Source organism: Polypterus senegalus, chromosome 4 (genome assembly GCF_016835505.1).
Source record: "Polypterus senegalus isolate Bchr_013 chromosome 4, ASM1683550v1, whole genome shotgun sequence".
NCBI classification, from domain to species: Eukaryota; Metazoa; Chordata; class Cladistia; order Polypteriformes; family Polypteridae; genus Polypterus; species Polypterus senegalus.
This window is the reverse complement of record NC_053157.1, coordinates 247,092,251-247,160,598: the sequence shown is the minus strand read 5'-3', so window position 1 is coordinate 247,160,598 and position 68,348 is coordinate 247,092,251. Positions and strand designations below refer to the sequence as shown.

At 41.5% G+C, this 68,348-nt stretch overlaps 2 protein-coding genes across 2 annotated transcripts; one reads left to right on the top strand and one right to left on the bottom strand.

Annotated features, from left to right (window-relative positions):
• Positions 1-15,039: 15,039 nt before the first annotated feature.
• On the bottom strand, positions 15,040-15,636 carry LOC120529003 (tripartite motif-containing protein 16-like; the record flags this gene model as incomplete). The annotated part of the gene is made up of 1 exon (XM_039753066.1): positions 15,040-15,636. A coding segment is annotated over one exon (597 nt), but the record flags the coding sequence as incomplete, so codon positions are not given.
• A 9,891-nt stretch (positions 15,637-25,527) lies between these two features.
• Positions 25,528-53,121, top strand: LOC120528392 (tripartite motif-containing protein 16-like). Its single transcript, XM_039752546.1, has 6 exons — positions 25,528-26,106; positions 35,688-35,783; positions 37,100-37,333; positions 41,079-41,238; positions 47,067-47,132; positions 50,205-53,121. The coding sequence occupies exons 1-6, from the start codon at positions 25,528-25,530 to the stop codon at positions 50,744-50,746; spliced, it is 1,677 nt and encodes a 558-aa protein (XP_039608480.1). The 3' UTR covers positions 50,747-53,121.
• The last annotated feature ends 15,227 nt before the right edge of the window (positions 53,122-68,348 follow it).

The following is a 68,348-nucleotide window of genomic DNA, read 5'->3' as shown; positions in this document are numbered from 1 at the left end:
TTTTTGCCTTTTCTTGATGTAAATATCTATGGGTTGAAATTGACCTGTAACACCATAGATGTCACTTTAGTTATTAATATTAAAATGAAAAAATAAATAAAACAAATTTATTTAAGAGATGTGTTCTATACCCCTTAGTATTAGTCAGGTAACACAACAACCTTTTGAGGTTCATTTTACCATTTTTTTTAAATTGAAATCAAGGGGTATACTGACAAAAAAAGGCCCAGAGGCCCACACCAAAAGTATTAAAACCAACATTTTTATGGCTAAGGAAGCCTAACAAGGTAACCAAGAGATGAGAAACAAAGTGGATGATAGCTTGTTGTTTTTAGTGTATTTTATAGCTGATTTAATACATGGGTCAAAACCGACCCGTTAACATAAGAGATGATAACAGAAAGCTAACACAAGAGGAGGGTTACTGTACTGTCATTTATATACAAAACAATTTCTTATCCAGATGTAAATATGAGAAAAAGAAATGTCTGCCCTTCATTTTAATATACAGAACATGCATATTGAGTTAAGTATGAAGAATTGGTGGCCATTTTAGTCAAAGTAGTGGTTAGTGTAAAGTAGAACTTTCACTTTGGTTTCTTCACAAGTCACTTGCTTGTTTGTCTGACTGATTCTCTCTGCCTGCCTCTCCTCAGACTGACGATGGCTGAAGCCCAGCTGTTTGTATCACAGGACGAGTTCACCTGCTTGGTGTGTCTGGACACCCAGATTGACCCCGTTACCTTCCCCTGTGGTCAAAGTTTCTGTTTGATGTGCCTCACAGACTGCTGGGATCACAGCCAAGAGTGCAGCTGTCCTCAGTGCAGACACACCTTCACCACAAGGCCTGAGCTGAACAGAAACACTCTGCTGAATGAAGTCATCAAGAAATTAAAGAAGACGGCAACCAGTTCTCTTCCTCCTCCATTTTAGAAATATGCTGGCCCTGGAGATGTGGAGTGTGACGTTTGCACTGGGAAGAAGTTCAGAGCGGTGAAGTCCTGTCAAACCTGCATGGCCTTTTACTGTCAGACTCATCTGCAGCCTCACTATGAAGGAGACAACAACAACAACAACAACAACAACAACATTTATTTCTATAGCACATTTTCATACAAACAGTAGCTCAAAGTGCTTTACATAATAAAGAACAGAAAAATAAAAGACACAATAAGAAAACAAAATAAATCAACATTAATTAACATCGAATAAGAGTAAGGTTCAATGGCCAGGGGTGACAGAAGAAACAAAAAAACTCCAGACGGCTGAAGAAAAAATAAAATCTGTAGGGATTCCAGACCATTAGAGTACCCAGTCCCATTTGGGCATTCCACCTCACATAAATGAGAGGCCCTGAAGCACCACAAGCTGACTGATCCTGATAGAAATCTGAAGGAGAAACTCTGTGAGAAACATCAGAAAAGTCTGGAGATATTTTGTAAAACTGATGATTTGAGTATCTGCACAATGTGTGGAGACTGGTTTGGTAGTAATGACCATCACCCCCTGGGTGACCCAGAACCTCTAAGACAAAGCAGGGAGGAGAAAGATTATATCACATACCATTTATTCTCTTTGATGAGGGAGCACTCCGATTACAGGACTCTGTAACAAGATGCACACAGCATTTCTGCTAATTCAGGTCTTTTATACACAAGAAAATGTTAGAAAATTCGATTACTTATTTCATGCAAAGTTTCTTATCATCAATGGCAGCTTTCAGTTGCTAGCCGGACACAGGGCAAAAGAAGCCTCAGCAGATTATAATGTAGCTTGGTCAGGAGAAACACACACATTTGTCCTACAAACAGATCACTGATTGCCAGCATAGCGCGTGTGCTTTGCCATTTTCAGTTCCTTACTTTGTCAGCACAGACGTTGATGGCAGCTTCCGTCTTCATTCAGCAAACAAAATGTGGTTTCCTGCTGACAGCCTAAAGCATTCCGCCTGCATCCTGTCTCATATGCCACAGGCTACTTGGAAACGCCTTTACATTACAGAATACATTTTACTAAATGTGTTTAATTATTTTAAGAAATAAAATTTAAACGTCATAACTATTAAAATTCTCACAATACCACACTGGACATAAAAATCATAAAATGGTTGAGTTGGAGAAAGAAAGAGAAGAAAACAAAGTGAGTGGGGCTTACTGTTTAAAGCAAACAACATGAATAACAGGAGTTAAGTGATTTATAAATGTCAAGTTAAAAACAATATCTATTCATCCATCTCTTATACCTGATTTTATAAGTTTAGAGAGTAGGGAGATGGAGCCTGTCCTGGTGAGATTGGGTGTGAGACGTGAAACAGCCCAGGATGAGACACCCGGTATATCCATGAGCAGTGGAGTGAGCTGAGGGTTCTCGTTACACTGAGCCGAGTTTCTTTGGGCTCTAATCAGTTTCTTTATTTTGAGTATCTAAGGCAGTGGTGGGCAAACTACAGCCTGCAGACCAGAGACCATTTTTGTAGAAATATCTCACACTCTGACATCTTATTAAGATGAAGCTACAGCTGCCTGGTGTAAGCGTAGTAAGTCACCATACTGTGTCACCCACCACATCGTTCAACACCCCCGGTTTGACCACATGAATGAGACAATCGCCACACACAGCACAAGTGTCTTCAGCTGCCTGCTGGCCTTTGTCTTGTTTGTGTGTTTTTAAAGAATTTGTGTTGGCGTTTGGGCTGATCTCAGGCCTTTTTAAGAGATGCGCTATAGTCCCACGTTAACCAACCTCTATTGTATTTCAGAGTTAGGTTGAAGATACTTTCAATAAATTTAATTCAGAGATTGTGATGTACATACTCTCATGTTAATTAAATAAGTAACAAAGCACAGAGATCATCTCATTTAGCAGAGCAGTAAGGACACTTTGAATGTCAATTCTTGGATGTGTGGCAGGTCAGCTGCCTTCACGCTTCAGGTGGGCAGTAGTGGCCCTCGCAGTGCAATGCAATCTGGTTTGTCCCTCTTGTCATTGTGAGTGGCTGTACTGTAGACATATCAGCAACACAATCACCTGGGGTGCAATCAGCTGATGCCGGTACCTCACTTTGATTTTGATATTGTGAACGCTGGCCCGGACACACACAGACGGACATCGTTTTTGCACCCACACACCGTTTATTTACACTATTTACAATCATATAAATGTCACGTGCACTCACGAACCCCAGTGCCTCTTGCACTGATTTCCCCAAAGTCCAGGGCCCACAGTCTCTTTGCCTTTGTCCTGGCCGCCTCCCGTCCTCTCTCTCCAGCTCAGTCCTTCTGCCTCCCGACTTCCACCGCTGACTGGAGGGAGGCGGCCCCTTTTATGGGGAGCCGGATGGGCTCCAGCTGCTTCCCGGCACTTAACGGTGGCCACACCCCTGTGTGGCGGAAGTGCCGCTGCGCACCCGAAGCCGTCCGTGTCTCCCGTCGTCTTCCCGGCACTTCCTGGTGTGGCGGAAGTGCCGGGCTCCCGGAATAAACAGGCACTGGGGCGCCGCCTGGCGGTGGCCACGGGTCCCTACAGGGCTGGGCTTCCAAGCCCTGTACCCGAGGCCCCTGTCAACCAGGACGGACGCCCCACTCGGTCTGGAGGAGGCACACGCCTCCTCCGTCCTCTAAGCGCCCCGCCGGGCTCCATCCCGCCCGAGGGCCACACGGATGAACCGGCATCGGGGCGCCGCCTGGCGGTAACCACGGGCCCCTACAGGGTAGGGCTTCCATGCCCTCGACCCGTGGCTCCCAATAGAACCAGGACGGACGCCCCCTCGCGGTCTGGAGGAGGCACAAGCCCTCCTCACGTCCTCCTGGGCGTATATAAGACATATAAAGGATCAGGAGATCGAGATCGAAAGCGAAAGTCTGACTCAGTGGTAATACGCAAAACGTCGTCGTCCACGCAGTATGTTTTACTTTACGCATTCACTTTACTCTCTTGTCAGATGTCGATGTCATTTTAGATGTTGTTTGCTCTTCGCTACTCATGAATTCACAAAGAATCAAGGTCAAATCATCAAAGATAGCACAGAGAGTCAAACTACACATTGTATAGTATACTAAGTTAAGACAAAAGGCACTTACATGTTCAACTAAAGAAATCGGGTCAGATTGCCTATGCAAGGCCTCAGTACCTGGACACGGATTTTGCTGTGTCCTCAGAATAATGTTAAAGCAGCTCAGTTCAGAGGTGAACATGTGTTTAGCAACAACATCTTAAACAGCAATGAAGTGTATATTGAATGAAGTGGCCTTATATTTTTCAAGTTAATATGAATCGGTTCACTACTTTGGTAATCTGACTCTAATTCTGGGTTTATTGTTGTTGTCAGGTGATTGTCTATCATTTGATTTGGATTCATTTACATAATTAAGTTCCTTAGATGGCTCTGAAGACAGACATCCACTTTTAGGACAGACTGGCATTAAGTGGTTTGGCACATTTTGCTTTATCTGCTGCTGCCAGCCCCTCTTTTGCTGACCCTTAGCTTCACATTACTGTCAGTTCTCCTCACTGGGTCTCTCCTTGACACTCAGTTTCAGGTCTCATCTTATCAGACTGACCAAACACAGACAAACGATACCCAGTGATATTTCAGGGTGACACTGCTCATCATTAGGTGAGTGAATGAAAAAACAAAATTTAAACTCTAACAAACTTAGTGGATAAGACTTTGCACCATTTATCAAGACTGGACTTATGTGAGCCCATGAAAACTACGACAAAATACTCACTTCCTCCTTTATAAGTCTTTATATGCACAGAGAACTGATCGCTGCCCGCTCTCTGCCAGGATTAGCTTCTGCCCCATAGAAGAAACCTTATTGCCTCAAAGGATCCCTTTTAATCCTTAAACTAATGTGGTAGCAGACGGTAAGAGAAGAGTGGCAATAGAGAAAGTATCTCAATAGAATAACTAAAGAAGGAAATCAAGTGATCAGAGATTACCAGTAGTTGTAATTTTTACTGCCAGCAAAACAGGACCAGTGTGTGTAAAACCTCAAAGACTGTGACCTGCAGTACACATTCACAGCCACAAGGGGAAAAGGCCAAGAGAGAGAAAAGTATCAGGAGAAAGAAGGTCAAAGTGCACTGAAAGTTCATCCACCTGAAGTGATCATAAACCAAGCCATAGGTTCACCTAATCTGATTCTGAGAACTACTGGCTGTAACTCGGTAATTCAAATTAGGCCAGTGAATGAATTCGAGGTATTGGTGTTACTGTAACTGAAAGTAATGACCTGCGTGAAAGGGAAAGCTTTAGGTGTTGTAAGGGTCTCGTCATAAAATCAGTAAGAAAACTAAAGTGGGCTTGTATCAGTTTAGAGCAGCGTCTCACACACACACACACACACACACACAGAGGAGCTGTAAGTGAGTGCTGCCAATCTGAGTTCAAATCCATGTCGCTATGAGAGTGTAGGCTCTAGACACTTGATAACTAGCCAACAACTGATCCATCTAACCTCCTGAAAGACCAGAACTTTGATAATAACATTTAAAAGCAAGTCCTGAATGAATGAATATTTATATTTTTTTTATATTTGAGTATTATAAAATGGCACCATTATTACTCAAAAATTTGACAGGTGTAAGTCCCACACCCTTTACATTTCCTGTACCCCTGTGATGTAGCGTACTTATTGGAAGTTCTATCCTCTCAACTGTACCTGCTGTGTGTGGTTTGATAGGCAGCTGGCACTTTGAATGTCATCTGAATGGAAGTGGGCAGCCATCTTGGTTGTAGTCTGAGAGGAGCGGCCATTTTAGTTGTAGTCTGAAAAGGCGCGGCCAGCTTTGGAAGATGAAGACGACTTTGAACCTGTAAGGAAGCAAGGTAAGTCACCTATGGGGCGGAGCAGACATCCTAGTCCTAGGTGACCACAGTGTGTGTCTGCACAGACAGTACAGAGACCATGAGTGACAGACCCAGAGAGAGGATGGACAAGAAGTCTTTAGAGAGAATCTATTACACCCCTAAGGAGCCTTGCAGTTTAGGGGGCGTTAACAGCCTCTTGAGAAATGTATCAAATCGTGGAGAAAATGTCAAGTAAAAAAATGTGTTAGAATAGATGAGTGGATGACATACCTACAGTGGGCACAAACGAGCAGGGCTGAGGTTCAGGAGAAACAGAACAATTGTTTCAATGGTCGATGACCAGTGGCCAGCAGATTTGGTAGAGATGTCTTATTACTCAAATTTCAATGATGGCTATAAATTTATCCTCATGTATCGATGGTGCTTTCAAAATATGCTTGGGTTGTGCCATTAAAGGCCAAGACTGGGAACGAAATTTCTTGGGGTGTTAGTTTGATCTTTAGATGAAGTGGCAGTCCTAAGAAACTACAGACAAACCAAGGCAGAGCAATTTATAACACATTGATACAAAAACTACTAAAACAGAACAATATTGTACATTTTATCACGAACAGTGATTTAAAGGCCAGCATAGTAGGCTTCAGAAGTGAAACACATAAGGAGTTGTCACACACGTGCACATGGGAAACAGCTACAAAATGGCAATTATACACCAGACCAGGGGGTGGCGGAGTGTGCTAACTGTCTCTCTCAGTCTCTTGCAGACCTCGGGAAATCCTACTTGGTTCTGGCGCCGACAATGATGTCACTTCCGGTCATGAAGACACCTCTTCTGGTTTCGGCGTCGATGACGTAATTTCCCATTTTATCATTTGAATCCGCCATCTTGTCTCCATGCAATCAGCTCTGTTCTGGACTCTTTTCTATATTCACCATGCTACTTTAAATAAACTTTTGCAGCCGGGAAAAACAATATATGCGTGGCTACCCAAAATCTTTATGATATCTTTGACTCTTTCTTATCACAGAGATGAGAAAGCAACAAAATGTCTAAAGTCAGAAGTAGATTTTACAGTACATAACACTGATGAGTAATTCATCAACCCAGACTTTTCCCAGGAACACAACAGCATCATTCAGTGTTCAGCTAGCCAAGACAATTGAACTGTCCAGAGACTGGGAAGTGGTATTGGTGGAACTGACTTACCCAAAAACGTTCAGTTCCATCACCCAGGAAGCACAAGTTACACTGTTACTCAAGACAAAGGCTGTTTCAGGAATATAGAAGCATTGTTGCTGGAAATGAATCGTGTCATTAATACCAAGCCATCATCGCCTAAGTCAATGCTTAGATACAATCCTGCCAGTAGGGCTGTTCGCCTCATTGGTGATAAAAACATTTTGCTCCATATGAAGGGGAAACTGGCTTACATTCTGGGGTTTGATCCAGAGACACCGTCTAAAAGTCAACCGATATCACGGGTGGTTTTCCACTATGTGCGTATATGCAGCTTGTTGGAGATGTGCATGCGCCGTTGCTGAAATGTACAAAGATAAAAGGTGAAGACGGTTCACATGTCACCATATTTTTCATAAAGCCACACTACATACCCCTCTCCATGCAAAGCTTCAATATTTTAGAAATTGAAATAAAAGCAGATCAGAATAAACCAGTTCCATTTCAGTACAGCAAGGTAACAGCCAGCAAGATCTATCATTTTTTAAACATGATTGTAACAAAAAACTATAGAGACCCACACACCAGTGAAGGTTATTACAAGAAACAAGCTGCCAGTGGTCTATCAGGGTTTCATGGTCCGCCTGTTCAGTACGGGGGAGGTATTGGTGGGAGTTTAAAAGCTCTCTTCAGAAAAGCAAGAAATTGCTAAGCATCATGTGATGTCTGATGTGAAAATCATCGCCAATGATGTGATGAGTCACGTGCCAGGCTCTGCAAAGAATAAAGTTGTGACACCCCAGTAAGAAAGTTCAGGCATGATTGTTATAAAGAGAGGTGTTATAAGAAAAAGACGCACAGCAACCACATCTAGCACTGCTGGGACCACCTGCACCACCCAGGAAGAGATCAAAGAAGAAAAAAAGGTTGACACTCTGCCAAAAGAAAAAGAAAGTCAGCAAAGAGAAGAACTCCAACTAAGCAAAATTCAGGTGACATATTCTAAACATGGCTTTGGTACACTGGGGGTCAGATGAATGTGCAAAATCCAAACTGGACATATTTCAGCTTGCAGCAACACAAAGTAACACTGAATAAAGTTATTATGTCAAAGTGCCACCTCTCACAGCTTTGTCAGAAAGTGCAATACTTGAGTTTTCTATTGTTGGAAATGATCAATACCTGGACCTCAACAAGTGCCACAGATGAATGTGTAGCCCTTGTACCCGATTGCTTCTCTGCTCAGTCAGGTGGACATCACCGTCGGGGACAGATTGATCAGTCACACCAATAACTGTCACCCATATTGAAGACACAATTCTCAACAGGGTTGCTCTATAAAGACACACTCGGTCATCACTACAGTCACTGCTCTGTTTGGACTAAATTTGGGATTCAGAAAAAGGGCTGCTTAATCATCCAGAAGCCGTGGACTTGATTTGTTGGGCCATAGCCATGCAGATCTGTTCTTTCAAGAGAAGTTATTGATTAATGGGGTTGGTGTAAAAATAAAGCTGGTAAGATGAGGATGCCTTTTGCCTGAGGAGCAATTTAAGGTCAACATATTATCAGCATCATTGTTTGTAAAAAGAGTTCAGGTGAACCTTGGAGTCAGACTGGGCCACGCTGAGGCATTGATGACCAGCAATGTCAAATCCCCAATTGGCAGAGTTCAAATGAAGGTGTTCAGCATACCTACTGGTAGTCGTGTCTGCAACAAGGAAAACCTGTTTCTGGGACAGCTGACAGAACTGGTTGTATTGGGATTTGTTGACAACGCGGCCTTCAGCAGCAACTTTACACACAACCCCTTAACTTTAAACATAACAACATCCATTGCATGACTCTTTATCTCAATTTCTGCCACCTGATTTTGCTAATGGCCACTGTGTCAGAGAATATTTTCAACTGGTGGAAACCGCCAACAACAGGATGAAAGACAAGGCATTGTTAGTCGATTGTGAAGAGTTTGCTAAAGGGGATTCACTTTTTGTATTCAGCCGAAGCCCTGATATGGAATCAACAGGACACGATTCACTCATCAAAACAGGTAACCATCTGGACTGAAATAAGATTTGCTGAACTGCTGCAAGATACAGTGAATAGGATTGACAACATCATTGAAATTAACAGGTCTTGTCAAGTTATTAACGACTACAGTTAAGCTGTAGACAAGTTCAGATATGCAGCCACTGGACACTGAGGAACTCAGGACCATTCTTGCAGTGGGGCCGCTGACACAAGTCCATTTTCTGGACGTATTCCCTTCAGATAAACCACCCAAGGACAAGTTGACTGCCAGTCCTCTGTTTATGGTCGTAAACACAGACCTTGTAGATGGTAAAAAGTTCAAAGGGTCGATGAATCTGATTTTTAAACCTTTCACAATTAGCAACAATTTTTCCACCGAGGGTTCACAATTTGATTTTCATTTTTTTTTCAATTTATTGATTACAAAATAACAGTCACAGGATTTTGCATTACGTGCAATAAATGTGTCATTTTTAAACGTCCTATCGCTAAACATTGATATAATTGTCTCTACACAATCATTTCCAGCACATTCCCCGTTCTTTTTACCATCCTTATGTAAAGCATAATAATAATTTGGTTCACGTATGCCTGAATCTTGCTGACATTCAGAATCATAAAATATGTTTTTTTTTTTTGGATACAGCACTCTTTTATAACAGTTGCATACAACATAAGTGGTTATTGGGGGCACATCTGCCTCTTTGTAAGGCAGACATGTCTTTCATCTGCAGCTGTGGCTCGGCCTTGTGCAACATTGGCATCTGTTACAATATTCTCTTATCTCACAGACCGGCCTAGTTCTGAGTTTCTCCAGGCACGCCGTTGTTTGACAGAAGATATTTGTATGTAGGACATCAGATTCTCTCATCATTGACTTCAACACAAGAAGCATCAAGGCAGGCCCGGTGTGTATTCACACAACGCATGGCTCTGTTTGTGAGAATGAGCTGCGTAACAGATATCACAATAATAAATATCTCCGATAAACTATTTCATGTCCAATATGAGAAAATAATGCTGTCTGTGTAATAAAAGAAAATTCACTTTAGAGTGTGGTGGTGTTGGACCTGTCGTGAAGTATAGAACCTTTATAGAAACTTCTAAAAGACATTCAAAATTTTTCACATCTGATATTTTCTTCTCTTTTTAAAATTCCCAATTGCTTATACAGTTCATTAGCCCTTTGTAGAATGTCGCCACCCCTCAAGTCTTCTTTACTGAGCAAGTAAGGCCCACTCTCTGCAAAACAGCGATTGCCCCAGTATGAGAAATCGACTAACTGACTCCGTTTGGTGTTAATTTTAATCCTTCCCACACCGTGCATGTTTTAATACAATGGTTACTAAAATCAGAGAGACAAATATGTAATTATTTCTTTATTACTTTGTAGCATCTGAGACACATCTTTTAAAAACCTAACAGAATCAAAACAGTTAAGATGCTCTTTTGTGAATAAAGATTATTTTGCCATCTCAGTGAAATACGGCGCAACTGACTACACTTGAACTGATATTAGGAGATAATGTGTCTAAAATCCCCTGTATACTTTAATTAATAATGTTTAGAACATGTGTGTATGACTTAATTCTATCTGAATTGATAAATCAGAATTAATAGTTATGTTCTGTGGCTCGAAAATCTCCTCCTTTGTCTTTCGGATTCTCATACAATTTCAAAATAAGGTTTAACAGCTGCAGGTTGTCTTGCCGGCACATGGATCATATCAGCCATCTTTTCTGTTAGCTAATAACCGTTTGTATTTATTTTTGATATTTTGGGCCCTGTTTAAAAGTATGTTATGAGGTAACCTTTCTTTGTTTTAGTCATACAGAACTGTCACAATCTTTTAAGATCACACTTTCCAGCCTATACAATCTTTGGAAAGCTGTCTGAAGTTCCTCTACAGGTATGCGTTCAGATTCAAAAATGAATAAGATTGGGTTCGAGAGGTACTGTATGTGTTTAAATGATCACTCCAAGGACATAATATCTCCTCAATAAAGTTTACTAAAATCTGCACACCTTTATGTCTGTTGCTAAACGAGCCAATGATTCTTATAGCACACTGTAACATGAATGTAAGTTTAATGTCACTATGCTCTGTGCAAATTGTTTTATGGATTCATTCACACGTGCACGCCAAATATGGCACACAGGAGCTGGGCTACATTTAGAACCCACTAGTCTAGCAGTTTGGAGAATGAGACAACTGCAAGTAGGCATTGTGCTATTCCTGTATTTTTGGAGATGGGGTCCTTTCCTTTCCTTGTTTGGAGACCAGAGAGAGCCTGCACGTGGAGCAGACAGTGTATAAGGCTTGGACTGCTGCCAAGGTACGTTGAAGCCGACGGCTGAATGGGTGATATCGTCATTCATCCCGAAAATCCTTTTTGCACACTGTATACATCAAGTTCCCACCTTGGTATTGTCATGCTATGGCTTCCTCCATCTGTAATGCTGCATAAATCGTCAGTAAAGAAAGCTAAGTTATACTTTTTCTCTTATGTGATTCTTTTTCTGCCATATCACCATGGGAGGGATATCGCCTTTTAATATCCATCCATTTTCCAACCCACTGAATCCGAACACAGGGTCATGGGGTCTGCTGGAGCCAATCCCAGGGCACAAGGCAGGAACCAATCCCAGGCAGGGTGCCAATCCACCACAGGACACACACAAACACCAAGCACACATTAGGGCCAATTTAGAATCACCAATCCACCTAACCTGCATGTCTTTGGACTGGGGGAGGAAACCCACACAGACACGGGGAGACATGCAAACTCCACGCAGGGAGGACCCGGGAAGCGAACTTGGGTCTCCTTACTGCGAGGCAGCAGCGCTACCACTGCGCCACCGTGCCGCCTACCTTTTAATATCATATCTCTATATTTTTCGATTACTTAAAATGCCACAATTTCAAAAGAACATATTTCCGAAGAGCTAGTGCCTCTTAAGGAAACACACACAGCGATTATTTCTCCAATAAACGATAGACACTGTTATCAACTCTATCACACAGATTGATGATTTCTTTTCCGGGCTTGATTGTGCCTCTGAATAATTCCTTTCCTTTTGAAACACTGTGGTGTAGCAGTGCTACCGGGGAGTAAAAACTTCATTTCCCAGCCTTCCCTGCAGTGGCTCTGATTGGACACCTGCCAAAGGTCCATGGGCTGCTGGGGACAAGGAGGCCAGTTATAGAGAGAGAGGAGGCCGTGTTGTGTCTGGAGTTACCCGTCTGTTTTGTCTTCCCGTTCCTTGCCTGTGGATTTTGTTCTTGTCCTAGATGATCTCCTGTTTGTGTGTATGGACTGTCTGGTGTGTGCCTGCTGCACAAGGACTGAATTGGATTGTTCTGCGACCTTCAGAGAAGGAGTGCTCCAGATCCCATCACTCTTCATCATCAAGTAGGACTGTTCTTTACATTCACTTGCAGAAGCTGATCTCTGGATTATCCATTCTTCATCATTCCACTATATTGGTTGCTGTTTCATATGGATTTTGTTATGGACTTCATTGTGTGTAGATTTTGTTAGTTGGTTGTTGTTTCTGAGTTCATGTTTATCGTGTATTCACTGGAAAGAGAACTGGGGTGGGATGGTTTTAGTTTGTGTAGTTAGATTTCATTCATTGTTGTTTAATACATTCTTCAATTTCTGTTTTATTGTCGTTTGCTTCTTTGACTTTGTAAGGGAGTGTGCGTGAGTCGGGCCAAGACTGAGTGCATTCCTGGGGTCCCCACCGAAAAAAAATAAAAAATCACTAGGCGGTGTGAATCTTAGCTGGGTCTTTTTCAGACTACTACAAATTTTGGCAAGCCGGGTTGGAGCCAGGATTAATTTAAGTTCCAATATCACTTTCACTTACACAGAAGTCATCTCTGTGGAGGGTGAGGAGCTTGAGCTTAGTGCACCATTAATGGATATTCACGTCACTGTCAGAGCCCCACTCAAGGAAGCCTTGAGCCTGCAGAATATTTTGTGCATCTCCACTCCGGAGCATCGCAAGACCAGTGAGGGAGACCTAACACTGTGCCTAGAGCAATTGGAGGCGCAGGTGGATGACTTCGCCCGCAAGCTTTATCAACAGAGATGAGACCGTCCATGATCTTGTCGATGCCACAGCTGCCCCGAGTATCCAATGTGGCAGCTGTGAGAGTGCAGTGGCTGGGAATGAGTATGAGAGAGGAGATCAGGAAACAGGTGCAGGATAGCTGGCATGCCATCTCGCAGCCACTGAAAATGTCGATTCCTATAGTGGAGGTGGGGAATGACTGTGGACAGTCGTTCTTGTCAGTTGCTATAAAGCGAATGGAGTTCCCTAAGCTTGTCCCTTAGTGTGCACCCATGAGCATCGTTGACTTTGTAGAGGAGGTCAACTTGTTTGTGGAGCTGCATCCACTGATCGGTGTGGAACTGCGAGGATTCCTGAGCACGACATTTGGTGGGTCGGCTCACACTTGGTGTTTGTCTGAGTTGACAGCACATGATGAGGGCCACAGGAGCTGACATGGAGTCAATAATCAGTGACTGACGATGTGTCCAGTGTGCTATTGACTTTTAAATGGCATTATGCCCTGTATGTGACCACCTGCCCACATTGCTGACTGACATTTCCATTTCATTAATCATGAGCTGTAAAAGGTCAGCCCCCTAGGTCAGCAGAAGACGAGCTCAACCAACAAAAACATCCAGACGACAGGACAACACTGCTGTCAGCCTGTAGATTTTGAACGACTGCTGGTGTGCAGCAGTGATGAGGACCTGAGTGACCAGACAGACCAGTGGCTTTATGAGGTCATACAGTGGGGACTGAAGCAATGTCAGACAACCTGTCTGATGAGCGAGTGCTTAAAGAATCAGACGTCAGTCACACATCGAGATACGGATTTGATCAACGAGGAATACAATCTGTGACCACAGGATGGCCATCAGCATGTGGGAAGTCAAAGAGGAGAAAATCAGAGGGAGGAGCAAAACTCACAAACACACAAGTGACACACTCGTCTGACTCACTCTGTCTCAGGTCACTCATTACACCCTTTATCACTCTGATGCTCTTCTCTATCATCCTCACCCCTCACTCTTTTTTCATCTTCTCCTCTTCCTTTTAACCCCTCAGGCTCCATGAAGATTACAGATTTAGAAGTCATAGTCGCCATCTGCTGGTGAGGCCTGTAATATACAGTGGAGGGGCTGTCAGCCTGGGCTCTTCATTGGCTTCTTCACACAGACTGATGTCAGTTGACATGCTGCTCCTTGAGGGGTCCTGAAGGAATTGTAAATTAATCCTGGGAATCTGAGTCAGTGGAAAGATAAAAGTGTCACAGGTGTCAAATCTGATTGTCACTTTGAACACCAATAGTGAAGGTGAAGTCAGACAGCTGACTCATCTCCTTGAGGTTGGGTGACAGTGGAAACAACAAGGAGGAGGTGCAGTTTAATGTCTCATCTCGTCTTTAGACATTCACAGTGAATTCATTCAGAGGTGACAGACCACCTGAATAACTAATAGAGGGGCAGACAATGTCTGTTCAGAGGCCAGCACTCCTGCCACTTCTGTCACTCTGTGCTCTTAAATAGTGACTGGAATGTTGCTCTTGATACATAGACAGGCATGTGGTCCAGCTGGAGCAGCACAACTGAAAGGCGCTATATAGACTGACTAACAGGTGACATTCATTGACACTCAGTGGCCACAGCAGTTGTTTGGGTGTCAGTCTGAAGGACATGTGGTTGTGAAAAAACAGTGACCCCTGCTGGTCAGACTGGTATTTGTAGGTGTGAGGACTCACTGTACTTCACTATGATACAAACACCTGATTGGCTACTCAGATCGAATAATAATGGAGACCGTGACAGCCGCACTTGACTTACATTCTCATCCCCAAATACAGTCACAGAGGTGCTGCCCACCCATCCATCCTGTAAAAGTTGTTTTGACCTTAAACTACAAACCTAAAGATGACCTGCGCTTGTGGGGACATCAAGTGACTGGTGGAAGGTACTGGTCAGTGGTCACATGGTGTCAGATGGCTGATTGTTAAACCACAGTGAAGATCAAGCCAAAACCCTGGATAGAGGGGCTCAGTGAAGGAGGTGTTGAACCTGTGCAGGAGGGTCATTGTGTGTGAGACGCTATAAAATGACAGAGAGCCAGCAGGCCAGTCCAGATACACACCTATTCTGGGGCTGGAGGGGGTGCTGATTACAGTCTGCTTGTTATTGTGACCCACAGAGTACTGGGAATTAAAACTCTGCAAACTCCAGGACTTGTCAGTGTTTCCAAAGATGCACTCCCTGCCCTCTCCTTTCCTGCCCAGTCCTTTATATGCGACTCCAATCTTCATGAAGTCTCCACTGCACTCCACCTCCCAGAAACAGCGAGTCCCAGTCAGAGCCTCTCTGCACAGAACTTGGGAATAGCGGTCAAATCTGTCAGGATGATCAGGATATTCATTCTCTGTCCCCTCACGTGTCACCTTCTTGTTCCTTTCAGATAGACGGAGTTTTCTGTGTGCCGTGTTGATATCCAGTGTGAGGGGACAGAAGTCTGAAAGGAGAGAAAAGAAAACGAGTGAGGAAATCTGGGAGTGTGTAACGGGACAGGGGGCGGAGCACAACACAGACAAATAACAAGAACCAATCAGGAGCTGCTCTGACCAGACACTAATAGTAAAGATCTCATCTGTGGGAATTAAAATTAAATCATAAAAAGACAACGGAACACAAAGTGAAAGGCAAGCAACTGGCAGAGTAAGGAGTAATATATATATTAATGTATATATTTATAGTGAGTAATTTAAATATATTTATACTACATTTCTAGTGAGTAATACACATAATAGTGCTGGGCAATGATTAAAATTTTTAATCGCTATTAATCGCAGACAATCACAACAATCACATTTTTATGCGCAAAATTCAATAATGAACTAAAAAGTAGTGTATTGTGTGTATTTGGTTTGCAAACTCTTTAAACAAATAAGGTACTTTTTTAACAGCTGTATTCCCTTTACATAGTAGCAGTTAAAATATTTCTTGTAAATCTCATTAATGTAATCAAATCAAATATAAAACCCAAGCTATTTGCCACTGCCAGGACATTAACGTTTTACCGATTTTGTTATAGAAAAACAAGTCACCCTCAGAGTCCAGAGCCACGATCACAACATTATATCAGGCACTTTCCGAGCAACAGCAAATTAACATTTCTACATTTGTTTTCTTATTTATATGAAAAGATACCAGCAGAAACATTTTCTTTTATCAGGGAGCAGCATAAGCAGTCATATGTTCAGTAGCAACTCTTTGAGGGCTAATATTTTTTCCAAAATACTCAGTTTTCTGAAAAGCACACAAAGCAATAGTTTCAGAAATACATCAACATTAAACATCTGTTGCTGCCTGTTTTGCCTGTTGTGCCAGATGTCGATGTCTGTTTTGTAGCTTGCAGCAGCAGTAGCTGCACGGGGGGTGATTCGACGACCAGCAGGAATGCACGGTGGGCTGGCTGTCTTTGTGAGACGCAGTATGGTTTGTACTTGCTGTCTTCATAAGTGTCTGTCCTCCCAGGCGAACGTTGCCATTGGTGAATCAGCTACATGAATGTATTCAGCACCGCGATCAGATCGTTTTCGATCTCCATCTCCAGATCACTTGCATCAAAGTCAGAATCCAATTCAGCAATAGCATGATAAAAGTTTTGCTTTGAACATTCACTTTGGTGTCTCCCCACATGCCATTTTAGAAGCTGTTTGCTCTTCACTACTCACGCATGTGCAGGGAATCGAGGTCAAATCAACAAAGCTAACTTATCAGCATATCAGAAAGCACTGTAACAAGAAGATTACTGATCTCTATCGATCGCTAGTGAGACTGAGGCTTTCAAAATAATAATAATAATAATAATAATAATAATAATAATAATAGCAAAAACTGCATTAACATGCAATAAAATATAATTTAATTTATTATTTATTTTTAATTTCACAAAGATGGCAAGTCTTTATCCACTGTCATTGCATAAATTTGTTTTGAATTTTATCTGCAAATCATTTTTTGTTTTATTTTCATGCAGTTCATTTGCAAAATGTGTTTTAATAATTTTACTACCATTACACGATATCATCTTCACAGTTTCCATTCTTCTTTTTTCTTTTTATTTTCTGGTCGTGAAGCTCCAGTTTTCACCCTACACCATCCTGACCCTCAGAGCAGAGAGGAGTTTTTACAATGTGAGTCTGTACTTTGATTTAATGGATCATCACAATAGAAATCATTTCTCTTTAATATCTCAGTCCAGGCTTATGATATGAAAGTGTAGCCAAAAGAACATGTGGTGTGAATGTTGTGTGACTGATGAACTGAAAGTGATGGGGTCCTGTGACAGCTGTATTGTGGGAACGAGAGAGTCAGGACTGTGATGTACCAAAGCAGTCTGTTGGTACTGAATCAATCAACCTTAAGAGTCAACTGAATTCACAGAAAGTTAAAAACACAAAACATGAAATGAAATCCTGCCAACTACGCCAAGTCCTACATCCATTTTTTCCCTCGTCTTCTTAGTGAAGAAACAAGGCCAGTTAAAGCCCACTGAGCCATTCCTTGAGCTGTACAAGAAATGCATTGTTGTTTATCTTCTTTATTTTAGCACATTTTACTTTGCACTTTTGCTTCACTTTTTATTTTCTAGTTTCTCCATACTGTGTGTTTTTCTGTTTTGCCTGTTTGCCAATAATCAGAATCAGAATCAGAAAAATTTTATTAATCCTGAAGGAAGTTACTTATGTTACAACTTAACAACAGACAAGGGACATGTTAAACTAAGACCAAGTCTAAAGTAATCATGTAAATATAAATAAAGTATAATAAATGTAAGTATCAAACTAAAGTACAGAGTGTTGCACCTTAAGTTAATATTCCACATTCTGAGAACAAATAAGGTTATTCTCATGTGAAGAGCAGATAATTTATTGCACAAGAACAGATAGTATGTTGCACATTTCAAGTACTTGAAAAAATGTACCTGGATGTCCAAGAAAGAAAAAGGGTAATAACTTAAAGTGTTGGTGAGCGACCGGAAAAGGAGTTCTAGAGTCTGATGGCTGTGGGGAGGAGGGATTTCCTATGACGTTCAGTGGAGCACTTGATGCTGGTCAGTCTACTGCTGAAAACATTCCTCTGTCCAACCACAACACCATGAAGTGGCTGAATAGCATTTTCAATAATAGACCAAAGCCTAGACAACATTCTCTGATCTGCCACAGTTTCCAAGCTGTCCGGTTTCTCTCCTACCACAGAGGAAGCCTTCTGAATTAGTTGGTTTAGTCTCGTGATGTCTGCCACTTTCATGCTGCTCCCCCAGCACTGGCAACCACACTGTTATAAAACAACCGCAACATAGGGTTGCTGACACTAAAAGATCTGAGCTTGCGTAGGAAAATTACAGCCTACTTTGACCCTTCTTGTATATGGCCAGCAAGTTCCTGGACCAGTCTAGCTTATTGCTCATATGCACCCCTAGATACTTGTACTCCTCAACGATCTCCACCTCCACACCCTTAATAGACAGGGGAGTGGCTGGAGATCACAATCTTCTTAAATCAACTACCAGTTCTTTAGTTTGATTCAGCTAACACCAGTTAACAAACCTGTCCACTGCCTTCCTGTATTCTGTCTCGTTTCCATGTCTGATACTACCAACTATTGCACAGTCATCAGAGAATTTCTGCAGATGGCAGCCCTCTGTGTTGTAACTAAAATCTGTAGTGTACAGGGTGAAGAGGAATGGTGACAGAACTGTCCCTTGTGGAGTACCAGTGCCACACAGCACAGTGTCAGACACAGATCCCTGTAGCCGCACAAACTGTGGCCTTCCCGTCAGATAGTCCATGATCCACGAAACTAAGGGAGCATCCATCTGCATTTCTGATAGCTTACTCCCTAGTCTGGCTGGCTGGCTGGTGTTAAAGGCACATGAGAAATCGAAGAACATAATCCTGAGAGTTCCTCCTGGCTTGCCTAAGTGATTATTAATCTTATTATTAATAATTATGATATTATAAGTAATACTGTAATAATTATTTATGTTGTGAATTTTATCCAATGAATGAAACCCAATGTGCTAGAAACACAATTTTCAAAATCCACTGCCATTAACATACAGTATACATATTCATAAAGATAATCAATGTTAAAATAAAGATTAAAGTGAATTTTGACTATTATTGAAAATAGCAGAAACTCAAATAAGTTTTGTGGTCAGTTTGATAACACATTGAGTAAGTGTAGCAGCTTAAAAATGTCAGACATTTTCACCACTGACTTGTCCTATAAAACTCTGTCCTCAACGGTGATCTTATGGCGCGTATCGTAATTCCAGATGACTGAGACTTCTTTCCAAATGTATGGCTTGCCTGTCTTTGCCTTTGTTGTCTGTTGTCATTTTTTTGTTTTTTCTTTTTAATCCCCATAGGATTCTGTCCAATCAGATGAGCTCTTTACTATCGACAGCCCATTTGAGTCTCGTCTGCACAGCTCCTGATTGGTTCTTGTTAATTTTCTATGTTGTGTTCCGCCCCCCCAGTCCTGTTACAGACTCCCTGATTTTCTCACTCGTTTTATTTTCACAACTTTCAGACTTCTGTCCACTAACACTGGACATCAACACGGCACACAGAGACCTCCATCTGTCTGATGAGAACAAGGAGGTGACATGTGAGGGGACAAATGCCAAATATGCTGATCATCTTGAGAGGTTTGACTGCTGGAGTCAAGTTCTGTGCAGAGATGCGCTGACTGGGACTCGCTGTTACTAGGAGGTGGAGTGTACTGGTGAAAGTCTGAGGATAGGAGTCACATATAAAGGAATGAGAAGGAATGGATAGGGTTTGGACTGCTGCCTTGGGCACAACAACAAGTCCTGGAGTTTATGTTCTCATTCCCAGTACTTTTTGTGTCACAATAACAAACAGAGTGTAATCAGCACCCCATCAAATGGTGTGGCCAGAATAGGTGTGTATCTGGACTGACCTGCTGGCTCTCTGTCATTTTATAGCGTCTCACACACAATGACCCTCCTGCACAGGTTCAACACCTCCTTCACTGAGCCCTTCCACCCAGGGTTTTTGCTTGGTTGTGACTCCAGTGTAACAATATGCCATCTGACAGCAGGTGACCACTGACCAGTACCCTCCAATCATCATCTGATGTCTCCACAAGCGCAGGTCCTCTTCTTTTTGTAGTTTAGTGACAACATTTATTTCACAGGATGGGTGGGGATAAGCCCTTATGTGACAGAATTTGGGAAGGAGAATGCAGGGTGAGTGCTGCTGTCAGGGTCTCCATTATTTTTGGGTTTGATTTAATCTTTGAGTAGCCAATGAGGTGTGTGTGTCATTGTTAGTTGCAGTGACCCCTCAGACATACACATAGCATTCTGACCAGCAGGGGTCACTGTTGATTTACAACTATATTTTCAAGGAAAGGTAAGGAAACCCTTTGGAATTCCTTGGATTTCTGCATTAATTCCTACTAAGATATCATCTAATCTTCATCTAAGTCCCAATTCTAGATAACCACAATCTGCCTAAACTAATAACACACCAACTATTGGACTTTCCATGTCTTTGTTAAGAGTGATAATTCACAGTACAGATTAACAAAACTATCCAAGCAGGTTTTAATTATTTAATTATTTTTATTTAATAACTTGTTGATCCTTCTTCATCGGCCACAACGTGCACCAAACATTTCCTTTTCTTGCTTATAAGACCTGCACAATGTTTAGGATGACTTATGGACCATCTGTCCCTACAAACCTGTTTCAGTTACTCAGAATTTCTGGTTGCACAGCTCTCTTCAGGTCACGCTGCAGCATCTCAAAGGGGTTACGGTCAGGACTCTGACTTGGTCAAACTTCTTTACCAACCATTCTTTAGTTGATGTTCTTGTGTGCTTTAGGTCATTGTCTTGCTGCATCACCCAACCTCAATTAAGATAGAGGTTGTGGACTTCTTCCCTTACATGTTTTGATATACATTTGAATTTATTGTTTCCTCAATATTTGTGTTGTGTCCAGGCTATGAATTAGCAAAGCAGGCCCAATCTACGATTTTCCTTCTACTTTGTGTTGCAGTTGGGATGAGTTTTTGGTGTTGGTGTGCAGTTCCCTCTTTCACCAAACCTAACATTGTGCATTTGTGCCAAAAAGATCAATTTTTGTCACATTTGTCCATTTAACATTGTCCAAGGAACAATGTGGAACATTCAGGTGGTCCTGAGCAAACTTTTTTTTTCAGGTTTGCCTTTTGTGCTGGTGGACTGATTGTTAACTCATGCCCACTCCTAGGGAATAACTACTGTACAGTTCTGAATTTCCTCCATTTGTAGACACTTTATCTTATTGTGATTTGATGAACACCCAGGTCTTTAGCAGTACTTGTGTAGCATTTTACAGCTTCACGCATCTCTACGATGAGTCTTTTAAGGTCCTGTGACATTTGTTTGGATTGAGGTGAGGTTCACACTAACCAATTTAACTTGAAGAGAGCAGAATTGTCATTTGCCAGGCTTATAATTACACCCCCCTTATTGAAACACCTTCCTCCATTTAGCTTTAGGAGAAGTCATTAACACTGAGGGTCACTTACTTTGTCCTGCCTGCACTGTCTAATGACGACTCAATGTGCTCAATCAGAATATGGAAAGTAGAACAGTTTGTGTGTTATTAGTTTAGTCAGATTGTGTTTCACTATGAATTGTGACTTAGATGAAGATCAGAGCACATTTTAGTAGAAATCAAATCCATGGAAATCCAAATGGGTCACTTACTTTTTCTTGTTACAGTACATATATTAAAAGCTGGGACATTAATATCTGTTGTGTCCTCTGCATTTCGCCCGTTAAGTAGGACAAACACGTGGACCTGCTGGAGTAGCACAAATGAAAGGCTTTATTAAGGCCTCAGTATAAAGAGCTATTGACAGACATGTGTACGAGTGATAAAGGTATCTGGACTGTTGTCCCCTCACCAGACATTTATTGCCCCTCAATTGGTCACTCAAGGGGTTTTTCACCTCTGAATAAATTGTCTGTGAATATCTGAAGATGAGGACTCACTGGTCACTCAGGTATCAGGCACACTGATGGAGTTTGGTGTTTACTGAGGCACTTGCTGTCACATCAGACATTAAACTGCACCTCCTCCTTCCTGTTCTCAGGCTTGTCAAAGTCACCCAAACTTAAGGAGTTGAGTCAGCTGACTAACTTCACCATCACTGTCAACATTTAAAGTACCAATCACATGTGATACCTGTGAACACTTGTATCTAACCCTAATTCACAATTCCCTCAGAATCCCTGAATGTGCTGCATGTCACCTGACGTCAGTCTGTATGAACAAGCAGATTAATGTCCAGGTTGACCGCCTGTATTACAGGCCTAAGCAGCAGGTGGAGACTGTGAGTTCTAAATCTGTCATCATCTTGGAGCCTGACGGGGGTCAAAAGTAAGTGAAAGAAGTAGAGAAGGAGTGAGGGGTGATAGTGAGAAAGGAGGGTATCAGGGGAGAAAGGGCAAAATGAACAAACTCAAGGAGCTGAGAGAATCACGTGAGTGTGCTGCTTGTGGGTCTGTGCTGTTGAAAAAAAAAACTTGATAAATAAAGAATTGAGATTAATTCTTCCTTTCTTACATTTTCTTCTTTAACTAGGCACACTCTGATAGCTGTCCTGTGATCACAGATTGTATTCCTTGTTGATCAAATCCGTGTCCTGATGTGTGACTGACGTCTAAATCTTTAATCCTTCAGTCATCGGACAGGCCATCACATGATGAGCTCTTCACTGCTGATGCAAACCCTGTTGTCCTCTTCTCTCGATATATCTCATTATTTCACTTCAGCCATTGTGTCAGTTTTCATTGTCTGACCTCATAAAGTCATTGGTCTCTGTGGTCACTCACATGAATATCACATTTGCACATCAGTAGTGATTCAGGTCAGAATCTCATTTTAAAGTCAATGAGCACATTCTACACGTTTTCATTCACGTTGGGTCTGTTGCCTTTACAGTTCTGCTTGTCGTTGTCCTCATTTCAATGACACTCCTGTCCCACCCTGATGTCTGGAGTACCACAGTTCCCTTTAATTATAAATGGTAAATTATAATTTATTGTCATCCCATCCAAATACAGTACATCATATAGGTTGATATGAAATTGGGTGTCTTTAGGACTATCGTACAAATATACAACATGTAGTGCAACTAGACAATGTACACCACTTAGTGCAAATACAACATGCAGTGCAAACAGACAAGACAGTATGAACTAAACTGACACAACAAAGGTAGGACAACGTCCAGCAGATCAGTTCTAACTGGATCAGTAACAGCTTAACAGCAGAGGCGACATTACTGTGTTAAAAAGGTGAAATATAAGCAGGCAATTAATACATATCAAACATGTAGTAACTGTTTATCACTCATAAAATGCAATGTGTACATTTGATTTAGACAGTTTTCAAATGTGCAAATAGTGTAAAATTCACAGTTCAGAGTTCAATTTCAAGTAGTGGCAGATGCTCAGACATTAAGGAGTCGGACAGCAGGGGGGGTAAGAAACTGTCACACAGTCTGGATGATCTGACTCGGAAACTGCAGTACCATCTGGTAGACGTCAGGAGCTCAAAGAGCCCATGTGCTGGCTGTGAGGGGTCAGCCACAATGCTGGACACCTTGCGGAGGTTGTGTGTGCTGTAGGTGTCTTGTATGGAGTGCAGAGACACACCAATGAAGTCCATCCTCTGCTGTCTTAGCAGTCCTCTGTAGTAACTTGAGATCCGCAGCACTACATTCTCCATACCACACCATGATGGAGTTGGTCAGCACATTAACACATTCATGTTATGTGCTTAGCAAAGTGGCTTATGTTTGGTCAGTGAAAGGATGGCGCTATATAATAAGGACTGATTAACAAGGCTGTGGATAGGATGAGAAATAAGCCATTAGTGGAGTGCAGAGTCATGAGTATCACTGGAAGACCACATGAAAGACAGCAAACAGCAGACAGCAAACAAAAAAGGAGGCCTGTACTTGGTAGGGTCCACTGACACACACAGAAACATACATGGATGCCATCTGGGCCAATTACAGTATGTAAATTGTCACACAAGTGTGCATGGAAGGCAGCCAGATGGCTTAAATAATAGTAGTACCATGCCAGACCATGGGGTGGCGAGCTGCACTAACTTTGTCTCTCCGTCCTCTGCAGACTATACTCGGGAAATCCCACTAGGTATCGGCACCATGAATGATATCACTTCCAGTCCCGAAGACGCCAATTCCGGCATCGGTGCTCTGGCTGACGTCACATTCGGTCTCGATGACACCACTTCTGGTTACGATCCAGATGATGTCACTTCAGGTCACAGCCTTTAAACCCAGCATTTTACCTAACTTAAATCAGTTTTGCTTTGGACCATTTGAAGCCAATGCATAAAATACAAGCGGCTGCCCCAAACCTTTTTGATGTCTGTGGACTGTTATTGTGACACAATATATAAGCAGGGTCACACTTCTATAATCCTTGTGTTTATAATAAATTATAAATTGGCCTGAGTGTGTGTGTTTGTGAATGTGTTCACCTTGTGATGGACTGGCACCCTGTCCAGGTGTTCTTCCTGTCTGCCCCCAATGGTTACTGAAGAAGGCTCCAGTTTCCTCAGAGCCCTGCACCATGTAAGCAGGTTGGAAAATGGATGGATTATTCTGTTTCTTAAAATGAGGGACTTTAGTTAAGTTGATGGAATGGCCAGGAACTTCAACTACAGAGAAAGGTAAAGAAAATAAAGTGTGAGCTTTACTGAATAATAAAATGAATTACTGGCATTGACAAAAGGCACAACTGGTTATGAGTTGTTTGACAGATTAACATCAATCAATTGCTTTTTCTTCTCCTAACATTCTTATAAATTTAATAAGTTAGAGAAGAGAACTTACTATGGGATGGACATTGTGATTAATAAAGAGCACCAGTATGAGTAGAATGAATCCTCAGTTTAATAGCTCGCTGTCTTGGTCTGCTAAGGGCTGCCAGGCTGTCACATTACAAATCTGTTTATGGTGATTTATGTGTTGTGTTTTATTTTAATTTTATTTCATTTATAAATGTGCACTGAGCTCTGAGTCTGAGTAAAGTGGACTGCAGTGTGTAATAAATTAAAAAGAAATACTGACGTGAATTAAACTTTAGCAGACCTCCTGTAACAGGTCATCTCTTCTCTCACTTTTTGATCTTCACTCTCTGAGCTCCTGTCTCACATTAACTGTTCACCCTCAGTGTCTCCTCAGATGTTCTCTCTGTCAGCTCTCAGCTGTCTCTTTAAATCTCCTCCTCCTCCTCACTGAGCTCAGACAAACTTTCACTTTCGTTTCTTCACAAGTCACTTCCTTGTCTGTCTGACTGATTCTCTCTGCCTGCCTCTCCTCAGACCGACGATGGCTGAAGCCCAGCTGTTTGTATCACAGGACGAGTTCACCTGCTCGGTGTGTCTGGACACCCTGACTGACCCCGTGTCACTGCATTGTGGTCACAGTTTCTGTCTGAAGTGCTTAACAAACTACTGGGATCAGAGCCAAGAGTACAGATGTCCTCAGTGCAGACACACCTTCACCACAAGGCCTGAGCTGAAGAGAAACACTCTGCTGAATGAAGTCGTCAAGAAATTAAAGAAGACGGCACTCAGTCCTCCTCCATCTCAGAATTATGCCGGCCCTGGAGACGTGGAGTGTGACTTCTGTACTGGGAAGAAGCTCAGAGCGGTGAAGTCCTGTCTAACCTGCATGGCCTCCTACTGTCAGACTCACCTGCAGCCTCACTATGTAGGAGCGGCCTGGAAGGGACACAACCTGGTTGATCCTGACAGAAATCTGAAGGAGAAACTCTGTGAGAAACATCAGAAAAGTCTGGAGATGTTTTGCAGAACTGATAAGATGTGTATCTGTGTGATGTGTGGAATGACTGAACATGATGGTCATGAAAAGGTTGAGCTGGAGACAGAAACAGAAAGAAAACAGGTGAGTGGAGTTTAGTGTTTAATGGAAGCTCAATAACAAAAGGAGATAAGTGATACGTAAATGTAGTTTGGCAGAGAAATCTATTCCTTCATGTTGAGGAGTCTCAGTTTGCTTGTATAGGACAGCAGGGAGCTGGAGGCTATCTTGGTGAGACTGGGTGGAAGACCTGAAACAGTCCAGGATGAGATACACAGTGTGATCCATGGACAGTCGAGTGAGCTGAGTGCTCTCATTAAACTGAGCGGAGGTTCTATGTGTTCTGATCACTTGTGTCTCGAGTACCTCAGGCCTCTATAAGTTTAGAGATTTTATCCTTCTTGTGAACTGGAATGATAATGGCTACCTTAAAGCAGTCCAGAACTTTGCCAAGCATCAGAGAATATTAAATATGTCAGTAAAGACAGAGGCTTACTGGTATAAGAGTACCAGGTGGGACTCCTCAGGGCCTGCTGCTGTCCTGATATTCTGTTTCATAAAAAGGTTTTTGTACCTCCATGGTGGGGTGGAGAGGAATGACTGGGGGGAGGAAGTTGAAGAAAGTTGTTCAGACTTCAATGAAGGGGGTCTGAGGGGGGTGACACTGAAATAGTTGTGTGTTGACTGTTGATGTAGAAGGCAGAGGGTCAGAGTCCAAGCAGGGGCTCACCTCCTTGTTCACCCAGCAATAAAACTCATTCAGCTGATTAGCAAAAATAGAGGAGAATGAGGCCTGGGAGCCCTTCTGCCTGGGATTTGTAAGTTTTTTCCAGAGAACTCCACCCTGCCTGCCTATTACTGCTAAAGCCTTTCTCCAGCTGATCTTTATAAGTGGCTTCTGTAGCTCTCAGAACTTTATTAAACTGCCGCTTTGCAGATTTATATTCATCCCTCTTTCCAGTCCTGGGCCTGGGCATTAGCAGCTCTGAGAACCCTCAGCTCCTTGGTGAACTGCAGCTTGTCATTGTTGTATCTCACAATGGACTTCTTAGGGAGACACACATCTTCAGAGAAGGAGATGTAAGATGTTACAATATCAGCATATTCATCTCTGCTGCTAGACCAGCCATCCATGACTTTCCAAACCGTGAAGCCTAAACAGTCCATCAGCCTTCCAATAGTTTCATGAGTCCATCTGTGGCTAACAGTCCTGGTGGTCTTTGATGGTTCCACTTTCTGTTTACAGCTGGTGTGATGCCCAGGCGTGTACCCCGACACAGACAGGCAGGACACGGATTCAGCACACAACACACACTTTTATTTACAGCGGGAAGCTCTGCTCCCCACAGCACAGCACACTACAGCAAAGCACCACCACATTCCCTTTGCCACCCATTCAGTCCTCCTCACAGGCTTTGTCCTCTTCCTCCCAACTCTGGCTGTTGGGTGCTGGCCACTGGCCCCTTTTTAATAGGCCACCCTGACAGACTCCAGGTGCCCAACAAGCTTCTTCTGGCAGCACTTCCATGTATGGCATAAGTGCTGCCAAATAGGGCTCCTCAAATGTCCATGTGCCCCCTACAAGGCTGAGCTTCTATGTTCATGGCCCAAGGCTCCGCTGAAACCCAAGGGGGCTGCCGACGGTGAAGCATGAAAGCCTCCACATCCCCAGCACACCTGAGCGCCAGCCTGTGTACTGCCTGGTGAAGCGGGATTGACTGGTGGCATTCCTGTTGGTAGATTAGGAAAACTTCTGTTGTAAATATCCCTCATCACAAACAAACAGAGCAGAAAAAATCAGATGGAACTAAGACCTGTATGTTCAAAAGCTCTTGACAAGTCAAAGTAATTCTTGGAGTCAACAAAAAACACAAACCAACCTCTCAATATACACAGAGAATGAGCGCACCGGAAAAAACGTGGCAGCGCAGTCAGCGAGTTTGATTCTGCTGTCAGGTGTTCCTCCTGTGCTGCTTTAGTGGCCATTCAAATTACGAGGTGAGCCCCCCATCACTGTTCATTTCTCACCATTCATTACGTTATTCTCTGGTATTTGTCTTTCTGTCTCTTTTTTTTTGTTCTTATTTCACTCTTCCAGTTTCCACTTCACACATTGGTATTGTGGTTGTGATGTTTCCCTCTTATGAACAGCTGTTTAGTTCTCATTTCCTCTTATTTTATTCTTTATTCTATTTCATATACTTATAAAATTAGGGGCTCATTGCCCGGAAGGAAAAGCTATTGTGCCCTTGAAACGCGTTGGCATTTTTGAAGCGTTTGATGGTTAAAGTTAATTGACTTAATAAAAATGATAAAGCCATAAAGTGAGTGGACCGATCTGCCCAATGTGACTCACCCAATTGTGGTATAGTGCGTCCACAGCTCTCAGCAAAGGCCCCATTTTAAAATAAATTATCGTGCTCACGGTTTATTAAGGGGGCATGGTGGTTGTGGCTATAGCAGTTCTCAGGGCGATTTGCGATGTGGGTGTTTCTCACCTAAGTTCACAGGTGAGAGACTGCCCACATCCATGATAGTTCCTGGGACTGCTAATTTTCTGCAGCTGCTATGCCCTCTCGACATATATAGAAGCACGAGTCGGCTAGAAAAAAAGGGATGGAAAAAGAGTAGAAAAAGAAAGGAAAGAAAGATGGAGGTTGCTGGAGAGCACGAAGTAGGAGAGAGAGAGAGAGCCAGTGCAGGTGAGCGAGCGAGCGAGCGAATGCTCGCAGGCAGTTGTACAGAAGTCTGGGTGTTTGGCTGACACCCGGGAGTTGTAGTAGTGGTCGCTCTCACTGAGTGATCGAGTAGCGGGAGTGACCAGTGAAGGGCGACTGGCTGCGTAAGGCCGGGAAGGCAGCGGGAGTCAGGAGGCTTAGTGGAGAAGTCCTTGATGTGAGCGTCCTGGTCATCAAGGATACCAAGTCTCGAGTCTGGGTCTGCGTGACCGAAGCCAGGATCGGGAGGCCTCCAGACCTGTTTGAAAAGGAGTGAAAGACAGCTGCAGAGAGAGCGCCTTGCCTGCTGCGGGGCCAAGACGGGTGAAGCAGGAGAGATGCTAGGATAGAAGACATCGGGCTCTGAATGGTATTTTAAAGGACTGCTTCCAGCGTTGTTTTAACCTCGTATTTAAAGGATTGTTTTTGTATTGATTTTTAAACTGCTACGTTTCTTTTATGGATTATTTATTTCAAGAATTTGACTCACTGCATTTTATTTATTTGAACACTGTTTTGTTGATTGTTTTAAATAAAAGCATTTTGCACTTTAATACACCATCGCCTTGCTCCATTGTCATTGCCTCACTGTCTAGCTCATCGGTAACATTACCGACAGTATAGGGTTCAATGGCTCCCAAACAGCAGATGGGAGCATGGAGCAGAACCCACATTGTCACAGCGAAATGTACAGGTCACCATCTGTCACATCTTCATCTGTGTCCTTCAGCCCAGAATATGAGGGCGTTTCTTATTATGTTAAGACTTGGGTTTGTCTTCTGCAGTCTTAGTTCAGCTTCTTGACTGACTGAATAAACACCCAGATGATTACTGCTTTACATAATTTAAGATTTGTGACGTCTCTTAGTTGATTGGCTCATTTATCCCTGCATCGATGTTAGTTTGAAATTTCATAGATACAGTATACCTATACTAATAAAAGGCAAAGCCCTCACTGACTCACTCACTCACTCACTCACTCACTCACTGACTCATCACTAATTCTCCAACTTCCCGTGTAGGTAGAAGGCTGAAATTTGGCAGGCTTATTCCTAACAGCTTACTTACAAAAGTTGGGCAGGTTTCATTTCGAAATTCTGCGCGTAATGGTCATAACTGGAAGCTATTTTTCTACATATACTGTAATGGAGTTGAGCTCGAAAGCCATGGGGGGCGGAGTTTCGTGTGACATCATCTCGCCTCCCACGTAATCACGTGAACTGACTGTCAACGCAGTGCGTAGAAAACCAGGAAGAGCTCCAAAAAGCGCTGAAGAAAACATGCATTATATAATTGAGAAGGCAGCAAAACAATAAGAAGCGAGCAAATGACATATACTACCATATATTCATGAGTGTTGCCAGCTCGGAAAGAAAGCACGATGTAAACCTAAACTTTAAATTAAGTTCATAGACAGGCTACCGCTGGCGTTTCACATACACACAGGTAATGCGGGATACAAGTTTAATGAGAGGACGCAGGATATAAACGAGAGTTTTGATCACTTTGTAACAAAGTTAAAATTGTAGGCGAAGGGGTGTGCTTATGCAAATTCTGAGAGACTGTGTTTGTGGGGGATTGACAGTTAAGGCGGGTGGGGGAGTCACGTCATCATCTCCCCTCCCATTCACCTCATTTCGCACTGAGCTGCGCTCCTCAGCTAACGCAGTGTTACGACTTCGTCACACTGCCACCAAATACTCACAGAAAAATCCAAAAGTTAATACACACGCTGTCTCTAGAGTTTCTCCACACTGAATCCTCCAGGCACTATTTACAAAAGGTTACATTGACAATCGTGTTACGTTATTTTTAAAATGTTTCCTTTTCTTAGCACAAGCACAGCTGAGAAGCTTTGATGCATATGCTCCATAACGCGTTAAAAATCACGAATTTAATCACAAGCAAAGGGGAACTTCTGTCAATGCATGATTTTCTGGTACACCGATTACATTGATCAGCACTTCCCGATTCATTTTACCCTCGCACCCCTTGGTTTGAGAAGTATGAAAAAATATGAGGTTAACACAGAAAAACAGATCACCAATTCAAGCTTTATGAATAATCGATTCGCCATCAATAATTGTTTTGGTAAAGCCATACTCAGTGTAATCCTCCTTCCATTTTATAAATTTTCCGCCATTAGCCATGATTAAATGAACGGTAAAAAAGTAAGAGCGAAGCGAGGTTGACTTATTCAGGCAGGCAGGCGACAGTTCAATAGCTCGAATTTGGATATAAGTAGGTTCTATTTAATCGCCAGAAATATCTTTGGTAGGAATGGAAGTTGAATTTAGTCTTTAAATTTCTATGGTAAAGAAAAAGTTATGCAATGATGACTAAATTTAACTATATAAAGTCAAAACTTAATTATATAATGTCATTGTCGGAATAAATAAAGTCAAAACTTCAATATACAAGGTCAGCGCTGGAATATCCATCCGTTTCCCAACCCATTGAATCCGACCACAGGGTCACGGGGGTCTGCTGGAGCCAATCCCAGCCAACACTGGGCGCAAGGCAGGAACCAATCCATGGCAGGGCACATGCATCGTTTTCAAAACATTAACCGAACAGTGTTTTTTTAATTTATTTTTCTGAATACGTTTTGTTAACTTAGTTCAGTTCAGAGTCATTTCAATCAATAGATTTTGACTTTCACTTTATATATTCAGGAGTGAGTTTATATACTCCGATGTTGACTTTATATAATCAGGAATGACTTTATAAATTCCGACGCTGACTTTGTATATTCAGGTTTTGACTTCATATATTCAGAAAAAAGTTTTGACTTTATATATTCGGGAATGACTTTATATATTCAAGTTTTGACTTTATATATTCTGACTCCGACTTTATATATTCACAAAATCTATTTATTTGCCTGTTTGGCACCCCATAGTATATGTGTGTGTGTATATATGTACACATGTATGTATGCATATATATATATACACATTATATAATTATATAATTATAATATATAATTACATTGTCAATCATGTTACGTTATTATTAAAATTTTTCCTTTTCTTTTTCATAACTTCTTTAACACACTACTTCTCCTGCGAAGCGCGGGTATTCTGCTAGTACAGTATAAATGTACAAATCTGATTATGTTATTTTTGTTCATATTATATTTATGTGTTTTTCTTTATATGATTTGTTTTTTGTATTAGCATAATTAATCACTGTATTGATTTTCCTAAGTGATATTATTATTATTATTATTTTTATTTATTTCTCTTTAAATTATATATATATATATATATATATATATATATATATATATATATATATATATATATATATATATCAAAAGAACTGCTCAAAAGAATTAAAGGAACACTTTTAATCAGAGTATAGCATAAAGTCAATGAAACTTATGGGATATTAATCTGGTCAGTTAAGTAGCAGAGGGGGTTGTTAATCAGTTTCAGCTGCTGTGGTGTTAATGAAATTAACAACAGATGCACTAGAGGGGCAACAATGAGATGACCCCCAAAACAGGAATGGTTTAACAGGTGGAGGCCACTGACATTTTTCCCTCCTCATCTTTTCTGACTGTTTCTTCACTAGTTTTGCATTTGGCTACAGTCAGTGTCACTACTGGTAGCATGAGGTGATACCTGGACCCTACAGAGGTTGCACAGGTAGTCCAACTTCTCCAGGATGGCACATCAATACGTGTCATTGCCAGAAGGTTTGCTGTGTCTCCCTGCACAGTCTCAAGGGCATGGAGGAGATTCTAGGAGACAAGCAGTTACTCTAGGAGAGCTGGAGAGGGCCATAGAAGGTCCATAACCCATCAGCAGGACCAGTATCTGCTCCTTTGGGCAAGGAGGAACAGGATGAGCACTGCCAGAGCCCTACAAAATGACCTCCAGCAGGCCACTGGTGTGAATGTCTCTGACCAAACAATCAGAAACAGACTTCATGAGGGTTGCCTGAGGGCCCAAATGTCTACTACGCCCTGTGCTCACTGCCCAGCACCGGGGAGCTCAATTGGCATTTGCCATAGAATACCTGAATTGGCAGGTCCACCACTGGCGTCCTGTGCTTTTCACAGATGAGAGAAGGTTCACCCTGAGTATATGTGAAAGACGTGAAAGGGTCAGGAGAAGCCGTGGAGAATATTATGCTGCCTGTAACATCGTTTAGCATGACTGGTTTGGTGGTGGGTCAGTGATGATCTTGGAGGCATATCCATGGAGCGACTCACAGACCACTACAGGCTAGACAACGGCATCTTGACTGCCATTAGGTATCAGGATGAAATCCTTGGACCCATTGTCAGACCCTACGCTGGTGCAGTAGGTCCTGGTTTCCTCCTAATGCACGACAATGCCCGGCCTCATGTGGCAAGAGTATGCAGGCAGTACCTGGAGGATGAAGGAATTGAAACAATTGAATGGCCTTCACGATCCCCTGACTTAAACCCAATAGAACATCTGTGGGACATTATGTTTCGGTCCATTAGGCGCCGCCAGGTTGCTCCTCAGACTGTACAACAGCTCAGGGATGCCCTCATACAGATCTGGGAGGAAATGCCACAAGACACCATCCGTCGTCTCATTAGGAGCATGCCCCGACGTTGTCAAGCATGCATACAAGCTCGTGGGGCCACACAAGATACTGAAAAGCATTTTGAGTAGCAGAAATTAAGTTTTTGAAAAATGGACTAGCCTGCCACATCTTCATTTCACTCTGATTTTAGGGTGTCTACACAATTGAGCCCTCTGTAGGCAGAAAACTTTTATTTCCATTAAAAGACTTGGCATCCTTTTGTTCCTAAGACATTGCCCTGTCGTTATTTGTATAGATATCCAACTTCATATTGAGATCTGATGTATCCAATGTGTTTCTTTAAAGTGTTCCTTTAATTTTTGTGAGCAGTTTAGTATATATATATATATATAGTATATATATATATATATATATATATATATATATATATATATATATATATATATATATATATATATATATATATATATATATATATATATAGTATTACCATATTTTTTTTTACTTTGTTGACTTTCATACTAATCCTTTAACTTTATCCTTTATCCTTTAACCTTTTTATCTTATTAGCTCTTCATGAGTGTGTAAACTCTTTATGAAAAGTCCGGGATTGACCCCCTAAACGTCAGTGCCCTGTGATCCAATGTAACCCATGCCAGGGGCTGCAACTGCCATTTGATCTAAAAATCCACCCCCTTAGCCTTGTGCCCCTCCATTTTAAACCAAATCTGATCCTCATGTTAAACTCTCTGATCTCTCTAGTCCTCCAAGGAGTGTCTTGTGTCACAAACAGCACTTCTGATAAGATCACCTTGTTTCCTCTTCTCCAAATCTTAGCTCCTCCATCTTTACTCTTTTCTTACACAATTGCCAGCCTGCTCTCACTTTTGTCACTTAATGTGACGTTGACAATGACACCTGGATCTGCGCCTCTCTGTAAAATAGCCAAGTCACTTGCAAAACAAGCAATAAAGCAGCCCACCATGTTGCACCTTGCTTTCTCATTTTCAATATTGAAATCTGAGTTTGTTTACTTCCGTTTGCCTTCTTATTTATAGAATTAATTTGTAAATGTTGTCCACTTTCTCTGAGGAGGGATCATGCACTGATACAGTGGGGTTCTGCACCCTCCAGCATCAGTTTTATCTTCTTTGTCTTTCATTTGCACCCATTATGGGGTCGCCACTGTAGACCATCCGTCTCCATCTCTCCGTGTCTTTCACATCATTTTCTGCCACACTGACTGCCTTCATGTCCTCCCTCATCACATCCATAAACCTCCTCTTTGGCCTTCCTATTTTCTTCATGCCTGGCAGTTCCATCCCCAACATTCTTTTCCTGATGTACCCCTCATCTATCCTCTTCTCAAACCATCTCAATCTCACCTCTCTCACTTGGTCATCAATCTGTCATTCCTGTGTTGTCCCCCTGATATACTCGTTCCTAATCCTGGATACCCTTGTTACTCCAAGTGACAATTGTAGCATCCTCAACTCTGCCACTTCCAGCTCAGCCTACTGTCTTCTGGTCAGTGCCACCATCTCCAAACCATACCGCATAGCTGATCTCACCACCATCTTGTAGACCTTCCCTTTCACTCTTGCAGATACTCTTCTGTCACAAATCACTCCTGACACTCTTCTTCACTCAGTCCACCCTGACTGCACTCTCTTCTTCACCTCTCTGCCATTCTCTCCGTTGGTTTGGACTGTTGAACCCAAGTATTTAAAATGTCTTACCTTCACCTTGTCTGTTCCTTGCTGTTGCACACTTCAGTTATAATATGTATTTAAATGTTACCATGAGTTACTCATTCATTTTATTGTCAGGTTTATCTGAGCTCATTAAACTCCTCTTCAGATTTCACTTTTTCTGTACTTCTCAGACTTACTTGTGTCTTCTCAGCCTCAGTTATCTCACTTTACTTCAAAAAAATGGCCAATCACTTGACAAAGTCCTCACAAGTCTGAACTCCACAATGGCCTTGTAGATCCTACACTTACAGTCGTTATTTGTGTCCAAGATCTCCTGGGTCAGCGAGCATTTCTACATCCAGCACAGTCCCGTGTTTTTATGAGTGAACGTCTGATATCCTGGTCATCAATGCAATGTCATCTAAACATCAGGGACTGACTCGTACACCAGTGTGCCTTCAGACTATCTTCCTAATTTGCCTTCAATCTTTAATTGAACTGTTAAATAAAACATTTCTTTCAAATCTTTTGTATTATTATACTTATTTTATCAAATCTATGTGTGTAACCTACTGTGACATTATGAAGATAAGTGTGACAGAAACAGTAAGTTGTGTCATGGAATGTAAAACAAATGTTTTGTACAAATGTATGCACTCAGAATGACACCAAAAATGGAAGTGAATTCTGATGAGACCCCCATGTGTCCTTTTGTGTTTCCAAACAGAAACAGCTGGGGGCGACGCTGAGGGAAATCAGGAGGAGACTTGAGAAGAAAGACAAAAAAATGAAGGAGATGAAAAAGACAATAAAACAGACGAAGGTGAGTGAAATTAAAAAAACATTTCATATGAAAGTAAGGAAAAAAGTAAAAGGGTTGTAAGAGTTTCTGGTAATGAAGTGTGAGGACAGGGAGATGGAGAAGGAGAGAAGATGGTTTATTGTGTCCTTCATGGCATTTCACTGCTGACAGCATTTCATGTTTTAGTCATTAGGCATTCAGACACGACATCTTAGCTTCCTCAGGTTTCTCATTCCACCAGTTAAAGATGACTTAACTCCCCTTAACAATAACTCATAATGAAGATTGTCACTGATGTTCTGATGTTCAGATGTGCACTAAGCCTTCTAATCTATTTAACCTCATGTGTACCAGTGTGTGTGGCACAGGTGGAAATCCTGAGCTGACCACTTTGTCAGTTCTGCTTCTTAGCTTTGCACCCAAGTCTTTCAATATGCCCTGTTGAACTGGCAGTCTGATCTCCATATTTCAATTGTACAACGACAACTAGACAAGCTTAATGATGACATTTGGATCCTTCACTGCTCTGGCCAGGAGCCTATCCAGCTATCCACAAAGGTTTTCTATCTGAGTACCCAAAAGGCAACACAGCATGTGAGACTCTCTGTATCTGAAGCACAACTTCATCTCAATTCCCATAATAACTGAATCCTTGACTATAACTACTTTAAGAGCTCCTCATCCCTGCCTCCTGTCTCAATGATATCAGAGTCACTGTGCAGCTCTGAAAGGTCCTGAAAACAGCTGAACACCTCCAGCTTTGGGGTTGGTGATCCTGCACAGTGTGCACCTCATACCCCACACTTACATCTGACTGTGACATATGGCATATACTAACCATACTAAGGAAAATAGAAATGTTGCAACCTGGAATATAAAGACTCACAACTCTGAGGATTACAATTGAATATAGTTGGGTGAAGGTTAATAAGCAAAGACACAATTAATGTAATTAAATTGCAACAGATCAGCTTTTATCTACAATACCAATGCTTCTCCATCTTACATCTCAACTCTCAATCCCAGGATGACCAGGAGAGGCTCTTTTAAAGACACACCTCTGTAACACTACCAGAGTCCTCACTGGACAATAGAGCTGTCCTGCCAATGACTCTCACAGATCACACAGAACTCCTTATTAAGATGGCACATCCCATGCAGTCTTTCAGGTTCCTTAAGAAGATGCTGGTACCCAGAATACCAAGGGTCTGCTATATCCCTTATCCTAATTCAGATTTCTATCACTACATTAGAATACCAACAAAGTGTCTTAGGACTGTTTTTTTGTTTTTTTTTAATTGGTGACGCAATTTTATATTTTTCTCCTATCCAACCAGATCTCTGTGGAAAGAGTGGTAGAGGAACATAAGAAGAGCTTCACTGATCTGATACGGTGCATTGAGGAAGTCCACAAGAAACTGACTGAGAGGATTAGGGAACAAGAAAAAAGAGAAATGGAGAAGGCTGTTGGAGTCATGGAGCAACTGAAGAAGGAGATTGAGGAGCTGAAGAGGAGAGAAGCTGAGCTGAAGGAGCTTTCAGAGACCAAGGACCATCTCCACTTCCTGCAGGTGAGTGTGACAATTCACAGGGAGTCTGATCAGACTGGGGTGTGTGGGACAGGAGAAACTTTAGAGTCAAATTTAAAGGATCTGAGGAGTTTTTACAAATGAAAGAACAGGCAATTCAGTCCAATTTCATGTTTGCCTAATATTTCCACAATTTATGCAAAACTCTCAAAGTACCTGCCTTTATCTATGGCCTTCAAACAACATCCCATGGCCACTTTACAACCTCCCACCTCAATTTTACTGCACTGATCAATGAAACTCTTTTATGACCTTTTTAATACGAAGATTGGAAATCTCCACCAGCAGTTGACTTCTCTTGTAAACTCTGCACTTGGAACATTTTATGATCCCCTTCTTCTCTTCTTACTAGTTTTTAAACTTCCAACTGTGGTTGAGATATCTGGTATTATTAAAAAATCTAGGTGGTGTGGTGGCACAGTAGTAGCAATGCTGCCTCGCTGTAATGAGACCTAGGTTCGCTTCCCGGGTCTTCCCTGCGTGGAGTTTGCATGTTCTCTCCATATCTGCATGGGTTTCCTCCCACAGTCAAAAGACATGCAGGTTAGGTGCATTGGTGATCCTAAATTGTCCCTGGTGTGTGCTTGGTGTGTGTGTGTGCGTGTGTCCTGCGGTGGACTGGCACCCTACACAGGGATTGTTTCCTGCCTTGCACCCTGTGTTGGCTGGGATTGGCTCCATCAGACCCCTGTGATCCTGTAGTTAGGATATAGCGGGTTGGAAATGACTCACTGACTGACTATTAAAAATTCCAAGCCCTCTACCTGTCAGCTGGCTCCAGTTCCTACTGATTTCTCTTTTCTCTCTAACAACTAACATCACACATTCTTCCCTTATCTCTGGTCTTGTTCTTTTATCTCTTAAAATGGCTGTGATTACTCCAATTAGCAAGATATCTGGTGCGCATCCTTACAAATTAAATAATTATCGTCCCATCTCAAATTTACCTTACTTTAAAAAACACTTGAAAAACTGTTGCCATGCAGTTTCACTCTCACCTTACTGACAATCATTTGTTTGAACAATTTCAGTGTGGCTTTCATCCATTTCACAGTACAGAGACAGCCCTGGTTAAAATCACCAATGACCTGCTGATGGCCACTGACTCGGGGCTGTTGACCACACTTGTGCTCCTTGATCTGAGCCCTGCCTTCGATACAAAATCTCATGATATTCTCCTTGAGAGATGAAAATCGTTTGGCATTACTGGCACTCCACATATTTGGTTCAAATCTTATCTCTCAGATCATGCACAGTTTGTACAACTAAACAATTTCAGATCCCAAGTTTGCCCAGTTGTTAGTGGTGTTCCCCGTTCCCCAGGGATCTGTCTTGGGCCCCCTTCTACTTATTATTTATCTTCTGCCTCTTGGTCGTATCTTTAGGAAATTTGATATTCACTTTCACTGTTATGATGACGACCCCCAGCTCTATCTGTCTACTAAGCCTGATTCCACTCTTACACCTTCTTCTCTCTCTGTCTTCAGGAACTTATATCATTACTGTCTGCTAATTTTATTAAATTAAATAGTGATAAAACAGAGATTCTTCTGGTAGGAACTAAATCTGTTTGGACTAATGTGATAATATTTGATTGACTGTTGATAATTCTCTAATCTCTTCTTCTTCCCAGGTAAAGACCTTAGCTTTTGTTCTTGATAGCAGCTTAAAATTTGAGGCACATGTTAAGATTATAACTCAGTCAACATATTTCCATCTCAGCTGTTTACATCCATCTCTTTCAGTTACCAGCACTGCTCTTCTTATTCATGCTCTGGTCACATCTCATATTGATTATTGTAAGTCTGTCCTCTCTGGTCTCCCTCACAAACTCCTTTACAACTTCAACTGGTTCAGAATGCTGCAGCTCGTATTATTACCAGAACACCTTCCATTGAACACATCACTCCAGTCCTTCAGCAGCTTCACTGCCTCCCTATTAAATATCACATTGATTTTAAGATTCTGCTGATTACTTACAAGACCCTCCATAATCTTGCACCTCCTTATCTTTCTGATCTTCCTTACATCTCCATTCCTTCCCATATCCTTAGATCTTTTTCCACTATTTATCTTATTATACCTCCTGCTCTCCTGACTACCATGAGGTTTAGAGATTTCAGCTGAGTGGCCCCTCGACTCTGGAACTCTCTGCACAAGATATTTATAATATCGACTCTCTTCTTATCTTTAAATCTCATTTTAAAACAAATCTTTTTGTCTGGCTTATTCTGTTTGATATGAATTATATTTGATAAATATAAATGTAATTTTATTGTTATATTTACTCTAATTTTATTTTACTTTAATATTTTATTAATTTTATATTGTAGCTGTTGTTATTAATGTATTCTTTAAGGCAGTGGTTCTCAATCTGGGGGGCGCAAAGATGTGAAAAAAAGAAAACAAGAATCTAAAATATGAAAAATACATCTATTGAAGCCAAGACAAATTAACTTAAACTACATTCTGACACTAGAATAATAAATACAGAGTTAGATAAATGTTGATAAAAGTTATGTAGGTATAATAAAATATGCATCTATGATATATCATTAATTAAAAAAGAACAAATTGGTATTAGTGGGCTCCTTTCAAAAAAACGTTAGGGGGTGCGATTAAAACTGTTATGCAAACTCGGGTTGCAAATACTTAAAGGTAGTGAAACACTGCTTTAAGGTGTCCTTGTGTGCCTTGAAAGGTCACTATAAATAAATAAATAAATAAATAATAATAATAATTTATGTATTTATTATTACCTGATAGGCAGGTAAATCTGGAGTTGTTTGCTTGAGGAAGCAAATTTGTATGAAATGTGCTCTTAATAAGTTACATTTTAAATGACACCACCTGACAAAAGAAGACACCAACTCCTTCACATCTTTAAACACTCCTGTCATGTCACCTCCTCATGTCTCTGTCCTTTAACTGATGACATTCAAATCCTTCAGCATTTCCTCACAGCTCAAACCCCACAGTCCAGTCTAGTCTCTCTTCTTCTTCGCAATTTTCTTTTGTGCTGTTTTCTCTTTTCTCTAACACACAATATTCCTGATGTGCTCTCACAAGTGTGTTCTACAGGGCAGATTACAGAACTGTGATGAGCGCACAAAAGGCTCCAAAGTCTTTCTGACAAGTCACACACTTTATAGCTGTAGTGTAGTGTAGGATTATACTAAATAGTTTGTGTAAGTAAGTAGATTTAATTTAAATGCCAAATTTCCCACTTGGGACAAATAATCTATCTATCTATCTATCTATCTATCTATCTATCTATCTATCTATCTATCTATCTATCTATCTATCTATCTATCTATCTATCTATCTATCTATCTATCTATCTATCTATCTATCTATCTATCTATCTATCTATCTATCTATCTTATTAACTTCATCTCAGTACATTAAAGAGCCCAATGCCTTGTTTTGTCTCCTAAGTCAGTTCTTCACTTGCCTGTCTGTTGTCCCCTCAGTCCACTTATCTACAGTCTAATGACTCCTCAATTATGGACTTCTGTGTGAAAATCTTTTTGAAAGTCAAGGCACCTGATATCTTATGGTCCACGATAATGAAATATTCTCCTATAAATAACTAATAAATGAAAGAAACGTAATCTATCTAAACCCAAACTCTCTGTTCACCATGCTGGTCCTCACTTGAGATGTGGTCCTTCTTATTAATGTTACTTTTTTATTTCTCCTTGTACCCTCTTCTATCCTGATGCAGACTTTCTCATCTCGCTGTTTCCTACCTGATGATGAAGACTCACTCAACTTGACTGTCACCGCCGATTTCTCTTCAGAGGACCTGCTAAAGGAGCTGTCAGGTCTGAAAAAGCGTCTGGAGAAGATCAGCCAGTGGGACAACCTGCCATTGACTCCATCAGGTACAGCATCTGGTCATGTTGTGTTCATTGTTGAAGTCCATTAGGAGGACCAGAGTGACAATAACAAGGAAAGTGAGATGCATGAAGAAGAACTGTTCATTAAAATGTGTCAATTTTCTCTATTATTAATAGTTTTTATAGTTCTGTTCACAATGACGAGCTGAGTGATGTCACACTCTCACAGTAAGCAGCTACTTTTATTCAGAGTTCTTGATATAGTGAAGGACAGCCAGTGTCTTTCCCCTGACAGGACTCCATTAGGATGGAAGGACATGGAGTGACAGATTGCACAGGGCTTTATCTCCCTCAGGACACTAGATGGCAGTGAGCCCAGGCTCAGATTCCCACATGAGTGCCCACAGGGCATGCTGGGTATTGTACTCCCGGGGGACAACCCTGTTGGGTGCAATGGGGGCCACCAGGGGAAGATGAAGGATTGGGGAATCACTACGTCATGGAGTTTCTGCCTCACATGGAAGTGCTGACAGTCCACTTCCGGGGCATCAGGGGGCCAGAGTCAGGAGGCAGGAGGAGAAATCTAGTGTAATGAATGGAGGAGGCAGTGAGAGACAGAGAGTACAGTGATCCCTCGCTATATCACACTTTGACTTTCACGACTTCACTCCATCGCAGATTTTAAATGTAAGCATATCTAAATATATATCACAGATTTTTCGCTGGTTCACCACGTTCTGCGGACAATGTGTCTTTTAATTTATGGTACATGCTTCCTCAGTTTGTTTGCCCAGTTGATTTCATACAAGGGACGCTATTGGCAGATGGCTGAGAAGCTACCCAATCAGAGCACGTATTACATATTAAATAAAACTCCTCAATGATATACGATATGCTTCCTGCGCGGTGCTTCGCATACTTGAAAGCCCGAACAGCATGTATTGATTTTTGATTGTTTGCTTTTCTCTGTTTCTTTCACTCTCTGTGACATTCTCTGCTCCTGACGAAGCGGGTGTGAGCAGAGGGGCTGTTCGCAAAATGGCCTAGAGGATACGGACGCTCCTCTAAAAAATGCTGAAAGACTACCTTCACATTGCTCCCTTCCTTGCAGCTGCTTTGTCGGGCAGTGCTTCGCATACTTAATTAAAAGCCCAAACAGCCCTATTGATTTTTGATTGTTTGCTTTTCTCTCTCTCTGTCTCTCTCTCTCTGACATTCTCTGCCCCTGATGCGTACTCCTTTGAAGAGGAAGATATGTTTGCATTCTTTTAATTGTGAGAAAGAACTGTCATCTCTGTCTTGTCATGGAGCACAGTTTAAACTTTTGACTAAAGGGTGTTATTTCATGTCTAGAGGGCTCTAATAATGTTAAGAAATGTATTTAGAAGGTTGTAAACAGGTTTTCTATGCTCTAATTGTGAAAATATTCTATTTATAAATATAGAATCCTACTTTGCGGAAATTAATTTATCGAGTCTGGAACGGATTAACCACGATAAATAAGGGTTTATTGTATTGATCTTAGTGTACTTGTGGCCATGGTGATGGGAAACCCTTATAAAAGAAGAGTTTACCCACAGTAAAAGACTCTTTGCCTTTTAACCTGTGTCCATGCCTGTTTGTGTTGGGTGTTTGGGGAGCTGGAGTGCCCCCTGCTGTTCACAATACATCTCTTCCTAGCAGAGTGAAACAGTTGCTCATTAAAACAGGCTACTGGTACAATAGTAAGTCCATCTGATCTGATCATGTCGCATATTTATGGAGCTCTGTTCACCCGACATGCTCGCTCTTACATCCATCTTACTTTGTGCTCCTGTGGCTCATCAGACATGTTAGGTCTTAGGGCTTGTTTATACTTCACACTCAGAATGCGTACACATCCGTATCATGACTGTCACGCATTCTCAGCATTCATTTGATGCGTCCTCTGAGCAGGTCCTCAGAAATTAACGCGACACGTGTGTGAGTTGCAGTACCAGCAAAAAAGTCCTAGGGCGCAGTGTGCTAAAAGTTGGAATGTGACATCAGAGTTTCTCTTTACTATCTACATGTGACAGAAAGCTGCTATGCGGATCCTACGAGATCAGTGTGCACGCTTCAATGTTTGATGAATAGTTCGAAGTGGTGAAGCAAAATGCCGACATACAGATTCAGTCATGGTGCTTTTATATTCAAGCGTCACATATTCTCGATCGTAATGACACAATACATTTTAAAATTCTCACATACCGTCTTCTGTGCAGTCTTTTTTTCAAGGTCTTCCTGACAGACAACAGTGGCAAACAGCAATGGATCGTCACACTGAGCAAATTAAATGTATGATATTCCAACTCTCTGCACATTTAGAATCCTTAGATTTATACTTGATATCACTTTCATGATGAAATGCATTAAAGTATGTATGTTACATTTTACAGATAAATCAATAATTTTGTTTAAATAAGTAATACTGTTAATAATTACACACATGGGGGTGACACGGTGGCAGAACGGTAGCACTGCTGTCTTAAAGGGAGTCATGTCGCTGATATTCCCTGCCTGGAGTTTACATGTTTTCCTGCTGGGTTTCCTTCCAAAGATATGCAGATTTGGTGACACTAAAATGATGCCAGTGTACTGTATGTTAGTGCTTCTATTCACCTTGCGATGAGCTGATGCCTCGTCCAGGGATTATTTCTGCCTCATGCCTAATGCTAGCTGAAATGGACAAATCCCTGGACTTATGGATTTAATCAATAAATATCCTTTTCAGAGATATTGCGGTAAGGTGTCATTGGAATTTAATGGGTGTTCCAGGCAATTCACAACACAGCAAAGCCGAACCTGTTCTCACAGTAATAATATCTCGCACTGCCACCTGGTGGATTCCTTCAGATTTACGTAAAGTACGCGTGCAAGTATAAACAGTACAACGCTTATGTAGCAGGAGCTGATGCAGATGCTTTTTTATTTAATCCCTTAGAAGCTTCTTCTTCATTTGACATTGTGATTCTTTTAATGTGTTCTGCATAACGACCAACATAAAATAAGGAATAGGAAGTTGGGTGAAACTGGCAGGGCCAGCTCAGCGTACAAATGAAGACATAAAGGAAATGAAATTGAATTGGGATCAACTTCAGTGCTTTGTGATATCATGAAATCTGAAGGAGCTTCTGCTGTCTTCTCTGTCCTTTACATTCACTCAGATGGGCTCCTGTTTAAAAGTTCACAGTAAGCCATTGTCACCGTTCTTCCACTGACTCGTGTGTGTTATATGTGTGGTGTCGTATACTCAGACTCATTTCCAGCACTGATATTAAAGAAATTGTTTGATAGATCAAATCATTTTAGTTCCTTTGTTTTGGTGGGAAAGTTGAACAAATTAGAGGACAGCATTAGGACTCTCACCACTTCAGGACCACCTGAGCACTTCACTGAGTGCCAGTAATAAGTCCACAGGTGAAACACAGTAAAAGAGTTTACTTTAATTATAAATGTAATAATGTTTATACACACAGATACAGCTGAAGTTAGACGTTTCCATTCACTTCAGGTAAATTTTTTAAAACTCACTTTATAATCGCACCACTAATTTTAAACTAATAAACTACGAGCATTTAAGATGTCTACTCTGTGCAGGGCAGAAGTCATTATTCCCCACCAATGTTAAAAGACCTCCGAGTATTTCACTTTTTTTTGACCAGATCACAATTCCAGGGGTCACAAGTTTACAAACATATTATTAACTGGGCCTTTAAACAGCTTGGAAAATTCCAGAAAATGTCATCAAGCCTTTAGGCAATTCGACAATGAGCTTCTGAGAGCCAATCAGCCTCGTTGGAGACAACATGTGGATGGATGTTAAGGCTGACCATCAAACTCACTGCCTCTTTACTTGACATGATAGGAAAATCAAAAGAAATCAGCCAAGAGTTCAGAAACAAAATGGTGGAGTTCCACAAATATGGTTCATCCTTGGGCACAATTTCCAAACACCTGAAGGTTCGACGTTCATCTGTACAAACAAAAATACACAAGTATAAACACCATGGGACCCCATCTATCACACCGCTCAGGAAGAAGACGTATTGTGTCTCTTAGAGAAGAACAGACTTTGGCACAAAAAGTGCAAATCAATCCCAGAACAACAGCAGAGGACCTCGTGAAGATGCTGGGGGACACAGGTAGATGAGTCTCGATATCCACAGTTAAACAAGTCTGACATCGACATCACCTGAAAGGCTGCTCCAAAGGTGCCATCAAAAAGCCAGACTGCAGTTTGCAGCAGGTCATGGGGACAAAGATCTGACCTTCTGGAGATATGTCCTCTGGTTTGATGAATTCAAGATCCATCTGTTTGGCCATAATAACCATCATGATGTTTGGAGGACAAAGGGTGAGGCTGGCAAGCCAAAGAACAAGAATAGGGCTGGGAATGTCATGTTGTGGGGACTGCAGGAGGGACTGGCACACTTCACAGAATAGATGGCATCATGATGAAGGACAATGATGGAGATACACTGCAGCAACATCTGAAGAGCTCAGTAAGGAGGGTGAAGCTCAGTTGCAAAGGGGTCTTCTAAATGGACAAGGACCCCAAGCAGATCTCCAAAGATGTGATAAAATGGCTTAAGGAGAATAAGGTTGAGATATTGGAGTGGCCATCACAAAGACCTGACCTCAATCTGCTTCAACTGGAAAACTTATGAAGCAAAGAGCCCTATAAATGTTTCCCAGTGACATCAGTTTTGTCTGCAGGAATGGGACAAAATTCCAGCACCTTATTGTAAGAAGCTTGTGGACGGTGACAAAAAACAATTGGCTCAAGTTAAAAAATTTAAAGTGAACACAACCAAATATTAACAAAGTGTGAGTGAACTTGTAACCTACTGGAATTGTGATATGGTCAATAAAAAGTGAAATTCTTGGAGGTCTATGAAGATTAGAGGACAAATTACTTCTGCACTGGACAGAGTAGACATCTTAAATGACAGGCCAAATTTATCACTTGTTAGTACAAAGTATACTGTGCTGGTCTGACTTTGAATGAGGCACATGACCTTCATTGTGAGGGAGCATCAGTTACGACACTACGGCCATGTGGCATGATTACCTGAGGGTGACCCTCATCGTTGAGGTCCCGAGTGGCTGGACCAGGCCAAGGGGACACCCACATAACACCTGGCTGTGGCAGATAGAGGGTCATTTCCAGAGGGTGAGACTGGACTGCATGTCTGCCTGGGGGTTTGCCAGCCAGGATCCCAAGATGCTTCTTCATGTGGTGGGTGCAGCAATGCCCTGCACCAGGGCATGCTTCCCAACCTGACCTGACCTGACATAATACTAAATCTGTGGAGGGTTATAAAGTGCTGTACAGATTTCTTTAAACACACAGTAAGATAAAGCAGTTCAGCACTGATGAACATAAATGGAACCTAACAATGTCTGTCATGAACAGAACTGCTGAGCTGTGGCCAAATGAAAACACAGGAGAGGAAAACAGAAAGTGAGGTGATGAGGGTTAACAGGTCAGACGTGTGTGTGCCCAACTGCACCGGCACTGTTTACTACCAGGAAGAAAGTCTGAGATCCAATGCTGGATTGGACTGGGCAGGCTGAACTCAGTCAGTTTCTTATCATGAAGCTCTGAGATGTTGGTATCTAAAGCAGAGGTCAAGTCCACAATTGAGACCCTCACATGTGTCTGTTGCTCATCAAAATGTTGGTAAATAAAACTAACTTCATCATCCACACACCGGTGGGCTCAGTACACAAACTTGATCTTCATGTTGTTTTATTCAACTGCACTGCTTTTGTAATAAGTGTCTAAGAATTTAACATCATAAAGTTCCATTTTTACATCCTCCATTCTTCTCTTTTCCTTTTATTTTCAGGTATTGAAGCTCCAATCTTCACCCTACAGCCTCCTGAACCTCAGAGCAGAGAGGAGTTTTTACAATGTGAGTCTGTCAATTCATGGTGTTTATCATCATTTCACTTTTAGTATCTCAGGCCAGGCTTATGATATGAAAACATTATATGAGTGTGTTGGGAGTGAGGAGCTGAAAGTGACAGGGGTCCTGTGACTGGAGCATTATGGGATATTGAGATTCAGGACAGGGAGACATCAAAGCACTCTGTTGGACTTGAGTCTCTTAAGTGTCAAGTGACTAAATGAAAACTAAATAAAACTAAATGAAAATAACAGAAGAAAATATTGGGAGACTTTAGATGTTAAAAGACATCACTGGATGAGAATCGACTCTCTAATGAGAATCTCAGGGGTCTTCAATCACTCAGTAAAGTCCTCACTTAGCTGTGATATGTCATTGAGTCAATCATACTGAACAAAGACAAGAGAAGAAGAGGAAAGGATGAAGGTCAGAGCCAAGAGTGGTAAAGGTGAAGACTACAAGACCACATCCAAAGAGCTTCATGTTCCTGTGGCCAAAGCAGCTAACATCAAGACATTTAAGGTCCATAGGACCGCAGCCAAGCTCACTTGTTGTGGCTACAAAAAAAAAAATGACGAGCAGAAGGACAGTTTAAGAGGTGAAGAACAAACAAAGGCAAACATCAGGTGCCTCATGTATAAATGGTGCGTACGCACAGAAATGTTGCGTAAGAACTTTTACACGTTCAAATCGCGATGTATAAAACCTACACTTGGCGTAAAGCCACGCACTTTTCCACGGTACCTCATACCTTGTCGTACGCAAGTTCTCCGCTCGGTTTTGCAGACTGGCGGCACCCAGCGTCAAAGCAGTGCTACTGTTCCTGTGTGGTAACTCCTTATTTTCATGATGCGGCTTTATAAATACACAGAAACTAACCACATATTGTTTATTAGTGTAATGCATCTGATTGTAATTAACTCGTAACAATATAATGGTCCAGGGAAAAGCCATAGTATTCCAAATACCAAAACTGCTTTAGCGTTGTTACTCTCACTTCTCTTCTTTCTTCTTCTTCTTCTTTCAGCTCCTCGTTAGGAGTTGCCACAGCGGATCATCTTTTTCCATATTTCTCTCACTGCACCACTCGGAGTATTTATATCACTGTATCTGAGTGTGAATCACAGCAGCAGCTGATCGGAAAGGGAATTATCGGTATACGGCTTTAAGCACACGCTGTCTCTGCCACGGCAAAACGTTTCAAAGCCTTTCCTGTACGGACCTCGCGGTTCAAAACAGTTTAATCCCAAGAACTTTAAATGCACTCAATCAATTGCTCCTTGTAGAACTGTTTGTACTTATAAGTACAATCACCCCACTGTAAACTTGCACTACAGTTATAATATCGCACAACCTGAGCCACTTTATAAAGCGCGTATTTACATATGATGACGATATCATTTTTAAGGTGAAATGCAGCAAAATATGTTTGTTAAATTATACACATAAAACTTTAACTTCATTTAAATAATCTATATTCTTCACTGGGAATGTCTTTAAGGATAGAATAATTAAACATGCACTATAAAGATATTTCAATGTTCTTTAAACATTTTGAAGAATCGGCGCTAAGCTTACAGATGGCTTAACGTCTATTACAGAGCTGATTGTGTGGCAATCGGTTACTTGGGGAAAGAAAAGCACTGACTGCAGTGACGGCTACGCCAATATATATTGAATATAAAACAGAAAGAGAAAATAACAACACAGCAAAAAACGCAGCAACAAATTTCGCAAAAGTTAAATGCTTGTGTCATGAGCACGAGGCGGCTATGCAGTGTCTGCAACATACATGGCCATCCACCGTGCATAAGATACCTTACTGACATTGGCGGCTAAGGAGCCACCGATTCTTCCTCTGCCCAGTGCCACCACAAGCCTAGAGCCGCCCCTGAGTACTGCTGCAATAAATTATTTCATCGAAGTGAAACACATGTTTAATAACGTGCTTTAACTCCTATCATCATGAAAATGACATCACGTATACATCTCAGTATTTTAGTTATTCAGAGAGCTGTAATATCACAAATGTAATGGACTCTGTGTCCAGTTGGAGGAAGAGAGCCGGTTTAAGAAGCAAGTAGTGATTCACACACATAGAGCACATAGAAGATCAAATACAAAACAAAGCATTTAACGTGCTACTTTAATTACGATGTGATTTGAGAAACTGGTTAATTAAACGATTTTAAGATGAAGTTTATGATGTTCTACTTTAATGACAAAATAAACTACATGATTAAAGTGGAAATGTCGAGATTGAAGTTGACATTTCGTGCTTTTTCCCCACCGTGTGGCTTTTTTTTCTGTACCCTAATAAGCTTTCATATAACACTCAGACAGTGGGCTTACAACTCGGCTTTCCACGGCGAATATGTGACTTCTTTTTTATTTCTGGCACTGTGCGATTTTGTGAATGTGAGCTTTCAAGTTTCTCCAACACGCTATGTCACTCGATCAACTTCCTTTTGTTGATTATATCACGGTTTATTTGAACAAATAGTATGTTTTTCATTTGCCTCCACTTGGTATTGGCTGAAATTCTTATATTTCCCCCCGTGCTTTTCCCATTGTCTTTTCATAGAAGGCTGCGCTTAAGTGCGATTTATATTGATTTGCATATTCAAAGAGGTGTAATTCTGGGAGGAGTTGAGGCGTTACAAAATGCGCGTGCACGAGCGTTAGTTTTCACGCTGATCGGGATTTATGTAACGGAAGAACGTGGAAGTTGGAGTACACAGATTCCTGCATCTGATTTTTCTGTGCGTAAGCACATTTCGGCTTTTGTGCTTACGCCATGTTATAGTGCGAGTTCTACGCACGGCGTTATACATGAGGCCCCAGGACAATCTCAGGCTGACCACCACGATCAAAGTACAACAGCTTCAAGTAGTGCCGTCTATCACTTACTGAATAAAAGGGGCTTTATGGTAGAAGACCCAACTTCTGAAAGACAGCATTTGAGTCTCGTCAGTGCAGCTCCTGATCGGTTCTTGTTAATAGTCTGTGTTGTGCTCCGCCCCAATCCCATTACACATTCCCAGATTTCCTCACTCATTTTCTTTTCTCTCCTTTCAGACTTTTGTCCCGTCACACTGGACGTCAATACGGCACACAGACAACTCCGTCTGTCTGAAAGGAACAAGAAGGTGACATGTGAGGAGACAAAAGCCAAATATCCTGATCATCCTGACAGATTTGACTACTGGTTCCAACTTCTGTGCAGAGAGGCTCTGACTGGGACTCGCTGTTACTGGGAGGTGGAAGGCAGTGGAGTCTACATGAGGATTGGAGTCGCATATAAAGGACTGAGCAGGAAAGGACGGGACAAGGAGTACGGCCTTGGAAACAACGACAAGTCCTGGTGTTTGCAGTGCTCTGAATCCCAGTACTCTGTGCGTCACAATAACCAGAGGACTGTAATCAGCGCCCCCTACAGCCCCAGAATAGGTGTGTATCTGGACTGGCCTGCTGGCATTCTGTCATTTTATAGTGTCTCACACACTATGACCCTCCTGCACAGGTTCAACACCTCCTTCACTGAGCCCCTCTATCCAGGGTTTTGGCTTAGTCTTGACTCCAGTATAACAATCAGCCATCTGACACCATGTGACCACTGACCAGTACCCTCCACCGGTCACTTGATATCCCGACAAGCTCAGGTCCTCTTTTTGTTTGTAGTTTGGGATTAAAATTAATTTTACAGGATGGGTGGATTGGGGGGTGCAGCACCTCTGTGATTGAATTTGTGGATGAGAATGTGGGGCGAGTGCGGCTGTCAGGGACTACAGTATTATTGGGTTTGAGTAGCCAATCAGGTGTGTGTGTCATAGCGAGGGGCGGTGACACCTCAGAACTGCAAATACCAGTCTGACAAGCAGGGGTCTCTGTTGATTCACAGCCACATGTCCTTCACCCCAACAACTACTGAAGCCTCCAAGTGTCATTGAATGTCACCTGTTAAGTAGGACAGGCATGTGGTCCTGTTGGATCAGCACAACTGAAAGGCGCTATACAGACTCAGTATCGAGAGCTCTTGAATACTGACTATATGTAGGAGCAGAGAGTGACAGATGGGACTGGAGTGTTGTCCACTCACCAGACATGTTGTGACCCCCCATTGGTCACTCAAAGGGTCCTTCACTTCAGAATTAACTCACTGTGAATGTCTGAAGAGGAGGACTCAGCAGTCAGTCAGATGTCGGCCATACTTACAGAATTTGGTGTTTTAGTTGATGTCACATTAAACTTTAAACTGCACTCCCTCCTTGTCCCCAGATTTGTCACTCTTGGTACCCTGAAATCTCCAGCATCTTCACAAAATGAATTCTTGGTGAGTTGGCACACACTTGACATGGGTGCACATGTGTGGCTTTGCAGTGGACTGCCATCCCATCCACGGTTGGCCCATCTTGTCCACAAACCTGAAATTGAAAAGCGGATAAGAAAGACAAAGAATGGACAGAAGGGGTAACTGATTGGTCAGTCGCCAAACTACTGCTTCTTGTGGCCACTCTAAATTTAACACAGCAATTTATACAAAATGGAAATCTAAAAGATAAAAGCAGAAAGCATTCAGTGAAATCCTGAGCAGTGAAACATGAAAGGAGAGAATGAGAAACAATCAGAGAGTCCGACGAATGGAGACTTTAACAGGAGGACTGAGGGGTGGGACTGAAGTGCAGTGGCGCCCTCTAGTGGACACCCGCCATATTACACACATGGGAAAGGTCAGCAGTGAAGGGGGAGAAAAGAATACAGTGCAGTGTAAAAGAAATAAGAATAAAGTAAAACACAGGAATAAAACACCTGAAATAAAGAACTTTAAATATTATATCTAAATCTAATTAAGATTTAAATGAATTAAGAGCAAAATAAGGGTGACACGATCACACAGTCACATGACCTTCAGAGCTGACAGCTAAGCTGATTCTTCTGTAGCCGAACTGCCCCCTCTAGTGGCCACTCTCAGTATTAAATGAATGGCAAGGCTGAGGGGGAGGAAAGATTTGGGTTTGATCAAATGGAGATTTAGTGGAGATTTCTTAATATTGTCATTAGCTTTAAGGACAGTGCAGCTTTGTTAGGTTATGGAAGATTGTATATGGGAAAAAAACATTTATTTAAGTTAATATATTTAATAATGGTTATGTTTTAACAAAATACACATCTAATAATTGATTACATTTTGTAAAATAAACTCCCAATGGTGTTTGGTGAATAAACAATAATGATTTGTCAAATCTGCTCATCTGTGACCTTCTGACTTGTCGACACCTCTGGTCACATCTCCTGTGTTGTCTGATCTGAAGATATAACACTCCGTATTGATGATCCATTTCTTAATAGCGCTGAAAAAGTCAGAATATGCTTTTAAATTCTCAAGACAATGAGGTGAGTAACATATAAGATGTTGATTTAGATTGAATATTTGATTTGTAAGTCTGGAATTGAAATCAATCATTTAGACCTGAGCAGTGCTCTCCATTCCACATCTGAGTGTCTGCGCTCTGTTATGTGCCCCTCTGTGTCTGCTGTGCCCTCGTATGCCCACCTGAGCCTGACCTCACCCACACTACTGAGATGTTCAGTTACTGATGAAGATGGACATTAAAAGGTGAATTTGACACTCATGGACACCACAAGAAGCTGAAGTGCATTGAGGACTGAAGTCAGCTGTGATGTTTCATTTTGGGTTTCTTTTCTGCCTTAAATGAGTTTGCATTTTCTTTAGACATTTTGTTATATTTTATGAATTGTTTCATAAAAGGTATTGATTTTGTTGTTGTATGTATGGTGTGTTGATGAGCATTTTGTTTCTAAGTCTCATGTTTATCTATTTGGTTACTTTTGTTGTCTCTATTTTTTTTTGTGTGTGTGTGTCTCTTTTGTGTTTCATGTGTAGCCCAGGGAGGCGGGCCACTTGACACTGTAACTGAAGCTCCCCCCAGGGGTATTTAAGAAGAAGCTGCAGATGAAAGAGTCACTCCAACACTGGGCTCTGTCCTGTCTGGTGGGCTCTGCTTTACGTTTTAATGCTCAGTGGTCCTTTAGGTCTCCTGCTCTGGTTTAGGTTTGTTGGTTGCTTGAGGTTTTTGATTTTTTATGCCTTTTTTATTTTTTATTTTTTTGTAAGCATTTTGTAATCCTTTAATTAATTTTTGAAGTAATTATTTATATATTCAATAAGCTTTGTTTAATTTTATTTTGCCAGAAATATTTTTGTTTTTCTATATTTACATTTACTCACTTAGGAGACACTTTCATCTTAATGACATTAAAAGTAATAAAAGGTATATTGAAAACTCAAGAACTTTCTTTCTTTCTTTCTTTCTTTCTTTCTTTCTTTCTTTCTTTCTTTCTTTCTTTTGTGAGTGCTGGCATTGATGTGGCTGTGGTGATGCCAGTGACATCATGGCACCAGTGTGCCACAAGATCACCTCAAAGAGGGGCTTCAAACATATGCAAATTAAAAGCTCGAAACGACGTCGACATGTCAGTATTGAGCAGCCCACCGCTACTTGTGACCCCCTAGAATTGGGATATAGTCAATAAAAAGTCAGAGGACTGTGAACATCGTTGGAAGAAATGACTTTCACCACGGACTATGTAGACGTCTTAAACTAGAAGACAAATGTACAGTTTGTGTGTATAAAATCTGTGGAGGTGAAGGGAGTTTGAAAGAATTCACCCAAGTGTTTAGAAACTTCTGACGTCAACTGTTTACAACCCCAAATTAGAAGAAGATGTGATGGGTTGGAAAAGGCAAATAAAATAACAGAAAAACAGAGATTCTTAAATGTACTTTGACTTTTATTTCATTGCAGACAGTATGAAGCCAAGATATTTCATGTTCTGTCTGCTCAACTTCATTTCATTTGTTATTGCAGAAGAGTTGATCTGAAGGAGATTGAAGACTGCAAAGTGGTTTTAGGGGAATGTGTAGTTAAGCAGCATAGGATGGTGGTCTGTAGGATGATGTTGAAGTTCAAGAAGAGGAAGAGAGTGAGGGCAGAGCCAAAGAGCAAATAGTGGAAGCTGAAAAAGGAACACTGCAAGGCTGAGTTTAGGGAGAAGGTGAGACAAGCACTGGGTAGTAGTGAAGAATTACCAGACAGCTGGGAAACTACAGCAGATGTAGTAAGGGTGACAGCAAGAAGGGTACTTGGTGTGACATCTGGAAAGAGGAAGGAGGAAAAGGAAACCTGGCGGTGAAATGGGGAAGTACAGGAGAGTATACAGAGGAAGAGAATGGTGAACAAGAAGTGCAATAGTCAGTGAGATGCAGAAAGTAGACAAGAGTACAGGGAGATAAGGTGCAAGGTGAACAGAGAGGAGGAGAAGGCTAAAGAAAAGTTGTATGATGAGTTGTATGAGAGGTTGGACACTAAAGACAGAGAAAAGGACCTGTGGGCTAGACAGAGAGGGCCGAGCTGGGAAAGATGTGCAGCAGGTTAGGGTGATAAAGGATAAAGATGGAAACACTCACAAGTGAGAAGGGTGTTTGGAGAAGATGGAAAGAGTACTTTGAGAGGCTCTTGAATGTAGATAATGAGAGAGAGAAGAGGTTGGATGAAGTGAGGATAGTGAATCAGGAATTGCAACGGATTAGCAAGGAGGAAGTAAGGACAGTGATGAAGAGGATGGAAAATGGAAAGGCCGTTGGTCCAGATGACATACCTATGGAAGTATGGAGGTGTTAAGGAGCGATGGCAGTGGCGTTTTTAATCAGATTGTTTAATGAAATTTTGGAAAGTGAGAGGATACCTGAGGAGTGGAGAAGAAGTGTACTGGTGCCGATATTTAAGAATAAGGGGAATGTGCAGGACTGCAGTAACTACATGGGAATAAAACTCATGAGCCACAGCATAAAGTTATGGGAAAGAGTAGTGGAAGCTCAGTTAAGAAGTGAGGTGATGATTTGTGAGCAGCAGTATGGTTTCATGCCAAGAAAGAGCACCACAGATGAAATGTTTGCTCTGAAGATGTTGATGGAGAAGTTTAGAGAAGGCCAGAAGGAGTTGCATTGCGTCTTTGTGAATCTGGAGAAATCATATGATAGGGTGACTGAGAGGAGATGTGGTATTGTATGAGGAAGTCGGGAGTGGCAGAAAAGTACGTAAGAGTTGTACAGGATATGTACGAGGGAAGTGTGACAGTGGTGAGGACTGTGGTAGGAGTGACAGATGCTTTCAAGGTGGAGGTTGGATTACATAAGGGATGAGCTCTTTCTTTTTTGCAATGGTGATGGACAGGTTGACAGACGAGATTAGACAGGAGTCCCCGTGTACTATGATGTTTGCTGATGACATTGTGATCTGTAGCGAGAATACAGAGCAGGTTGAGGAGAGCCTGGAGAGGTGGAGATATGCTCTAGAGAGGAGAGGATTGAAGGTCAGTAGGAACAAGACAGAATACATGTGTGTGAATGAGAGGGAGGTCAGTGGAATGGTGAGGATGCAGGGAGTAGAGCTGGAGAAGGTGAATGAGTTTAAATACTTGGGATCAACAGTACAGAGTAATGGGGATTGTGGAAGAGAGGAGAAGAAGGGAGTGCAGGCAGGGTGGAATGGGTGGAGAAGAGTGACAAGAGTGATTTGGGACAGGTGGGTATCAGCAAGAGTGAAAGGGAAGGTCTACAGGATGGTAGTGAGACCAGCCAGTAACTGAAGTAATTTCCCTTATAGGATTGTATGTAAATACAATTAATCCGTTCCAGACCGTACGAACTGCATGTAGAATGCACAGCGTAATAGTAAACTAAATATAAAAACATTGAATAACACTAAGAAAACCTTGAACAGCAGAGAAAACTAACTCTGTAAGAGTTTGCGCTATAGCGCTACTAACCGCTCGCTAAAAACACTTTTTTAATGAGTTTTAAGCACAGGGAAAAAAATGAAAATTTGAAAAAATCCGTAATTTTATAAACAACCAAGAAAAGTAACATTGCATCAATGAATGTGTGCGCCTTTGTGTGTGTGTCTGTCTTTCTCGCGGGCCTGTGTGTGTGTGTCTCTCTCTCTTGTGCACGCGCCTGGTGTCTCTCTCTCTCTCTGCACAGGGAGAGACTGAACACGTGCAGCTCCGCGCATGCGCACTTCACCAGAAGACACACACACGGACACCTGGACGCACACAGGGGTTTTATTAAAGAGAATTAGAGAGTAGATTTTTGAGGCTCTGCTCTTTTAATGTTTACGGTAGTAAATATAAAAAAAATTATGGTACACAAGAAAACGTACGTGAACTTTTCTTGTCAGAAGGCAGCCCGTTGTAATTGTGTCCTTGATATTTAGTGTTAATTTACAACCCCGATTACAATGAAGTTGGGACGTTGTGTAAAACGTAAATAAAAACAGAATACAATGATATGCAAATCCTTTTCAACCTATATTCAATTGAATACACTACACAGACAAGATATCGAATGTTTAAACTGATAAACTTTATTGTTGTTTGACAAATCTTCACTCATTTTGAATTTGATGCCTGCAACACGTTCCAAAAAATCTGGGACATGGGCATGTTTACCACTGTGTTATATCACCTTTCCTTTTAACAACACTCAATAAGCGTTTGGGAACTGAGGACACTAATTGTTAAAACTGTGTAGGTGGAATTCTTTCCCATTCTTGATTGATGTACAACTTCAGGCTCAACAGTCCGGAGTCTTCATTGTCGTATTTTGCGCTTCATAATGCGCCGCACATTTTCAATGGGAGACAACTCTGGACTGTAGGCAGGCCAGTCTAGTACCCACACTTTTTTACTACGGAGCCACGCTGTTGTAACACATGCAGAATGTGGCTTTGCATTGTCCTGCTGAAATAAGCAGGGACGTCCCTGAAAAAGACGTCGCTTGGATGGCAGCATATGTTGCTCCAAAACCTGTATGTACCTTTCAGCATTAATGGTGCCTTCACAGATGTGCAAGTTACCCCTGCCATGGGCACTAATACACCCCCATACTATCACAGATGCTGGCTTTTGAACTTTGCGCTGATAACAATCCGGATGGTCCTTTTCCTCTTTGGCCCGGAGGACACGACGCCCTGATTTCCAAAAACAATTTGAAATGTGGACTCGTCAGACCACAGCACACTTTTCCACTTTGTGTCAGTCCATCTCAGATGAGCTCGGGCCCAGAGAAGCCGGCAGCGTTTCTAGGTGTTGTTGATATATGGCTTTCGCTTTGCATAGTAGTTTTAACTTGCACTTGTAGATGTAGCGACGAACTGTATTAACTGACAGTGGTTTTCTGAAGTATTCCTGAGCCCACATGGTAATATCCTTTACAGAATGATGTCGGTTTTTAATGCAGTGCCGCCTGAGGGATCGAAGGTCACGGGCATCCAGTGTTGGTATTCGACCTTGCTGCTTACGTGCAGAGATTTCTCCAGACTCTCTGAATCTTTCGATAATATTATGGACAGGAGATGATGAAATCCCTAGATTCCTTGCAAATTGCACGTTGAGAAACATTGTTCTTAAACTGCTGGACTATTTGCCCACACAGTTGTTCACAAAGTAGTGAACCTTGCCCCATTCTTGCTTGTGAACGACTGAGCCTTTTGGTGATGCTCCTTTTATACCCAATCATGACAAACACCTGTATCCAAGTAACCTGTTCACCTGTGGAATGTTCAAAACAGGAGTTTTAAATTGTCATTAATAAGATACAATGAAGGGGGAAAAACTGCACAGAGAAAGGGCAAAATAAAATTAAATCAACAAAAGACAGTTAAGCATTTAAATCTATAGCAAAAGCAGAAATATTTATAAATGTCTTATAAATGTAAAAATCATGCTGCTGTGTTTTTCGGAATGTTGAATAAAAGAAAAAAAAAACAGCTAATTAAATGAGTTCAATGTTATCAGGTGTTGTCACTGATAAGGAATGTGGTTGAAACAAAGGGGTTCCCCAAGGACGGAGTATGGGAAACACTGCTTTAGAGCATATTAAGGTCTGATTTTATTGGCCAGGAATGAATGAGAAGGCTTGCCATTTTTTGCACAGTTGCACAATCGATTTGGAAAAATTCAACCTATATTAAAAATTCACATGGAAGAGGCGCAAGCAGCAAAGGCCCACTATTATGACAAGGGTACGACTTTCCGAGAATTCCTTCCGGGGGATTGTGTCATGATTTTGGTTTCTACTTCCCATTCTAAATTGCTAGCCCATTGGCAAGGCCTTTATGAAGTAAAGAAGAGGAAAGGACTCATTGAATATTTGGTGAAACAACCCAATCATTGACCGAACGAGCAGGTTTATCATGTAAACTTACTAAAGATTTTGAAGGAAAGGATTCCCAGTCCTTCCCCTGCCTAGCCTCGCTCATTCTTTGCTCAGAAAAATATCCTTAACTTTGGCACTAAGTTCTAGACAGAGACGGGAGCCCAAAGCAGCTATCCTGTCCTTCTCAGAGGTAGTGAGCAAAAACCTGGAAGGATCTCTCTGTCTGCACATGACATTGTGACAGAGCTCGGGGTTATCGTTCAAGAGCGCCCTTATCAGATTTCTGAAGCAAAGAAAGCAGAAGTGAAGCTTGAAATCAAGGACATGCTGGAACTAGGAGTGACAGAGGAAAGTTATAGTCCCTGGTAAAGTCCAATAGTCTTGGTTAATAAGCCTGATGGAATTTGGAGGTTTTGCAATGACTTCTATCACCTTTTTAAGTCTCCCAATTTGATGCTTATCCAATGTCTTTAGTGGGCGACCACCTTGAGAGACTTGGACAGGCAAACTTTTTTACCACACTTGAAATGACGAAGGGGTAATGGCAGGTTCCTTTAACGGACTCAGCCAAGGTCAAGACCACGTTCAGCACCCCTAGTGGACACTGGCAGTATTGTGTCCTTTCATTCAGGTTACATGGGACTCCTGCGACTTTCCAGTGTGTGGTGGATAAAGTGCTTCGCCCTCTTTACACGTATAGTGCTGCCTACTTAGATGAGGTTGTTATTTATTCCATCACATAGAAGGAACCTGTACAACAGCTCAAAGTGATATTGAGCACACTGGGAGAAGCCAGGCTTCGAATCAATCCAAAAAAATGTTTATTTGGGTTGAAAGAAGCTAAATATTTGAGCCACCTGGTGGGTCAGGGTACCATAAGGCCACAGTGTTCAAAGGTAGATGCCACAGTAAAGTGGCCATGTCCACGAACCAAGCGGCAAGTCCAAGAATTTCCTGGATTAACTGGGTATTACTGCCAGTTTATACCTCATTTTTCGGAGACAGTGGCACCCTTGAGTGATTTAACAAAGAAGAGGGCTCCTAACAATGTGGAATGGACTGAAAAGACAGACGCTGTAGTTTGTGACCTAAAACAGGCTCTTAAGTCAGCACCAATATTGAAAGTACTTAATTTTTCTCTTACTTTCATACTCCAGACGTACGCTTTAGACACAGGCCCAAGTGCCGTGCTGAGCCAAAGTGTCGATAGTGTTGAGCACCCTGTCATGTACCTGAGCCAGAAGTTGTTGGATCAGGAAACCAGGTATGCAGCTGTGGAAAGGAAAGCACTTGCAATTAAATGGGTGATTACGCAGTTGAGGTACTACCTTGTTGTGCCGTGAATTCACTCTTGTGATGGATCATGCACCCCTACAGTGGATGGCCCTGCACAAGGAATAAAATCCATGGGTCACTAGGTGGTTTCCTGACCTCCAAACTTATAAGTTTTTGCTTGTTCATCATAAAGGCTCTATCCATGCCCATGCCGATGTTCTCTCTCTTGCGTTCACGACCTCTTGGTCTAGGCTGAGGGGAGGCATTGTCACACACGTGCAATTGGGAGATAGCTAAAGGGCCTGAAGGAAAGTAATTCCATGCCAGACCAGGGTGCGGTGAGGAGCACTGACTGTCTCTTTCAATCCCTTGTAGATCATCCATGGTAAATCCTGCAGGATTCCGGCTTTATATATATTAGGTAACCTATTGTTTGTTATCATGCACTCGAGCAGGTGGTCTTTATTCAAGTTCAATTAACAGTATTTTCCACTATCATTTCAATATTCAAAAAAACATCAAAGCACCCACTGTCAGAATTTATTTATTTTTACTCTTTCTTTTATATTTAATCACATTACTCACTTATTCCAACACTCCCAGGTGACTCTTCTCCGTCTCTCCCATTTCCCTCGGTGATTTTCTCTTCAGACTCTGATAACTCTGATTTCAGCTCTACAGAATTCTCCAGCGTAGCCAGTTGTCCCGTATTAGTGGACCAGGGCTGTAAACTGGAGGAAGATTCTTCACAGGCTTCTTGATTGAAAATATCCTCAGTTTCATGCTTTTGAAGTTCAAGACCAACTGAGAAATCATTCAAATCCTCAGCTTTAATGGCAGCAGTCACCCACTTGCACTCCTCCTCCTCTTTAAAAACTGAAATTCTTTCTTCGTGATCCTCCAGCTTCACACACACATCCTCTGGTGTGAGCCGCTCACAGTCCTCCTCTTTAATGTCCACAGTTCTTTCATCCACCCCATCTTCTTTGGCAGAGGCCATGCTCTGTGGTAAACTCTTCTCTCTCTTTAAGTGTCTGCCGTTCTCTTCTCAGATTCACTTCTCACATGGACAGCCCTGAGCTGGAGGCCATTAGCCACCTCAGTGTATGGACAAGTGAAATGGGAAAGCCCTGTGAAAATAAAAGTGGGAGAATTAACTTCATAAAGTCAGTAAAAATAATGAACACACTTCAGGGTCACAGTGCCCTCCATGAGGTTTGGGTCAAAGACATATTTTTCTTGATTTCCTCCTCTGCTATGCAGTATAAAATTACAAATCCAGCAACTCAGATGTGATCAAAGTGCACTGCAGACCTTCATTAAAGGGGATTTGCAAACATTTCAGTACCACCATGTAGATATGACAACACTTTATCTACCCGGCACCATCATATTTGAACACAGCAATGGCAGGTCTATTAAAGCCGTCATATTTAGGGCTTTGTTGAATATCCTCATTGGACTTGAACTGCGCATCGGGAGCTTCATTCTGTTAAGTTGTTATATTCTATATCTTATATATGAGCTCCTATTTGTGGGATTACAGGACTGCATCCCGACTGGGATTAGGACATTCAGGGTTTGAGGAGAGTGGGTTTGTAGGAGGTTACTCGTGACGGTGTGTGTTTAAAGAGAGAGAAGAATAAAAAGTATGTGGCTAACATCAAAGGTGTTGTGTTGCTATTTAAGTTTAACATTCATAGTAGGGGATGGCTGATAATTATAGAATCCTGACTGCATTTGACAAGAGAAAGGCATACGAGAGCTGGAATAATGAAATTTTTTATATGGACACGGGTTGCTGAGCTAGAAATAAAAAACATGCACTTGGGGTTGGACTGTCGCTTACAGGAACAGCATTGAGATGTCAATTTGAGCAGAAGACCTGAACAAAGATGAAGGTGTGACTATTCTGATAGAAAGGCTTGATGATGTGTTTAAAGGAGATAACGGAGTGTATCTATGAGGATATTCAGATTTTACAGAGTTAAAATGGCGAGTGCAGTTTCTATGGTGGATTAGATCATCAATTTGGAGCAGAGATACTCCTGATGGGTAATTCCACGTCAAATTATCACACTTTTGGACCTCATCATCACAGATTTTAATTAAACTAAATTTTCTGGAGATGTTCATCACATTATAAGGTAGCTTTAGTAATAAATTGGCCAATTTTACAATATAGGGTTTTTTACTATTCAAATCTTAACATTATAATCAGTCATAACATGGTCATTTTTGGAAGAGTATAATATTTTCACAAAATGCAGAGCTGGAAAAAAGCTTTTAAACGATATGAAAACCATTTCTTTGCAATTTATCTTTAAAGAGAAATAGCCAAAGTCATAATCCAGCACAAGGTTCAGACTTTGTGATCTTATATCTCCTTATTATTGTTGAAGACATGTACAATTTCAGTTCCATGGGTCACTCAGATGACCAAATCAGCAGGCCAAGTCTCGTTAAAATCTGTGACAATGAGCTCCCTAAGTGTGATGATGTGACATGGAGTGACCTGCATGTGTAGATATAACATGGCTGTCCTGATGCTGTGTGAGCTTTTAAACTGCTGGACAAGGCGTCTTTAGATACAAACTAAAGGCAGCTGGCATTAACAGCATGTATGGCACTTACTTTCACATCAATGGAATTGGCGCTAATGACAATTTTTGTAGTAAAGTCACGTCTGGTAACAACGGGAATTACTGTCACACATGAAACTGCATATTTCACCAGTCAGAGACAACACAACAAGTGGCATTCGCAACGCAGCCTGAAGAAGTCGCCATTGCCAGGCAATAATCTGTTAGACAAATATGGTAGGAGATCAAAATGCATTATCGTCAGAGCACTGGGCTAAAGAATACAGAAAAATAAATGAACAGGTGATAATAACAGAGGAGACTGGAAAACACAGAGGACTGTGAAGAATGAAACATGGCGTCATTTACAAAGGAATCAAACTCAGACACATTTAGTGTTTTGGTTGAATCTTTAGGATTAGCGGTAATTGTTTCTACTTGCACACTCACAGTCTATGGAGAGAAACGCTTAGACAACGACATCAGTCAGCCTGACCAGAATGAAGTCAAAAAGCTGAGGAACTCAAACATTTCAAGCAGCAGAATTTTCATATTTGGAGGAGGCAAAGTTGTGCATTCCACCAAACGAGTGAACATTCCTGTAAAGATTGGAGAGACACGATGTGGCACTGAAACAGAAGTGGTGCCAGCTGAAATGCCAATGTTGTTCAGTAAAATATCCTTAAAAGGGCAGGGACACTTTTAGATAATGAAAATGACAAAGCAGTGATGTTTAATCAGCCAGTGACTCTTGAATTAACCAGCTCTGCTCATTAGTGTGTGAACATCTCAGATAAAGAAATAAAAATGATGAACATTGTGAACGTGAGATTCTAAGAGTCTCAGGAAACAGGAGCACATGACAGAAGCAAAAGGCTTTGTTAAACTTCACCTCCAATGTGGACCTCCTTCACTGGACCGATTACACAAACTGCTTCACTGCTCAGGAATCAAAGAGGCAGAGTGGGCTTCCTTACTTAAATAAATTGTTGAGAATTGTGAGACTCACCTGAAATACGGCAAACCCAAACTCAGAGCAGCTGTTCGTTTGCCACTAGCCTATGAATACAATGAAACTGCGGCTACAGACTGACATGAACGTCAAACAGGAGGACGGGGTCTTCACCTCATTGACACATTCACACGTTTCAGTGCAGGAAGTGCTGTGAAGACAAAGAGACCATCAGAAATTGTGAAACAATTCATTCATTCGTTCTCAGATAAGAGTACATGGAGCTCCTCAGAAACTACTTAGTGATAATGGTGGGGAATCTGGGAGAAAATTTTAACATTGAAACAAAGACCACCACTGCATACAGTCTCTGGGGTAATGGACTACCTGAGAGACACAATCAGACACTCACAGAAATTATACAGAAAGTGATAAAGAATACTGGATGTGACTGGTTAGTGCCAGATTAGCGCCACTGGGCACTAATGGTAAAGAATACCACAGACAATATTTATGGGAACAGCTCATATCAGCCGTGTTTGGCTGAAATCCAAATCTTCCTTGTGTTCTCGTGGACAGACCACCCGCCCTAGAAGGCACCACTAGGAGTGTATCAGTGGAGCACATATTCCAGCGCTGCACACTCCAAGAAGAGCATTTACGACAAAGTGGAGCAAGTGGACGACAAAAGAGTGGACTGTGCAGAATGGAAAAGACCTGCAGATGTCATTGGACAGGATGGAGTTGTGAAATGTGTCAGACGTAGAGGTGCTCTTGGAAGGGCCCACCATTCTAGACTACGTAAAGTCAACGGTAAAGATAGAAGAGAGAGATTTATCTAACACTACATCAGATAATGAAGACACTGGAGATGAGAAGGAGACTCTAAACTCTTCAGTCCCAGTAGAGGATGTCGATGTTGAAGTTGAGCAAACTCACAGGTTAAGACAGAGTCGTTGTGTTTGTCTAAAAAAGGGGCAAACTGTGAGATATGTGGATGTAGATGGTGGCATACACTGTAAAAAATGTCTGTGAAATTAACAGTGAAATGCTGTAAAATCATGACATCAAAAAAGTGTAAATAGAAAAACAATGCAGCAGTGTTTGATTTACAGTCATACTACAGTAAAATACCTAACCAAACACAACTGTTCATTTCAAATTAGTAATATGTTAAAAGATCATATTTCTTTGTAGAATTTACAGATTACTGTATTTTAAACATAGAAAATCTGTGATACAAAAAGCAATACAATATATTTAATATCAAAAGATAACAGTGTTAAAATGATTTTTTTTTTTTGTCAGCTACATTTTTTAGAAACCATATTACATTTTACAAAGTTATATTTTATACTTTACAGATTAGAGTATGCACAAATACAGTAAATTTATGTTAATATGAGTGGCTTAAAAAGCAGGTGACGTGTCTGTTTAGAATTGAGTAGGCCGGTATTTAACATTCTATCAGTAAACAGCATTACACTTGAACTATTTTTATATCCTCCCTCATAAAAGAGCTCATGACTAAGTAGAACTTATGGATTTTAAAACATTTGATTGTTATATTGAAATGTTCCTTAAAACCTGCAATTTCCCTTTTATCTTAACTGTACAAAATAAAATGTGCTCAGCATAACTAAGCACATGTAATTGTAGTGTACATGTTGTAGCATGTTGTTAATATTATATTGTATTCTACTTTAAACTGCAAGGGCAGTTCCTTCTTCCAACTTCAACAATACAGGCAGTTGTTGAAGAGCTGCAAAATGTTCATGAGTTGGGACATGATCACACTTTAAGTAAATTACGTTCACTTTTGAAAAAGGACATGTGTATAACAAATGATGCTATTGTTAAAATCTCTGATTGTATGAGGGATTCAGATCCGTTCTCTGTCTGTCATCAGGGACCACTAAGAACAACCTGTTCAAGAGCTCAGGTATTTAAAAAGATGTTCAAATACACAGAGCCTAGAAAAGTAACATTAGGAAATGATGAAAATATGACACAAGGGTTTGCTTACTCATCATACCTGTGATGCAAACATTAAGTAGCTTATTAGAATCAGAATTATGGAAGAATTCAGTGTCCCAACAGTACTGTGAAACAGACTCCAATTATTTTGGTGACATAAATGATGGACAAAACTTTTGGACCAACAAGTTCTTCATTGAAAATGGAGGATGCCTGAAGCTAATTCTGTACTAGGATGCTTTTGAAATTGTCAATCCCCTTGGCTCTGCTAGGAAAAAAACACAAAGTTGTTGCAGTCTATCTTTCTATGGCCAATTTACCTGCTCATGTACGGTCCAATACAGATCATATGTTCCTTGTCTTACTGTGTAGAGAGCATGACCTAAAACAGTTTGGAAGTGCCAGGGTTTTACCATACCATACCATACCATACCATTTTTATTTGTTGAGCGCTTAAAAACACAGCATTACAACTGACCGAAGCGCTGTACAGTTAAAACAAGCAGGACTGAAAGCAAAATATTAAAAACAAAACATTAAGAGAGAAATTAAAACAGAGATACTAAAAACAGGTCAAGGGACCAAATAAAATAGAGAAAATAGCAAAAGGCAAGTGGAAATGAGACAGGTTAAGAATTAAAAGCCAATGTGAAGAAGTGCGTTTTTAGGAGTGATTTGAATGTGGCGACTGAAGCGGCTTGCCTAACCACTAAGGGCAGGGAGTTCCAGAGCCTGAGTGCACAGACGGAGAAAGCCCTTTCACCACAAGCTTTAAAACGTGCCTTGGGAACGGTTAGGAGCAGCTGATCTGCGGATCTAAGAGCACGAGGGGGATTGTGACGATGGAGCAAGACACTCAAATATGCGGGGGCTAGACCGTTTAATGCCTTATAGGTTAAGAGAAGAATCTTAAAATCGATTCTGAATCTAACCGGCAGCCAGTGCAGGGTTTTTAAAATCGGTGAAATGTGTTGGATTCTGCTACTTCCAGTTAGAAGCCTTGCAGCCGCATTTTGAGCCAGTTGGAGTCTAGAAAGAGTGGCTTTACTGATACCATATAGGCAGGAATTTGAGTAGTCGAGCTGGGACGTAATGAATGCATGGATTACTGATTCCAGGAGGTGGTTAGACAGAATAGGCTTGAGTTTGGCGATTCACCTGAGATGGAAAAAGCAGGATTTTACTGTGCTGTTGACTTGAGCCTCCATTTTCAGGAACGTATCCATTTTGATTCCAAGATTGGAGACAGACGAAGTTACTGGAATGGGAGGAGAAACGAGGCCAAGGGGTGGGGTCCATTTGCAGTCGGGACTAAAAACAATGACCTCGGTTTTTGAATCGTTCAGGTGAAGAAAGTTTAAAGCCAGCCAGTCCTTAATGTCAGATAGGCAGTTGAGGAGGGGTTTGGTGGAGTCAGTTGGCTTGAGGGAGAAATAAATTTGGCAGTCGTCAGCATAATGGTGAGATGAAATTGCATGTTTTCTAAAAATTGCACCTAAAGGCAGGATATAGATTGAAAAAAGTAGTGGCCCTAAAATGGAACCCTGGGGGACCCCACATGGGAGTGGGACTGATTCAGATGAAAAATCGTCTAGCATGACTCTGAGAGTCCTGTTGCAGAAATATGACCTGAACCAGTCGAGGGCTAAGCCAGATACACCAGCCCAGGATTCGAGTCGGGAGATCATGATGTCGTGGTCGATTGTGTCGAAAGCAGCAGATAAGTCGAGAAGAACCATAACCACGTGGAGTCCTGAGTCCAATGCCAAAAGGACGTCATTTAGGACACGTAAATGCACAGTTTCTGTGCCGTGTTGGGGCCTAAAGCCTGACTGAAAAAGGTCCATTACCTGATGATCCTGTAGATGATGAGTTAATTGCTCATAAACTACTTTTTCGAGTATTTTTGACAAGAAAGGTAGTTTGGAGATTGGACGAAGATTGGAGAGAACGACAGGGTCAAGATCAGGTTTTTTCACGATTGGATGTACAACTGCGTGTTTAAAAGCACGAGGAACTATAGCCGAGGATAGACTACTAGTTATGATCTTCAGGACATCATATTGAATCACAGGAAACACATCTTTCAGCAGTCTGGACGGCACCACATTGTCCGGAGAGCCCGAAGGCTTCATTGAGGCGACGATTTCTCAGAGATGTTACTGGGTTTAAAAGATTTGGAGGAAAATGGAATCACTATAGACACAGGCGAAAAGGTGAAAGTGGCGCTGTATTGTATTGCAGGGGACAATTTGGGTTCACACAGCATTGGTGGGTTTGCTGAAAACTTTAGTCATTCTCGGTACTTTTACAGGTTACTGTGAAATCACACGAAGTGAGCTTCACTTGAGCTTTAGTGATGATCCAAATGTATGTGGTCCACAGCGCACCCCTGAAGGTTATGATTCTGCTGTTGGTAATCTACAAGATGAAGACAGTCAAGATATCAAAGGTATAAAGATAAACTCTGTTTTCAATGCTTTGAAATCTTTTCATATTTGCCAGCCTGGTCTACCACCTTGTTTAGGCCATGATGTATTTGAGGGTATCTTTTCCTATGATGTTGCAATGTACTTGAAGCATTTCATTAAGAAAAAGAAATGGCTTACATATTCGCTTTTGAACCGGCACATCAATCAGTTCAGGTACAAAGGATCTGGGGCCTCATGTATAAACGGTGCGTACGCACAGAAATGTTGCATAAGAACTTTTCCACGTTCAAATCGCGATGTATAAAACCTACACTTGGCGTAAAGCCACGCACTTTTCCACGGTACCTCATGCCTTGTCATACGCAAGTTCTCCGCTCGGTTTTGCAAACTGGCGGCACCCAGCGTCAAAGCAGTGCTACTGTTCCTATGTGGTTACACCTTATTTTCCTTGACGCGGCTTTATAAATACACTGAAACTAACCGCATATTGTTTATTAGTGTAATGCATCTGATTGTAATTAACTCGTAACAATATAATGGTCCAGGGAAAAGCCATAGTATTCCAAATACCAAAACTGCTTTAGCGTTGTTACTCTCACTTCTTCTTCCTCTTCTTCTTCTTCTTCTTCTTCTTCTTCTTCTTCTTTCAGCTCCTCCCGTTAGGAGTTGCCACAGCGGATCATCTTTTTCCATATTACTCTCACTGCACGACTCGGAGTATTTATATCACTGTATCTGAGTGTGAATCACAGCAGCAGCTGA

Coding starts and splice junctions, on each gene's coding strand:
- LOC120528392 (XM_039752546.1), top strand. CDS start 25,528: ATGGCTGAAGCCCAGCTGTTTGTATCACAGGACGAGTTCACCTGCTCG. Junction 35,784..37,099: donor AGACAATAAAACAGACGAAG/GTGAGTGAAATT, acceptor CTATCCAACCAG/ATCTCTGTGGAAAGAGTGGT. Junction 41,239..47,066: donor CCTGCCATTGACTCCATCAG/GTACAGCATCTG, acceptor TTTTATTTTCAG/GTATTGAAGCTCCAATCTTC.